Here is a 72,089-nt window from a genome sequence, read left to right on the forward strand (position 1 = left end):
CAGATACTGTACGGAAGAAAAGGATTTATTTTTCTGGTCACATGAGAAGGACACCAGAAACCAGATTACCAAGAAAAAATGTGGAAAAAAGCTTTGAAAAATAAAGCAACAAGTAAGATGGATAAAGGAAATCAGGGAGGACATGAAATATAGTTCACCATGGACGATTTGTAAAATAGAAAATTAAAGCAAAAAAAACATAAAAATAAGCCTCAAATAAAAACAAACAATACAAAGCATATTTACATATGAAAACGAGAAAAATGATTAGAGCGAATGGAAAAGTGCTGGACTATTCGGAAAGAAAACTTATTTAAGAAGATGAACAGAAAGTTCTTGGTACAATGAGGCGATAAAATCAGAAGGAGAAGAAGGAAAGGAAATCTTCGTATATCGTCCGCGAGCCACCGTACAGTGCCTGGAAATGGGTATTTCGTACGAATATTAGCGGTTTTCTGTACCACTACCGCATTGTGCAAAGGAAATTAAGTATTTGCCTCTATAAGTGCCACAATTTCTCTCATCTTATTATTCCATTGGGGAATATGCGATGAAGGTAGCAGAATGGTTGCACAGTCTTCCTAGATTAAAGGGTATCAGGGTTTCGTAAGAATTGTAGTCTTCCTTCCAAGTATTCAGATGTAAAATCCCCGAGCAGCCCTGCTACATTTTCCCATGGGCCATAGCGTCCTATAACGATACTAGGACCGCATCAGGCTACATTTCGTTTAGTTAAGTTTTATAATGTAAACAAAAATCCTTAAAAATGAAGATCTAAAATGCCTCGGAAACAGATTATTTATTACCTAACCAAGTGAAGTATAATGTTGGCTAAGAGGGTAGCACTGTGACGAGTTGTGTTTCGGAGAAAACTGTTCTGTACGAAAATGAAACATTTACAAAACAACAGTACTAATCACGTACCTGAAAAATAGATTGGAAAGAATTGGGGACAGAAGCGGCAAGTATGGGTTAAATGTGAAGTAGTGCAGATATGCTTCCTTCCAGAAGTACACTTCTACCGGCCTGTTTTAAATTTGAAAGACTCCTTCCTTCACTTAGTCGTTAGAGTTAGGGTCACCAATGTTTGTCGTTTTCGCAATATTTTGATTTGATTACATTCAAGTAAGTTAGCCGAAAAGCTGGAATAAAATATGTGATGGTAACGGAAGAGAAGAAACACTGCTCGTTTCGCTACATTACTTGCCACAGTGCTCTAAACCATTTCCATACATTACGTAGTGATGTTAGCCCAGGACGTAGCCCGCCTGATCGAATCTAGTATGTGTTTTTCGTTGTTAAATGATGTAAAGGTGATGCTTTAGAGCTACTTATGAAATGCTGTACACCACTGCCTTGGAAAAAGTTTTACAAGTCACCGCAGGGATTCGTGGAGTGGCGTAGTTGATTGTCACTTCAGTCTTAGGAAGTTGGAACATCAGCCTATGCTATCCCTCGGCATAATTTAAAATAAGATGGTATGCTGAAACCGCAAAGCATCCTCTCCTTTCCCTCATCAACATGGAGACAAAGATCTATAGTGAACACTAGTCGAAGCTAACAGTAGGAAACAGTTATGCATACCAGTACTTACTGACACCCAGATGATGCAAGAACTTGTAATCGGTCCCAGTTTGATAACCAAAAATACCTTGAACTTTTATGGTCAACATTGTCACCCGACATGTTCTCTTTTCCAAGCACAGTCGCAACACGAAAACGTGATCTTCGTAGAAGATTAAAACTGTGACCTGGACTAGGTTTCGAATCCGCAAACAATATGCTTACCGACTGATTTATCCCAGGATGTCCGTCGAGCCGTTCTTACAGCCTGGCTACCTCCACTACCTGCCTCTGACTTCTAAACTTCCCTACATACTTTGCAGGACAAGGATATCGCTGAAAAATGGCTTACTCGCAGCCTGGGAGATTTAAAAATTGATCTTTCACTCTGCAGTGGAGTGCGCGCTGTCTTGAGATTTCCTGGCAGACGAAAACTGTTTCTTTTCTAACAGAGACTTGAACCTTCCTTTTGGCGACCAATTTATTTACCTATTAATCTACGCACAACGATTCAGGATCCTACTATCCCACCTTCTCCTGAATTCCTTGTGAACTAGCAGTGGTGTCCCCTGTTTATTTATTCTATGTGTCCAGGACATGAATTTATTGAGATACTGGTAGAGCATTTTTAACGTACACAAAGAAATGACTTACAGACAAAGAATGAATAAAACAAACAACCACCGACCGAACAGGAATTGAAGGCCCAGCGGTACCGCCCGGCCGCCGTGTCAATCTCAGATCTTAGGCGTCACCGGATGCGGATATGGAGGGCATGGGATCAGCACGCTGCTCTCCCTGCCGTTATCAGTTTTCGTCACCGATATCGCTACCTCTCGGTCAAGTAGCTCCTCAGTTGGCCTCAGAAGGGCTGAGTACACTCCACTTGCGAACAGCAATCGAGAGAGCCGAACGGTACGAAGAATGAATGACAGAGGAAATTCAAAAATGTAGCAAAAATATACAAATACACTACTGGCCATTAAAATTGCTACACCACGAAGATGACGTGCTACAGAGGCGAAATTTAACCGACAGGAAGAAGATGCTGCGATATGCTTATGATTAGATTTTCAGACCATTCACACGAGCTTGGCGCCGGTGGCGACACTACAACCTGCTGACATGAGGGAAGTTTCCAACCGATTTCTCATACTCAAACAGCAGTTGACAGGCGTTGCCTGCGTACCATCACGTTTCCGACTTTGATAAAAGTCGGATTGTAGCCTATCGCGATTGCGCTTTATCGTATCGCGACATTATTGCTTTCGTTAGTCGAGATTCAATGACTGTTAGCAGAACATGGAATCGGTGGTTTCAGGAGGGTAATACGGAACGCCGTGCTGGATCCCAACGGCCTCGTATCACTACCAGTCAGGTGACAGGCATCTTATGCGCATGGCTGTAACGGATCGTGCAGCCACGTCTCCACCCTGAGTCAACAGATGGAGACGTTTGCAAGACAACAACCATCTGCACGAACAGTTCGACGACGTTTGCAGCAGCATGGACTATCAGCTCGGAGACCACGGCTGCGGTTACCCATGACGCTGCATCACAGGCAGGACCGCCTGCGATGGTGTACTCGACGACGAACCTGGGTGCACGAATGGCAAAACGTTATTTTTTCGGATGAATCCAGGTTCTGTTTACGGCATTATGATGGTCGCATCCGTGTTTGGCGACATAGCGATGAATGCACATTGGCAGCGTGTACTCGTCATCACCCGGCTTGATGGCATGGTGTGCCATTGATTACACGTCTCGGTCACCTCTTGTTCGCATTGACGGCACTTTGAACAGTGGACGTTACATTTCAGATGTGTTACGACCCGTGGCTCTACCCTTCATTCGATCCCTGCGAAACCCTACATTTCAGGAGGATAATGCCCGACCGCATGATGCAGGTCCTGTACGAGCCTTTCTGGATACAGAAAATGTTCGACTGCTACCCTGGCCAGCACATTCTCCAGATCTCTCAGCAACTGAAAACGTCTGGTCAAAAGTAGCCGAGCTACTGGCTCGTCACAATACGGCAGTCACTACCGTTGATGAACTGTGGTAGCGTGTTGAAACTGCATCCGAGCTCTGTTTGAGTCAATGCCCAGGAGTATCAAGGCCGTTATTACGGCCAGAGGTGGTTGTTCTGGGTACTGATTCCTCAGGATCTATGCACCCAAACTGCGTGAAAATGTAATCACATGTCAGTTCTAGTATAATATATTTGTCCAATGAGTACCCGTTTATCATCTGCATTTCTTATTGGTGTAGCAAATTTAATGGCCAGTAGTGTATTACTTCGCACAACAAGAACTTACAAAATGCGGATAGTAAAGAAACAGCAAGATATTTCTCTTCATATTGTATGGTTTTGACTGCTAGTTTGTTAACTGCAGTAAGATCACTGGTAGTGCATTTGTGCGGTAGGTTCCTGTACAGTAACAGAGTTGTCAATCCCACGGTTCACAACAGAGGTAAATTTCATCTTCACTTTTAAAACTCCATTTTCTGAGGTTGACTTTGCATCGTGACTCTAGCTCTCAGTCTGGGGAGGAGGGTACATGGGATTGTGAGTTGTGACTGGATAGTTCTGCCGGTCAAGGCGTTGCTCACGAAAAGCAAGGTTCGGAATCCGAGTTCCGTTCCGGCATACAGTTTCAGTCAGCCAGCACGTTTCAAACCTTTACCTTACAAACCGTTTAAATCAGTCAGCTGCACAAATCTGTTACCGTAATTTGTTTAATCGAACAACGTTAGTTCCCTCGGTGATGTAAACTCTTTTGATCTACTTTAGAGACTTTTCAAAGAAGAAATGCTCAGTCGTTGAACTTAGGAAGCTCATATTTTCCAATGCTTTCTAGCGCTTATTTACGTGTACAGAAAGACTGACTGGAAACACTTACGAAGCGTTCCTTGAACGTGACACCTCAGGAAGTAAGGTGGTGATGGATCCTCAGATTTAGGCTTTTCCAGATTTCCCAAAATCAAATAAGGCGAGCATCGAATGCTTCTTTTGGAAGTTATAATTGCTGTCCTATGACGATGACATTGTAATACTGTCACAGACGACAAGTGACTTCGAAGGTCAGTTGATCATAATAGGAAAGTCTACAAAAGAGGTTATATTATGAATACCAACAAAAGTAAAAAAAAAAGGGTAATGTAATTTAGTCGAATGAGATCTGGGGATCCTTCCAGAGACGGTGTCGCCGAATCTGTTCTTCGTTTGATTTCCTTGAACAAGATGGTTACACAAGTTGGACCGGGGACGCTAGTAAGGATCGTACCCGGGCGAAAGGCTGAGCAGTCTCCTACCCTATCGTAGATAATAGCGCACGAGAACAACTGACACTAATTATATATGGAGGGTGCTTCAATTTGCGCACAACGGCATGATTGGGTAACTAACTCGGAAACGGCCCAACGCATTAAATTTTTTTCTTAACAACTATTTCTAAGCACAACTTAGCCAGCAAGACACTTACACTGACAATCCTGTATATACGTAAAAAAAATGATAGTCGGAGGTTTCGAGAAACATCTTAAGTAGATGCTAATCAGCTCATCAAATACTCTACAAGTATATTTGTTGTATTACCTCCTAGTTAAACATAAGAGCCACTTAGTCACCATAAGAAACGAAGATGTAGGAGGTAGCACAGATCTTCAACTACACGTGCATCGTACTCCGCAAACTGCCTTACAGCGTTTGGCTGAGTGTATATTTTCCTCCGTTCCCTTTTCCACAGCGTCGATAGACGTGGTTAAGTACTGTCCATGTGAAAAGGCACTACCAGAGCACCACGCGCCGAGTAGTCTGTCTAGGGTCACGGGGAAGTTCAGTGCACTCCTGATGAAAAGTGCCGTATGCTAGCGCACGTCGTTAGCCGTCCTGAAACCTGGTCTCGGCAGAATGTTGCGATGGGCATCTTGAGTTGTTCATTAGTCTGAGGGAAAGGTCTGGGTGGATGAAGACGGAGACTTATATGAGTGGAGGCTCCTCCGTAATTGCAGTGCAGACGACTGCAATCCTATCACTGCAACGTTCCACTAACACGTCGGTTCAATTCTGTTTCCAGGAAAAGTATATTATTACACGTGCAAACTTGGCCGCTAGTATCATTTACAAAAACTCTGAAAAGGAAAAACTTCTGTTTGTGCAAATTAGTTTACCTAGTGCCACAAATAACTCCTATCTACCGGTAAGTTACTTTAAAATTTACAGCTACAAAAGCATACTAAATTCCACAGGTGGGTGCGAAATATTTGCATTCGCGGTTCTTATTTATGTCTATAAAAATACCATTCCCTACTAAAGTTAGGGAACGAAACACCAGCACTGCACCTTAGCTGCCTACCACCACTGTTTGAAGTAGTTTGATTTGATTACCATATTTTGAAATTTATATGTGTGTCTGAGTATGAAAAATATGCAATGTATGTATTCCAAACTGTTTGCAGGACAGGCAGTAGACTTGAAATGCGAACTTGATCACTGACCTCACTTCGAAAAGCTCTGAATAATGTATGAACCATGAATTTAAAAAAAAGGAAACATATTTGCGTAAATTAATTTATCTGGTACAAAAAATAGTTCCCTTGTCATGATAAGTTATTTTGAAATTATGAACTGCTATGAACGCATACTAGACTCAGGTTTCTTGTGAGAGAGAATTGATTTCACTGCTCTACTAATATTTCGTGCGAACAGTTATTCGGATAGAAGTTAAGCAGCAATTCTGCACCACCACGTTTCACCACCATAGTTGTACTGTACGGTACGAGTGTGGAGCGTGATTCGGGGCCATAGGACACACAAAAGCTGGAGGACTGCCCGAGTTCAGTGACATTTATACAGTTCACTTTTACTACGTATCATTTCATACGACAAGACGGCTCGATGCAATAATATATAGTACTAAACCATTAGAAAATAATCATTTTACAGAAAACAATACCCCACTGTTACTAACCAACACAAAAGGAAAACTAATTTAAATTTCAGTAATACGTGGCTCTTATCTCATCCATTGGACTGAGGTAATAAGCGGGTACCAGATTTCGAAAAACCTCAAAGAATAAATACAAGAACGATCAGTGAGATTACATTAGAAAAAAGGTGAGAAATCACTTGATTAAAAAATCAAGATAACCTATCTCGTACCGAAGTCTTACCTTTCACTTATTAAATCTTGCCGATTCTCAAATATGCTTAACTTTCTACATCTACATCAACGTCTACATGGGTACTCTGCAACTCACACTTAAGTGCCTGCCAGAGGGTTCATCGAATCACCTTCACAGTAATTATGTATTATTCCAATCACGAACAGCGTATGGAAAAGACGAACACTTATATCTTTCTGTGCGAGCTTCGATTTCCCTTATTTTATTATGATGAGCGTTTCTCCCTACGTGGGTCTGCACCAACAAAATAGTTTCGCATTCGGAGGAGAAAGTCGGTGAGTGACATTTCTTGAGAAGATACCGCCACAACGAAAAACACCTCTGTTTTGATGATGTCCATCCCAAATCCCGTATCACGTCAGTGACACACTCGCCGCTATTTATCGATAGTACAAAACGTTCTGCCCTTCTTTGAACTATCTCGAAGCACTCCGTTAAACCCGCCTGGTGAGGATCCCACCCCGCGCAGCAGTTCTCCACAACAGGAGGGACAAGCGTAGTGTAGGCAGTCTCTTTAGTACACCTGTTGCGCCTTCTAAGTTATCCGCAAATAAAATATAGTCGTTGGCTCGTCTTCCCCACAACATTTTTATTTGTTCTTTCCAATTTAAGTTGTTCGTAATTGTAATTCCTAGGTAGTTAGTTGAATTTACCGCCTATCGTGTAATCTGTGTTTAACTGATTCCTTTCAGCACTCACGTGGATAAACACACTTTTCATTGTTTAGGGTCCATGGCCTGTTTTAGGAGCATACAGATATCTTTTCTAAATCCTCTTGTAATTTGTTTTGATCTTCTGATGACTTTACTATACGATAAACGACAGCATCATCTGCCGACAACCTAAGACGGCTGCTCAGATTGTTCTCTTAAGTCGTTTATATAGATAAACAACAGCAGAGGGCCTATAACACTACCTTGGGGAACGCCAGAAATCACCTGTGTTTCACTCGATGACTTTCCGTCAGTTACTACGAACTGAGACCTCTCTGACAGAAATCGCGAATCCAGTCACATAACGGAGGAGATATTCCCTAAGCACGCAATTTCGCTACAAGCTGCTTGCGGGGTGCAGTGTCACAAACCTACTGGAAATCTTGAAATACGGAACCGATTCGAAATACCTTGTCAATAGCACTCAACACTTCATGTGGATAAAGAGCTAGTTGTGTTTCACAAGAACGATGTTTTCTAAATCCATGTTGACTGTGTATGAATAGACTGTTTTCTTCGAGCTAATTCATAATGTTCGAACACAATATATGTTCCAAATCCTGCTGCATTTCGACGTTAATGATATGAGCCGGCAATTTACTGGCGTACTCCTACTACCTTTCTTGAATATTGGTGTGACCTGTGCAACTTTCCAGTCTTTGGGTGCGGATCTTCTGTCGAGCGAACGGTTGTATATTGTTGTTACGTATGGAGCTAATGCATCAGCATAATGTGGAAGGACCCTAATTGTTTTCTAAATCTGTGTTGACTGTGTGTCAGTAGACCGTTCTCTTCGAACTAATTCATAATGTTCGAACACAATATACTCGTTTTTTCCAAAATTCTGGACTTAACAATGTTGGACCGTCGAAATTTTGCGAAATTTAAAACAATAAATAACCTAACCATACGCATTATCTCTCTCTATGCACAGATCCAAACATTTTAGAAAAAGCAGACGACAAATGACATCTAGAAAACTTTCAGCCTTTTCCTAAGAGCAAAAATGGCAATTATTATTTTTAACCAACACGCGACACACGCGAACAGTAAGATGGAGTAATGTTTAGGTTAACGAACAAGGTACGAAAGCTATGTTTCTCTGTGTCTACAAGCAGCTGCAAGACGTCAAACGAAAATGGCATCATGTATGCCAAGGAAAATGGCAGCAAAAAACGCAAGAAATATGCCGGAAACAGTGGCAACAATAGTAAAACAACGCTGTGATTTATCGTAAATAAGGATCAAAGAACCCACTAATGATGGCGATATTTGTCGCTGAAACTAGTTTGGGAGTAAATAAATTAATAACTAAAGTGTTATGCTTCAAGTCGGACACACAGTCTCATATTTTTGACATTGCGAAATATTATTTGTCAACAAAATGGTATATTACAAAAACATTTGAACAGGTTGTGGAGAAAGGTTTTGAAAATTCTGCTAGTAAAGCAATGGCGATCGATTGTTCGATCGAGATCGGAGGGTTTGCCACCCCTGGTCTAGGTAGTCGATGGACAGCAACGTGGCGCGTTGAGATCGTCAAGCCGCGACAAGAAGTCGTCCTTAGCGGCCTTGTATGCCGCGGAGCACATGATAAACACCGCTGGAGAGTCCTCAGGTATTCTGCCCGCGTTTTCTGAAAGCTTATTCAAATGCAGTTCGTGTTTGTCACTGACAGTAAGGTGCGGTGCATTTAATGCAAGCATGACATCCATACGGAGAGCAGGAATCTGTCGGGCATTTATGAATGCGCCAGCAGGCGGATGCAGCGCAAGAATTATGATGGTTCCTCATCTCCCAGCCCTCCATTGAACAATAGTTGCTCTAACCGTCGCGTTTGTGTGATGATGAAAGCCGCAGTCTGTTCTTTCAATACTTCGTACTGGTATGACACTGGAGGGTTTGTGATTACATCGCTTTCTTCTGTCCGATGAGGCATTCCAACGAAGTGCCTGTATTTCGTTGCATGATACCTATGCTGTCGTGAACCAAATGGCTATCTACATGACTGCTGACGAATGGTTCCTTGAAGGCCACAGAGCCAACTTTCGTGCCTGGTTGACACAATTAACGCAACTGACCGTCTGAGTCACGTAGCCAGGTACAGAGTGATTCATTCCGGTATTCGTTAGAGATGCCGAATTCCATCTAGCGCGTCTAGTTGCTGCGGCCAAGAGATTTCGCCGTAGTAGCGGTTCGGTGACGCATCCTGTCTTAGTATTCCCCTTGTAGGGCTGTGCTCCCCCTAGCGCAGGCTGTTGTTGTTGGTGCAACAGTAGCTGCTGCCGCCCTTGTACTTGATGATTCTGCAGCTAGCACTATTTGCTCAGCTGCTGCTGGCGCTCTCAGCTACTCCAAAGTCACATCTGATGACAGCAAACCTTCAACACTGATGCGTCATGGATTTTCAGCAGTTGCGTGTAGTCCAGTTTCAGCTATGTAGTTGCGATGCTTCCATCCTTACGTCAGCTTTGTTTATGGGACCGGATAATCGTATGGACAATAGATAGTGTTCATGTGCGATTACCACTGCCAGCCGGTCGGGTCGAAGGGAGGAAAGTCTTTTCCGAAAGAAAGGTAACTCGGCAATCTTAATGCACACATATTCCCCGAACTCTTACGGGACTTGGGAAGAATGCCTTCCACGGGTAATGAGTGTGTTGGGGTGGAACACTATGAATGTAGTGTGTGGACATACAAGGTGACAATGTGGGTCTCGCGGGAGGCGTGAGCGAGATATTCCGTACAGTCGCGCTACGCTCTGTGCCCTCGGTGGCTGAGATGGATAGAGCGTCTGCCATACAAGCAGGAGATCCCGGGTTCGAATCCCGGTCGGGACACACATTTTAACCTGTCCCCGTTGATCGGTCTAACCACGTCAACTTACGTGTGGGGGCATTACAACTGGGAGTAAAAATAAGTGTCAGTACAATCCCTTTGAAGGAGTTCCATACGGAGTGTGGGAGTGGCCATGTACATATTTCATTTGAGGCCATAGACGTATATATATAAACGCCCATTAGCAGCTGTAGGTATTAATACAATTCTAATTTCATTCTAGACGGCTGCAGGTCATCAATGGTGTCTGTTCTTTCGGAAGTGTCTGAGAGAACAGACACCATATCCACATAAGTATCAATCTGGTAACGTCCATTCATTCCGATCACTCCTTAAGACCGCCAGCTGCATTCTGAATCGCCACGCTGCAAGTCGTGGCCAATTAGTTGGTCAATATCGTCTCATCTTTCTCTCTATCGTTACATTTAATGCAAGTGTTGATGACAGTCTATTGCTCCATATAGCCCATGATTCAACCCCTCGGGTGTCACACTTTCAACAGTCGTTCAGCCCTCATATTATTATTACGATTCCAAATTCGCATACGATGTTCAATACAATCAATATGTCTCAAGATCTCAGTGGCCGATTCCAGCTGTAAGTCCACACAAAAACCTGATAAACAGTATTACGTTTCTTACTGTCCAGCAGACTGTAAGACACACCAGTTCTCTTACTAACGATGTCGTCTCGACACAGGAAGAAGTGTCTCAAAAGCTCAATAACACGACAATTGGCCTCTAACTTCGCGAAATGACATGACAATACAGCATCGAATGAGTGTCAGTACAGTTATATGCGAGTAATTGAACTTAAACGTTAAACCTGAGTGAATATAAAACATACCGTTAAAACTGCACATAAAACCTATGCGGTTAACAGTAATCTTACTTTACCCCCGACGTGTAGTGGTATGACGCACGAAGATCTGCCGCTGTCTAACCACGTCAACTTACGTGGGGGAGCATTACAATTGGGAGTAAAAATAAGTGTCAGTACAATCCCTTTGAAGGAGTTCCATACGGAGTGGGGGAGTGGCCATGTACGTAAAAAACAGTATTCCATTTGAGTCCATAGACGTATCAGGGCACTGCACTGAACAGATATTTGAATGTTGTGCAGGGGCACTTGAATTTAGTAAAATCAAACTTCTAATTGTTGTTGTTTATAGGTGCTCTATAATTTCACATCATTTCTGCTGAAACTAGAGAGGGTTCTTGGTTCGCTTTATAGGAAGTACCAAGAATTAGTTGTATTTGGTTACTCCAGTATTAATTTTGTATATGACTGTGCAAGGAAAAGGATGTTTCTAGAACTCTTAAACTCGTATGAGCTGATGCAGACTGTGTTTTGTCCAACCGGGGTGCAGGGGAACAGTAACACAGCCAAAGGCAATATTTTTATTCATCCTCCATTACTGTATGGGCATTCTGTCAGTAAAAGGGTGAATGGCCTTTCAGACCACGATGCACAAGAATTTGAACACTAAAAGGCTTTAGTACTCAAACAAATGTCACATATAATTACAAACTACGTAGGAAAGGTAATCCAACGTCAATAGACAGTTTTTTTAACCCTTGGTAAGGAACAAGAGTGGCAGGATGTTTATATAGCTGATAACATAGATGACAAACATAATGTTTTCCTTAACAAATTTTCATGCTCTTTGAGAGTTACTTTCCATTAGAACATTCTAAACGGGTACTAACAGTAAAAGGCGGCCTGAGTGGCTGCCTAGTTGGACATGGATATCATGTAGAACAAAGTGGAAATTATATTAAAATATTAGGAGTCACAATCAAGCTACCCTTTACAATCAGTATTGTAAGGTGCTTCAAGATGTTATTAGGAAGGAAAAGAGTAGGTGGTACGCAAATAGAATCGCTAATTCACAGGATAAAATTAAAACCATATGGTCAGTTCTGAAGGAAGTGTCTGGTCAGCAGCTCAAGGTCGACGATATAATCAGTTCGTAGAAAAAATATTTCAGTTACTGATAAGTCAGATATATGTACAGTACTTAACAATCATTTTTTGAGCATTGCTGGTGAATTAAATGAAAACTCAGTGTCTACAGGGGATGATATAATTCTCCTGGAAAGTGCCTTTCCGAAACTGATGTATGAAATACTTCTCTGTGATACTGACGAGGGGAGATTGAGTCAATAATTAATTCACTGAAGACGAAGGACTCTCATGGATATGACGGAGTGCCCAGCAGAATATTTAAGTACGGCGCTGCACATGTTATCCTGTACTTGGCCATATTTGTAATTTTTCCTTTCAGAATGGTCAGTTTCCTGAACGATTGAAGTACTCAGTAGCAAAGCCGCTTTATAGAAAGGGAGAAAGGGATAACGTAGAGTTTCAGATCTATTTCTATGCTGGCAGTGTTTGCTAAAGTTATGGAAAAGGCTGTGAATGTTAGGATCATTGAACATTTTATTTCACATAATTTGCTATCAAATGAACAGTTCGATTTTAAAGGTCGTTTAACAACTGAAAATGCTATACTCTCTTTTCACTGTGAGATGAATGGATTAAACAAAAGGTTTCGAACGCTTTGCATATTTTTTGATTTAACTGAGGCTTTTGATTGTTTTGATCACAAAATGTTGGTCCAGAAGTTGAACCATTACGGAATTCGGGGAGCAGCTAACAATTGGTTCACTTCTTACTTTATCAACAGGCAGCTAAAGGTCAATATTCGTAGTGTTGATAATGGCTGTGATGTAGGGTCTGAGTGGGGTACGGTCAAATGGGGGGGTGGGGGGGGGGTGCCCCAAGGATAAGTTTGGGGCCACTCTTGTTCCTTATTTATATAACTGATGTGCCCTTTAGAATTACGGGTAATTCTAAAATATTTCTGTTTGCTGATAACACTAGCTTGGTAGTAAAAGATGTTGTGTGCAACATTGGCTCAGTTTCAAATAGTGCAGTTCATAATTCTAAAATATTTCTGTTTGCTGATAACACTAGCTTGGTAGTAAAAGATGTTGTGTGCAACATTGGCTCAGTTTCAAATAGTGCAGTTCATGACATACGTTGAGGGCTAGTAGAAAATAAACTAACGCTAGATCACAGTTAGACTCCGTATTTACAGTTGTAACACACAATTCAACAAAACCCGACGTTTTAATTTCACAGAACGGGCATGTGGTTAGTGAAGCTCAACTGTTCAAATTTCTAAGTGTTCAGATAGTAAACTGTCACGGAAAGCCTGCCGTTTTTACTATTCGAACGATATCTGAAGTAAGTGATTGTTCGACACGAAAATTAGGCTATTTTGCTTCTTTTCATTCGCTTATGACGTATGGTATTATATTTTTGGGCAATTCTTACCACTCTAAAAGGATATTTTTGGCTCCGAAACTGGCAGTTCGGGCAATAAGTGGTGTAAGTTCATGAACCTCTTGTCGAACCCTGTTCATTAGTCTGGGTATTTTGACACTGACCCCTCAATATATATATTACTTACTGTTGTTTCTTGGTAACAATATCAGCTTATTCCCAAAAATTAGCAGCTTTCACTTAGTTAATACTAGGCAGAAATCCAATCTGCATTTGGGTTGCTCTTCCTTAACTCCTGTGCAGGAAGGTGTGCAGTATACTGCTGCAGCCATTTTCAATAAGCTACCACAAGAATTCAAAATCTTAGCAGTAATCCACGCGCTTTCAAATAGAAACTGATGAGTTTTCTCATGGGTCAATAGTTCTATTCTGTTGAGGGGTTCTTGAATAATTAAGCTGATTCTTATGTTACATTGTGTTACATTGTTGATTGCGTTTACTTAAACTTAGGGCTTGACTTTTTTGGTTTCATAAACATTTTATTTTATCTGTTATCACTTTTATGTCGTAATTTCATGTACTGACACGTTCCATGACGTTATAGATTTGCTTCTCAATTTGGTAAATAAAAATAGATAAATAAATAGTATTCCATAGTCTGAGCATTTTATAAATTCTATAAGATATGTATACAGTGCAGAACATCTTCTACATTTTACAAAGGCAGAGAACAACACAAATTAACTACAATCTCTTTCTCTCTTTCTAATGCAGCAACAACCGTCTAGCAAATGCATACATTCATAGAGCAGGTAGAAGCTCTTGCTTCTGGCTTAGAATCACAACGATCATCAGCTCAATCCAAGTCCACAAAGGGCTGTTCTGTTGCTAGCTCCACAACGTCTAATCCATGACATTTAGGTACATAATAGTCATTCCTTTTAAAGCAGACCTATATGAGCATTTATAAACGGATTTTTTTAGTGTCCTTGAATGTGGTAAACATTTGCGGTTAACAGTCCAACGCATAATTGCTATTAACAGTAAATGCTAGTATAATATATTCCACAGTTGCAGCTAGCCATCTCCATACGTTTTGTTTTAAAGCAACATGTGAACCTTGCTTATACCATTGCCATAGCTTTGTCTTTCTGCAACTGCGGTGTTATATTCATCCTCTATGGCAGTTGTTTTCACTAAATACCCAAGTTCTCATTTCTTGATTTCAACCTCATCCATTTCCTGTTTTATTTTTTTCTTGAACTTAAAGGGCGGCTGCTTTGTTTAAGGGGTAATGGTTTCAGTCAGCTTGACACATTTGTTCTTTTTCTTAAGACTTGCGGTATAACACTGTTTGTGGATGGCATTCCTAAGTCTACAATGGTACTGTGAAGAATAACGTCCTACAATGTTTCTCCTTCTTTAATGTAAGACTTATATCGTCTTTTTCGGAGAGAATGTTAAGAATCTTCATGTAGTTTACGAATAAAAGCTAAAAATACAAACAGACAGAATATAAGCTTTTCTGTCTCGAGTGATGATCTAACAGCTTGCACAGATATCCTTCCTTGATACCACAGCATCTAGAAAAGGTACTTGGCGGCCCCTTTCAATGTCCATAGCAAATTTTTATGCAGGTGTCGAATGTGGTGGCCGACTGTTTCACACTACTAAGTACTGCTTATAAAGCAACTAGAACGAAGCCACCTTATAAGTCTGAACGATAATGTTCTGTCTCTTACGAAACTGGTGGATTTTATATGCCTTTTAAGCCGGGAATGTGCACACCATCAATCACATTTCTTATGTTGGTCATGCTCAATAACAGTAGCACTGGTTTTGAGGAATCCCACCGACAGTGCAATAACATGCATATTTTCGATCGACAGATCGCCTGAGGACTTTTCGAAGTAATTTGGCTACATTGTAGATCAGAGGTAGGTGGGTGCAAGACCTCAATCAAGTATCAATCTACTTTTTTTCATTTGCTGTGCAGGGCAAAGGACCTGACTAGGAGAGGGGCTATGTTTGTTGGGTTCTATCTCTGGTTTTTCGCTGATGAGGCTCACAGCCCAGGGTATTAGCTTTCCATTTCCACCAAGTGTTCACTCCTCTCCTCCCCCTGATACAAGCCAGAACTTTCACGTCGGCAAAATTTACAACAGCTCTTGTAGGAGTTTTCCAGACTAGGTCAACGAATGACAGTCCCCTCTGAGGGGTGATGTTCCCCTATAGATTCAAACAGCCCACTTCCGTTGTAGGTTTACCTAGGCGACACGGCTCCAGATATGGAAGTCAGGAGTTGTAAGTCTGTCAGTAATTATTCCATTAACACCAACAGCAACATATATATATATATATATATATATATATATATATATATATATATATATATATATATATATATAGTCTGATAGAAGTGAATGTGCTTCGCTCACATTCTTTCCAGTACCAGTACCGACCAACCATGATTTCGTTGTGCGTGGGGGGTGGGGGCTAGAAATGAGTAGGAGTATACTCTCTCAAATGCAGACAGAGAAATTCCCATTCATTCGACGAGTGTGTGATGTATCAATAGCAGCTTCCATCTATAGATATTATTGTAATTTTCAGGTGTGGTGTAATATAGCTGCAACATTTGTGGTAACTTTTGCATCTTTCTTCTGGCAGATATTATCCACAAAATCCCTGCCCCTCAGAAGAAGCACGAACAAGCACTTGAAAACCACACGAATTTAACATTATAGCGTGTACCCTTAGGACCGTGTGTTTATGCTCCGTAATCATTTCTCTCTTTCCAAAATCTTCTTGGAATGTACTCCAAACACTAGAACAATACTCCAGAATTGGTAGCAGAAATGAGTTACGTAAAATGTTTCAAACTCATTCCATTTCAAGCTTCATAGCGCATAAACCACACTTTTCTTTTCTTAACTGTCTATTATATCACCACAACGCTCAAAAATGTTTCAGGCTCATATTTACTATAGAGCAATAATGATTGCTAGCCTCCTCAGCATGTATGCATCTGACGTGTTCATGTGTACTTGGATGGGTGCCGTGCGTAAGATTGGTATGGAGCAATCTTCGCAGAACAGCGGTTTCAGTATAGCAGTGAGAATATCAATCTATATAACTAGAGTATATCGGTTGTGCAAATGTGGAACGGGTGTCGTGCTCTTTTCAAAAGCAAAATGTCGAGGTGTATTGACGATGTGGAACTCAACTCGCCCTGTTCCATCATACGACGTAATGTAGCAGGTATAGTGCCATTCTGCTTCTGGTCAGTTCCAAATTGAATCGGAGACGAAGCTGTATGGAGGGCTGGCCAAAGACAGAGGAACAGTTAGATGCTTAGAGATAGAGAGACCTTCTAGAGTTTTGCTCAGGATTCTCAGCCCATAGGTTCAACGAAGGGGCAGCTCGTTTCGAAATACAGCAGAGTTCTACTAATATAGTTCGTACTTTTACTCTGTTCGATGTTACAAAGCAATGAGGAAAGAGATGGACGTGCATTGTAGCTTGATGTCAAACCTAAAAGTGATTTTTTTGTGACATGTGTGAAAGACACCGTTCTGTACTGATTTTCACGTGTCTGAAATGCATGTAATACTCATGTGCATGACAATTTGTTTGTAAGACTTCCATAGACACTAATTTTGAACGCAAGGCTCGCTCTCAAACTACACCAATTTGTCCATCAGGCAGAAAGAAGTTGGTGGTGTCCGTTCTTGTAAAACCATGACAACTTTATTAGCATCATGATTGTGCCTCTCAACAGCTGGACGCTTACAAGATGTGCGTTGACGTTAGATACGACTGTTCCGTTGCAAGTTTCCCTCACACAATGGCTAATAGGATAGATGTTTCGCAGCTTAAAGTTTGACCCAAAATAGTTCTCACTTTTACTCAGACTGATGTTCGTAAATAACAAGGACATTTTGTAGTTTTCACATCAAAATAGTGGAAATATTCGATGAGTTATCGGTTTTACACACGCTAGATATATATAAGTGATGCGTTACGGTTTAATACATGTATGGCGTGGGGAGGAGAAGGAGGGGGCGGGAGCAGAAGCGACTGGAGATGGTGATGTGCGGAGACAGCTGTAGCATGACACCCTCGAAAGTAATGATTCTCGAATGGTATTTTGTATTTCGGTGTAGGGTGTACAGCAACGCCACGTACCTAGTGTTACAAGTAATCGATGTTTTCTTTGGTATAAATGGTAGTTTTTTCATCACCATAAATTTTGTCACCATTGTGTTTCGGAGAGAAACTTGTAGGGTGAATATATGTCAGACGCGACCACTGTAGCATAATACCCACGAAAGTAGATAAGGACAACACCTCAGCAACCCACATACAGTTACAGGTGGATGAGGGCAGAATGCAGTGTTCCTGCCAGTTTTGTACGCCCTCTGTCAGCTAGCTCAGTTGAGTCCCTAGACAAAGGTGATCCCTCTGGGGCAAGCAGTAAAAGGACTAACAGTCGTTATCGTTAGTAACAAGACTGCGGTGGACCACTCACATTGTGTCTTTTTCCTGCAAACACATATCCATCTGAGAACCATCAGAGTTGCAGGCTTGGTCTTCGGCATAAGTGGGGGCGGCTACATGACCTTTTCCCGCCAGTTTCTAATGGTATTGTTGACTAGGGAATACAGTAAGGTTAACAAATACTCATACAATGGCGATCAGAAAAAGTGGGGTGCGGGGGCAACGGAAAGTGGAGGCATGTGGGTAGCAGAGTGTGGATGGAGGTGTGGGACAATCTAGAGAGAAAACACCTTCAAAAAAAAAATAAATAAATAAATAAATAAATAAATACCTTACGTCCTTCCGCTTCAGCACCTCAGCGCAGACTTTTTTCCCAGCGGTTCACAATTGGGGGAAAGGTGCAACAGGGGGGAGGGGAGGGGGAACAGCTTGTATAATAACACGTTCGGTGACAAACATCATATTTCAGACGTGATAAATAGTTACTTTTTGCAGTTTAACAATATTATAACTGATTTTAGTTTACAGTCAGTATCGGGGTGTTTTCTTGTGAGATATTTGACGGTGCAAAGCCGGACATGTCGCAACAAGTGTTGCAACTTACCCCGCTCTTGGTTAGGTCGAATTTTTATAACTGTTGGGTAATGAAATGCTTATCTTTTACTTGTTGTTGTATTTTACGTTTACTCAGACCCAAGTTTGACTTTCGGGTAAAGAAAATATGTCGTTATAAACGCAAAACAGAAAAAAGATTGACACCTTTAGACGTCGTGGAGAGAGTAGCCACTTTGGTTCTGGAAAATGGAGGAAAGAGCGATTATACTATTAGAAAAACTGCAAAAGAATTTAATATTTGCTACTATACCCTCTGTCCGTTCATCAAACAGAAAAAAGGAACAGACGGAAAACCTGCTTGTGGGTAATCTAAACACATGAAAGTGTTTTCAGGCAGTCGGAAAAAATACTCAGGGATTACATCCTGAGGTCCAGCGAAATTCTACCTGATCAAAGAGGAAGTACGAAAACTGGGGTATCGTTGAGCAAAATACTTCAATCTGAAAGTGTCATCATCTTGGACAGAAAAGGGAGTAGCTGTGGGAGATTGGCTTTCAGGATTTTTTGACAGGAACAATGATCTTTCCATCAGACAACCTGAAAGCACAAGGCTGGGAAGAATGGAAGAATGATAGCATTTAATAGAAAAAATGGTGGGGAGTTTCTCCAAAAGTTTCAGAATTTGGAACTTTGCTGAAACGGGTGTAACTACAGTGTTGAAGCGGAACCGGATAGTTACGCGCAAAGATGTGGAACAAGTTGGATTTGAGAGCTCTGTTGAATGGGGAGAATTGGTAACAGTAGCAGCTGCTCTATGTGCGCAAGGGAATTCACTCTACTTATGATTATTTTTCCAAGAAAAATTTTAAAGATCATTTTATCCGAGGCAGGCCCATTGGCTGCATCGGTGCTGCCACAGATTCTGGTTGGATGGTAGAGCAGTCTATTGTAACATTTCTCGCTATTTTATTAGACAAACCAGACCAACTAAAGAAGCTCCTGTCCTACAACTGCTGAACAACCATTCGTCCCATCTAAGTAGAGAAGCTCTTCATAAATGTAAAAACCATTGGTGTAGTGCTTCTATCATTTCCTCCCCAGTATTCTCACAGATTACAGCCCCTTGATGTAGGCGTTTATGGGCCTTTGAAGAAGATGTGCTCCAAGGAAATCGATGCCTGGTTGAAAGCAAATCCAGGAAAGGCACTAAAAATTTAAGATTTGCCTTCCATTATAAACAACGGACTTCTCACCACTTTCAGGCATAATCCCATCTGACTCAGACAAATTCCAGGAAAGTGGTTTTTCTGCCTATTTTGTGACTGATAGGCCAGTCTGAGAAGGAAAACTTTCAGATCCTCTGGCTAACTCCGAGAATATGGCAAATGCTGTTAATTCTGGTCCATGTACTACAGCAGAAAAACATTTTTCCTCTGAACACATTCGCCCTTTCCCTAAAGCTGGACGAAGGAAAGAGAGCAACCATGGAAGAAAGAAGAGGAAGTGTGCTATCTTAACAGACACCCCCAGAAAAGAGACTCTGTAAAAAGAAAGGAGGAGAGAATTGACAAGGTGGCACCGAAGAATGGAAAGAGAAAAAAAGGAGAGAAGGAAGCAACAACTAGCAGCAACAGAAAATTGCAGTTCCATCCATTTTCCGAAGAAGAAAAAGATTATTTTTTTGATCTCTGGTGATGTTTATAGAAAGGGAGAGGAACAGATACAGCTTACTAAATGCAAACTGCGGTCTTATTGGTCATGTGAAGCAATGATCCATTCTACGTGCCCACAGACTGTGGGCATAATTAAGATACATCTATCATGTCAGATATCTCAAGCTGAGTAGGCTCATTTCAGTAAAATTTTGGTATGCTACAACGTGCCCCATCGACGGGGTAAATTTAAACACGTGTCAACGTTTTCTCTATACTTTACTGTAACCATTCTAATAGTTCTAATCGGAAATTTTATTTGTGATTTCTGTGTGTAAAAGTGTGTAGTTTCTCGCCACCATTTTCAAATTTAAACATTTTATAATGAACAATAATAAAAAATAGTAACTGTTTTTGTTGCAATGTGCCCCTGTCTCCCCTATATGTGATTCTCGAAAGGCGAAAATATGCTTTGCTACGAAGAAGAATCATCGTCAGGTGGTAGTGAGTATTTTCAGAAATCTGTTTGACCCCTGTAAATTAGAAGACAACTAATTTGATACGGTAGTGCAAATGGACTACTTCCTACCAAGAACGAGCACTTTCTTCTTCTACAAAATTTTACTGTGTGTTGTTAGAAGTTTTTCGCTATATCTGGTAATGATCAGACAAGTTACAAAGCGTTTTTCAATGTCCTGTTTATAATCTGTCTCAATTTTTCCCGATATGCTGCGTCTCGGAGCAACTGGCCCCGTGTTTGGTGTGCACCTCCTTTTAGCTGGTGTTCCCTGCTATCTTTTCCCTTCGACTTCGCCTTGTATGATCATCATTATATATATCAAGAGCAAGTATATAATAGAAGAGGAAACACTGAGAACATCTCATTGGCAGAAATCATGTTACAGTACATTGCTTGACAATGGATGACTATTTCAAATCATACCTCAAAGAAATACCTCGCTCAATATGAATATTTATACTATAATAATCAAAGAACATCACTTCTGAAATGTATGAGAAGAGGAAACTTTTAAAGCTTAATACCATCAAAATGAAGTAAGCAATAATTGAGACTACTATCACCCAGTGCCAATGTCAGCAAAAAGTACATGTGTAAGGATGTCTGTATCCCACGCTATGTTATCTTGCATCAGTCATACAAGAAGATTACAGGTAAATTTAAAGGAAAACAATTAATGTAAATGTTTATTGATTTGTGCATACAGAAGGTAAACATTTGGAAATGTACTTGATGAAACCTTTACTGAGTACAGGAAAATATTGTACAATGCATGCATAATAAGACTGTGTACTATCATACACTGCATCTAGTAAAAAAACAATGAAATTTTTATATTAACTGTTTCTAAAAATCTATTGTGATAAGGTCTGTCCAAGGTAGAACCATAGGACTTAGAAACCTATTAGTTGTCCATGTATCTCCAAAATTACCTACATCATGAAATGGGAAAATGCATATGATACTATAACAATATTCATTACATGTAAATCGAAGTAGTTAACAATCCATTAAAAAACTTTACATGGTAGAGAGTAAGATTTACATCCCTTGCAGTGTTTTTTATTGAAACATAATAATAAACAACAAATAAACTGCATATGCTACCTTCACTGCCCTATGTGTAAGCTAATACCCATGACATCCAGAGGTATGATCGCTTATCTACATGTTCTAAACTTAAATCCTTCTGTAGACTTTTTACAGTCAGCTAATGGTTCACACAAGTGCCAAGTCATACTTTTAAAAAATCATGGTGTTCATTTAAATAAAGTTTTAAGGTTCAGCAGGTTGAATAATTAATTTCTATGCCTGGCTTCAGCGTTTCTCATATTTTTATTGCCTTTATTGACATGTATACATAAGAACGTCGTATGTAATTATCGCACAATATAACAGTCTTTTATGTTCTACTCCATTACAGTCTTTTAAACTGACTTCTTTCAGTATATACACCAAACAAATTCTCATGTTGCTACCCTTACATAAACTGATGATGCACTTAGAGCTATATATTTTTATAACCCATGACAGTGTAGCGTACCTACAGTACTTAATAATCCGAGCCTCAATATGAGATAGTTAGGTACAAGTTTTTATCTATGGTGGTATGGACAACAGCTTCATGTGATTCCACTAGTTCTACAAAAAAATTTCATATAATACTTAAGAAGTAAGTTTAATATGTATTATTGATATATCGCCTCAAAAGAATGAATGTACATACAGAAATGTTTCATTTCACTACCTAGGTACTGGTCAGTTGAGGAACAGTTTCCTAGGTTACCTGTTCCTGAAGGGTTACATCAGTCATCGCTTCTGAGGTCTCTGTTTCACATACCTGACGCCGTCCAGGAATGACGCCATCCAGGAATTACCCATCGCCCGAGGTCCCAATACCATGTAAACAGGCACTTATCATTAAAAGTCTTAACAGATAGTTTAAGGTTGTCTATGTATCTCCAAAATTATCTGCATGTTGAAATTGGAAAACGCATAAAATACTATAACAAAATTCAGACAGTCAAATAGAATCGAGAGAGGTGAAAAGAACGCGTAAATTGTGTATTTCAAAAGTAATCGCCATAACTGTTAATATATTTATCCCAGAGTGAGACGAGACAGTCAATGTCCCCATGGAAAAATATTTCAGTTTGCCCACAGAACCACGATTATACTCCACCGTGTATCTCTTGGAAGTGAATTGATGACCACCAGTGTCTTCCTTCAGGGCTCCACAAATATGAAAATCGCATAGGGTGAGATCGGGACTGTATGGAGGATGTGTAAGGGCTTCCCAGAGAAACATCTGTCGTATAGTCGAATCAACCTTGTCAACATGTGGGCCCATAGGCAACTGCAAACATTTTTCCATGAAAACATTGGTCCTCTTGTCTCACGGTGGGATAAATGTCTTAACAGTTATGGCGATATGGCGGTTACTTGTGAAATAAAAATAACTTACTTACTTTTTTCATCTGTTTCGTTTTCATTTGACTGACCCAGAAACCAGTCCTTGAGTATACAGGATGATGAGAAAATCAGTTGAGGGCAGTTTATCTGTCTGTAATTGACTTCTAACTTACAGAACGTAGAAATAAACGTAGTCTAAGACGTTGACAGTATTGTACCAATGACATGCCGGCACATGGATCTTCCGTAGGGCAGTTATCTACGCTGATGACTCAGCTACGAAGGCGCGCAAATGATGAGCAACAGAGATACCACCAACAGACAAATCCGAAGCCCGAACGTTAGCAAGATTAAACAAAGCTGCAAAACAAGACAAACAAGTACGAAATGAATCTTCATTCCGTTTTCTGCAGCGATACGAGCTCTGCCGTCTACGGAAACATCTTAGTAGCTTGGGTGTGGCAAAGACAAAATCTAAAACACATTTTCTGGTCTCATTGTTTGCCAGCACTAGTCAGCCAAAATGCTGCAGTACACCATCAATAACAGGAGCCACCACTCAATGCACACTTTCAACCTAAAATTAATAAATACAATAATAGCCAACATATGTACATATTCCAGGCCACTGATGATGCCTTGCAGAAAATAAAGGCGAAACGCGTATGGCACTAAAATTGTGTTTTATTCAGTTGCTGTCAGACAGTCCATAAGTAAAAATTATTAATATACCGTAATATTACACGCAACTGAGGAAGACAGGACTATAAAAGTTGAAGATGACAATAATAAAGTAATAAAGATAATTTCTTGTGAAGCGATAGGAAACGATATAATCTGAATAACTAATACCAAGTAGTCATGGATAGGTCAATACCATCTTGACAGACACATTTGTATTTAATATGTCCCTCATGAACAGAAAGGAATCGTAATTCGACCTATCTGTAAGAAAGAGAACTCAATTTCCCTTATCGTTACCGTTCAACCAGCGTGTCTCCAATACCCGGAATTTTCTGTTCACGTTCAGCTGATTGAATACTCACGCCAATTCAATTTGGCAGACAAACGTCAGTTTTCATAAATACTGTAGCAGTAGCACAAACATTGCATTAATCAAGGCAAGTAACGACCTCGAATACATCGTACACTACCATGGGGTCACAATTTTGGCATTATTGGGTTCGCTCATAGATTCGTACCGTTTAATAAACACAAGAGACACTTACAACACAGACGTAGGTCATCAATAATATATTCTCCTTCAATATTTGCAACAATCTACCAATATTACGGTAACTTTTCGATTCAGAAACTGTAGAACTCACGTGGTTTTGAGATGAAGAACTCGTCGAGCCATGTTGTTACTTGTAGGTTGTTTGATAGAGAGAGCGGGAAAGGTGAAAATATGATTGCGCAAGATCAATAAGGTGGGTGCGGAACGACTTACCCAGCTCCTGTTAGTGTGTTTTGTCAGTCCAGCCTAACGCAGGCGGGCGTGCAGTAGGGTCACTTCACGCAGTCTTCGTGGACTGCGTCTGCAAGTTGTTGACAATAAATGTTAGCATTGATGGTTACACCTCGGGGAAGCAGTTGATAGTACACCAAACCGTCGCTGTTCCGCCAGATGTATATTATCATTTGTCGATGTGCGCAAGTCTTTGTATGGAGAGTTGCTGCTTTGTTTGGGCTCAACCATTTCTTTCTTTTCCTTACGTTGGTTCAAAGAAAGCAGTATCGATATTAGATAGCAATGGTCTGTGTCGGTTACGAGTCAATTGATGACGACCAAGCAGAGGTGCACATATGGCCAACATCTGATTTTGGTCACTTTGGCTTGGAGTGTGCGGTACTCATACACCCGGGTTTTGAGCCTTCCCCATTGCATGAAAATTTCGTGCTATGGTGGAATGACCACAGTGCATCACATTTGCCAATTCTCGAATAAACTGACGTGGATCGTTGTGGGTAATGCGTTTAAACGATCTTCATCAAACCCTGAAGGTCTTCCTGAATGTGGAGACTACCTAATGTCGAAACGATCCTATATACTTGAAACGAAAAACAATTTAATTTTCTTGCCATGCTGTGTCCAGTAACATTATTCCTATATACGGCACAAATGTTACTGCGTGCCTTCGCTGCTGTCATCTAAAAAATGGTTCAAATGGCTCTGAGCACTATGGGACTTAACTTCTGAGGTCATCAGTCACCTAGAACTTCGAACTACTAAAACCTAACTCACCTACTGACATCACACATATCCATTCCCGAGGCAGGATTCGAACCTGCGACCGTTGCGGTTGCGCGGTTCCAGACTGTAGCGCCTAGAACCGCTCGGCCACACCAGCTGGCTGCTGTCATCTCTCCACTGCAGTCAAACAGAAGCATACATCGGAAATGTTCCGATTCCTCCACTTGGCACTCCATTTTCTAGCTTCCACAGCTCGACTTACTATCTCCACATGACATAATGACTGTATCTAAACTCAAATAACAAGAGTGAACTACAAATAAAAATGATAAGCGATGAATAAAACCATAACAATCGGTATACCAACAAGCAAAACAGAAACACTACGTACTTATGTAGTAACTTAATAGTACGCTTCAGCAAAGCCATCGATACCGTCAAATTTGACATGCTGCTCAGAAAACTGCGTTAGCCACAATTTTCAGATGGATTAAGTGGTTTGAAAGCTACTTGAGAAACCGACAGCGGCGTATTGTCTGCGAAAATGAGAAGTCATCCTGGAAGCAATTTCTAACTGGAATGCCACAGGGGTCGGTAATGGGCTCATTACTGCTCTGTTTGCAGTTTATCTGGGTTTTACCCTTCTGTTAATATCGTTTACGTGCCGATGATCTGTGGGTCAACTTGCTACTGTTAAAGTCATCAATACTGCAATCGTTCACATGAATTACATATTGCCTTCCGCGTTCACATGGGAGCAAAATCCTGGATTTCAACAGAATTCTATTAGGTCTCAAATAATTTCAGAGTTCTATCAGAAATTAATTAGCGTTTAATTCGGCGAACTATTGTCTCCTATTCCGCTGGATGGAATCCCAATACCGTATCAGAAAACGGCGTAGTTCTGAATGAAATTCTCAACAGAGCAAGACTCGCTCTTGCCTCTGTGCCCTTCAGAGACTCGGAAGATATTTTCACAAGATGTGATAAGCAAATTAGTAAAATCTCTAGCTCTGCCGAACCGCCACTATTATGATATAATCTAACAAATACTAACCTAGGTGGTTATAATAAACCGCGCTCTTACGAACATTTAGCATGGTTAAGACCAGATAAATTGTGTGACTACAGTAAACTGGTAGTGTATTTATTTCAACGACTGCTCAGCAAATAGCCACACGTATCAAGTATCTGTCATCTCCATACTAACGAAGACAAGTTTCAGCATGACAGCTTGGCTTATCTAAACGAGGATGAGCGCTCAAGAAAGGGGTGGCAAGCGTGAAAGTAGTAGCAAGGAGAGAAAGAAATACAGAAACAAATGAACTATAGGATTGTTATTTCTAAAAAAAAAAAAAAAAGAAAAAAAAAGTACCCAATTGCTCACATATTCCCCCCAGTTATTCTTCGTCTTTCCGTTTCTCAGTCACTCAGTCACTTCTGTCCTCTTTCCTTCATTATTTCTGTTCTGTCACGGTCCTCTTTCTCTACTTCTCTCACTTCTTTCCTATATCCATTGTTACCAGCGCCTACATTTTAAATCTATTTGCTTGTAATTGGTCGTTATAATTCGGCTTTAGCTATAATTGTCAATGTTTTCACTATTTATGCCAAAACTATTTCCGCATTTGGATTCCATACTAGAAGTGAAACTTGGGAATGAATATAGTGTAGAATATGAGGACTGTCTGATTAGACAGATCTCCTAATGGCTCTAGTCTTGTCAAGATAAATAAATTTGTACAACCTTTCATGTACAGATACATTCAGTATCTGTATGCGGTATGCAGTTAGCAATTTCGCAGTCAGGTTTACTTCAGTTAGGAAATATTCTTCACTGTGTAGTTTATTCTCAAGGAAATAGTGGATCCCACAACCGGAGTGAGGGACTTTAGAGACCTCAAAACACCGTTTATTTCTTATTTCATTCTGGATAAATGACGTAAACGAGCTTAATGCATGCAACGTGCTGCATTTTTATTTTATTTGTTAAACCCAGGTCTCTCATCGACGCTTTAAATAACAGTTTCGTTCTTCGATTGGACTATTTATTGAGCTAGAAGTAATTATCATTCGTCCACAAAAGACAGAATGCGGAACGTGATTTATTCTGCGGAATGTAAAAGAGCGAATGAACGAGAATAGCCGCAGGGCATAAATTGAAATTCCAAATCCAGCATTCGCAATAAATTGTGGTGTCGTATTAATGCTGAGAATATACCGATATGAGGAAGGAGTGATATATAATGACGCATAACCGCTATGTCGCTGACAAAAAAAGAAACAAGCTTTATGAATGCACGACGCACGATAATGCAATCAATCAAATCTTCACTTCTGCGAGCCTCCCATTGCTACAGCCGCAGTATTTCAGCAGTGATGGAGTTTTATATGACACAATACACGATTTAGTATTTTCCACTCGTAACGTGCGACAGAAAGCATCGAACGTACTGCATTCTAGATCATACCATCACCATCTGTTACCGAACCAACACCAGGCAACGCTGCTTTTGAGCCTCTGTTACTCATCGTTGCGTCCTGATACGTATCAGAGTACCATTGTGCTGCTGTTACACAATGATGCAACTAAATTTAGATTCGGGCTCCCGACAACTGTTGCAAGTTTTTCTGTTAGAACTGATGGTGAATTAGACATTTCTTAGCGTTGCATGAAATATTGAGAAGTCACCATTATCACAGAAGAACAAAAAGAATGTTGACATAAGAACGAAAGCGCTGAAAAATGCGGAATCTATATGGTGATGTGAGACAGTTACTCATAAAACATGATTACAACAGCATACATAATGATCATAATCATCATCATCAACAACAACATTCTGTCTTTCATAGTTGTAATTTGACGACCCTTCACACAGTCCTGTTAACAGTCTGTCTCCATTTTTCCCGATATGCTGCATCTCGGAGCAACTGGCCCCATGGTTGGTGAGCACCCTCTTTTAGCTGGTGTTCCCTGCTATCTTTTCCCTTCGACTTCGCCTTGTACGATCATCTTTTCCAAGTTACTCTACTGTCGTCGGATTATGTGAGGAAAAAGGACTGTAGGATTCGTCGGAACCAAATGCTAGACAACTTCTTCTCCACCTTGAGTTCTTGAAGGATTGATTTGTTGGTCCATTTGTCCACCTATGACATTCTCGGCGACCTCCTATACGTTCACATCTCAAAAGCATAAATTCTTTTGCTGCCCCCATCACTTATTGCTCACTTTTCAACGCCATAAAGGAAAACCTGAAATCTCAGAGACTTCAGCACTCCCTGTTTAGTATGTTTCATTATGGTTCGGTTTTTCCAAATCACTGCCAGTTTCTATATAGCATCCCTACTCAGAATAATTCTACTTCGTAGCTCCTGTTTGGAGCCACCCTCTTTCTCAACCACTCAGACCAGGTAGACAAAGTGATTTACTTCTTCATGATAGTAAATCAATAGCTGGTAGACGCAAAATAAATGAATTTTTCTCACTTTCTGTGCTTTTAATGATTTTATCTTTCTTCTACTTTTATGCGTGTATAGTTATATAGTATTCAGCTTTGTCCAGATACTATGTCTGTGGTTTTCTTCAGTTACAGGTGATATAATACAGGTGACATGATTTTAGGCACGTTTGCTATTTCTCTTTGGAAGCAGACATAGTCATGTGCCACCTGCTCTCATAATCCCACACATTCAGCACAATGGGCAATACCCATGCAACCTTTCTATATATTTTGTTCTTCTCCTTCTTAAGCTTCAACTCCTTAACAGCACTCATATTCAGAACTAATATTACTTGTGTGTGTCAATCAGCCTTTACGTAAATAACGCAGTGTGGATAAATTCTTTACAAACCACAATAACACATACGTATGTTAACGATTTCTTTATTCAGACCTCTTGGACACAGATTTGTGTAAACGACAGATGCATTTCAGTTCTTGGCTCTTTCAAAAATTTTATCTCTTTTAGACATAGATATAAAAGGAGATAGATACAGCTTGGTTCTTACGAAATATTCAATAATATTCTTTTTTCTATGCAGAGATACTCTTTTAAATTATTACTGTTACTAATAACCATAATCTAAAAAAAAAAATAGGGTCCGTGCAAGAGTGGCATTGGTTGCATCCAGTTGAGGTCAAAGTTATTTACAGTTTCGACAGACTCGGTAGGAGAGGTAACTTTATCTACATTAAAACCTAGTGAAACTTGTTCTTGTTTTTTGGGGAAGGAGACCAGACAGTGAGGTCATCGGTCTCGTCGGATTAGGGAAGGATGGGGAAGGAAGTCGGCCGTGCCCTTTCAAAGGAACCATCCCGGCATTTGTCTGGAGTGATTTAGGGAAATCACGGAAAACCTAAATCAGGATGGCCGGAGACGGGATTGAACCGTCGTCCTCCCGAATGCGAGTCCAGTGTCTAACCACTGCGCCACTAGTGAAACTCGAAGGACTAACAGCAGATGCGCCGGCCGCGGTGGTCTCGCGGTTAAGGCGCTCAGTCCGGAACCGCGCGACTGCTACGGTCGCAGGTTCGAATCCTGCCTCGGGCATGGATGTGTGTGGTGCCCTTAGGTTAGTTAGGTTTAAGTAGTTCTAAGTTCTAGGGGACTGATGACCACAGATGTTAAGTGCCATAGAACTCAGAGCCATTTGAACCATTTTTTTGAACAGCAGATGAAACTTAAAAATTGTTGCATATATAAATTTACCTTTTTTGTCAACACACAAGGTATATTTTTACAAGTGTACGTGGACCCATTCTTTTCTGGCAGCACACATGACGTGGATGTATTTACAACTGACATTCTGATCACATAACATGAACAGCATGTTTACAAGTGCAATTTGTACATACTTTTTCGTCAGCACAAATAGTGCGGATATGCATTTACACATGTGTACACATTTCTACTAGCACACATGTACATATGTGTACATATGTCTACATGGTAAAATTTATGTCAGACACACAGTGTGCAATTAAAAAAACATAAGCAGGTCATTCTGTTTCAATTACATATAACATTTACACCCACTGTCACCCTATCTTTATCTCTCTCACCAATTGAACAATGTGAGTACAGGCGAGTTACAATCCTGACCCCACAATTTACCTACTTATCATCATCATGTGACAAACCGACTTTTGATTGCAGCACAGTGCACACCCCTCGCCCTTACGATTGAATACTAGTTTGCTGCAGCATATGCTGTAGCTGTGGTGAAACACCGTGGTACAGTCACTGGGTGGCACCTCTCAATGGTCGATATACAAACAACTTCGATTTGTGACTGACAAACCCCACTTTTGGCAACCTTTTCGCCTTATCCTTCATAAGGCCGATAACCTTGTTCTGTGAACAACACCGTAAGGCTTATTGACGGCATATGAAGACGTGCCGAAAGAATTGGCTTGGCATTCCTAACACAACTGGTTGTTCTGGACGAAGCAGTAAATCGCAGTGTGAATCATACAGACTAGTAGGAGATGCGAGTTATGCCTCCACAACTTGCCCTACACTAGAATCAGCCACAACACCACGGATATTTTTCTCCTAATCTGAAGCATTCGTCTTTAGACACCCACTTAAACTCTCCATACACGAGCGATTGTTGCATGGTGTGCCCATATAACTTATTGACCTCCAGGTACACAGATGCGCCGAACCTCTGTCCCACCCATGGATTATTTGCCGTGGCGTACCTATGGCCACTTTAGCATAGTCCATCACGCAACCCTCCCTGAAAGATAAGAAGCATGTCACCACTGGTTGACTTTCAGTTTCTTGAGCGAAACGATTGACGTCCCAAGGCAATCCAGATGCTTTTGGATGATATTTCGTATGTACTTACAGTACTTTTCCTAGATTTTCGTTAATTTTTAGGCATTTTATTCTCGTTGAATGTAGTGTCCATTCATTAATTGTTCTTTCCCCAGCTTTCTTCTAAGCCTGTCTCATTCAGCAGTCATGCATTGTGCATTTTGATAACCTTCCTTCGGGTGTATTCAACTTTATTGTGATAATCCATCAGTGTCGTTTGTTTCTTAGTGTTTATAACATCTCAAAAGCTACTTATATATTGTGGAATTATAACCACTGTGAGTACTTGTCACTGTTTTTTGTTGAATGCCAGCACAATGGTTCTGTAGTTCTACAAGTTCAAAAAGTTCACACAGTGTCAAGTATGCTTCACAGATAACCCTGAAGAAGCATATATACTCACGTGAATTATAATTACAAATAAAAAACTTTCATACAGTTATGTGGCTTCTGGAACACATCATCATTCTTGACTATTTAGTTGTTATAATTTTTACGATAATTTGGATGGTTATTGAGTTTTGAGTGTTGTTACTGTTATTCAAAATGTCTGCGAGCTGTGGTTGCCGTCCCCAAAGTAAGATGATGTGTTTAATTGCCAAAAGGCTAATTACTTGCAATTTTAAAGTACTCTTTGCATCCATGCTACATACTTTATTTGCCATTTATTTATTTGCTTGCTAAAAATGTGGCGAGGCAGTGCCATGTGGAGTATACACACTTCACTATGTCATGAAACTATTTTAACGTTATATCATATATTACACCCCCCCCCCTTGTGTACTAATTACTTACCATAGGCAGGTGGGCTGTGAACTAGTGTGGCCAAAGAGAATCTTCAAGCTTTTCTTTGACTGCATTCAGAGGCAAATACATGGGGTCACCAATGACATTTCGACCTTAACCACGTGATGTTATCAAATGCACGAACATATAACGTCATTATGCCCTTCCACCACATCCCAACTTCCTCTCCATTTCCCCATCACATTTCCAGACCATCACAGAGTATTACTGTAGCAGGCATTAAAATGAAGCAACCTGTTAGTGCCTAGTATTTTAGCGGGCAATATAAAAAGAGGCAGCCAGTCACTTGAATTGGATAAACATGGTGTCATGTCTCAACATACACATTATTTCCACATCGAAAAAATTACATTTCACCTATTCTGCGTATGTGGTACCAACACACACACACACACACACACACACACACACACACACACAACGATCAAGACGAGCTCAAATGTATGTGAATGATCTGAATTGTCATAAAAGTGTCATATGGTTTCCAGTGTGTGGCAGCATAATTCTGCATTATCAGCAAAAGATTACCAAGGATTTGTACTAAAACATGAAGTTAATATCTTAGCATGGCCTCAGTATAATATTTGATAGCTTAGAAAGTGTTTAGCTGAAAGCTTAGCAACCCTCGTTTTGTACCCATACAAACGTGTATAACTTGTCTCCAGTATGCTACTTCACTGAAGCTTTACTGAGAGAAATGAACTACTTACATCAATAAAACTTAACTTCATCCTTGTTAAGTTATCGATTGAACTAAGACTTGGTAACACGATGATGCGGAGGAAACATATTTCAACAACACGACCTTACCAGAGGTTTCTGTTACTGATATGGACAGTCTGTATATTTTATGTATCACCAAAAAGCATTTGCTTGCGGTAGGTATTTTGACCGTTGTGCTTTTGTAAAACGAATTCCAAGCATGGTAAAATGTACATATTAATGGTGAGCTAGCAGAAACTGGTTGTTGCAAGCTTAAGATGTTGTCAATGGCAACACCATGGGAATAACATTATTTATTAGTTGGCTCTTATTGACAAGTGCACATTAATCTGTAAGTGAGATCAGCAGTAGTGCCTCTGAGTGTTTTGTAGCTTTGTAGAATTAGTCTTTATGCATTTGTGTGAATTTAATGCGTGGTGAAAAGATCAAGTTTTGGTCATTGACTAAGTTATAATTTACTTCAGTTGTGCCGATAAACGAGCTGTGTATATTTTGAAAAATAATACAGACAGTTTAGACGTAGGAATATTTAACTGTAGGATTCACTTTGTATTATACCAAGAATGAACTATGGACTTTTACACGTAGTGATAACAAGCACCAGCAGCACAAAGCAACAGTTAATTTTAGATTGCATCTTGAAGTTTTACAGAATAGTGGAAGAATTAAAACTCATCTTTGGCAATTACATCTTTCGGAATCGTAGTTACACTGCAGAAATAAATGTTGTTTTTTCACTATTTATGGTGAGCATGTTTTATACTTACGAAAAGTATAGTGAATGCTATATAGCTCCCAAATAATTTCACAGGTGTGAGATGAAACACACCGACAAGACAATGCATTATTTGACAAAAACAACTGAGGTATGCAACAGAGAGAGATTAAATACTGGATGTGCTTACATGTTTTTGGCGTGATATTGTAAATTACATCAGTATTGTCAATACCTTTACATTTTTGAACATGACACAAATGCACATCATCTGGGTACTTTTGAGCATAGTGCATAGTTTGTGTGTGTATGTATGTGTGTGTGTGAGTGTGTGTGTGTGTGTGTGTGTGTGTGTGTGTGTGTGTGTTTTGGTGACATACTGTAGATGTAAAAACTTTACAAGTTACAACCCTTACGTAACAGTTTGTATAAATAATTTTGAACATGGTGCAAAAATAATCAGGTTGTTCGAATACTTTTGAGAACACATATGGTTGTTGCTCTAGTTCACATTGTGACTGGCTGTTTTGTTTTAATATTACTCTGTCATTGGTTGGAGAGGAGAAAGAGTGGTGAAGACGAGGTAAAGGGAGAAGGGGGACCATATGGGGAGATGGTAGGGCATGGTGGCGTCATACTCTCAGTGTCGTCGATGACGTCATGAGGTCAAAGTGAAAGGTCCAGTGACGACGTCATACCTTACCCTTGAGTTGTAGACAGCCCGAAAAACATTTTATCATGATCATACTTATCACGTGTGGTGGTAATGGGTTCTCAATATGACTCAGTACATTACTCATATTTCATAGATCCTGTGAAGGCGGGCCTCTGGAATGTATAAGGAAGTCAAAAATGTTGATTTAATTTAAATATGATGCACTTTGGCGACCAAGCCCATACATAGCTCCGGCCACAACTTTGTACTAAAGAGAATCCACCCGTATACAGGTCGGTCCTTGGTTATCTTGAGGCGCAAGCTACCTCTCTTTCGAAAAGTGGACTTATTTCGTATGAGAAGAATGTACGAACATCTCGCTGTCTTCCGTTGGACTGCTGCTGCATTGTATTGTCAGTTTCTAGAATTATTAAGGAAGAAACATTTGCGAATGTACCAGATGTTGTCTCAAATGGCTAAGCCAATAAGATCACAGTGACTTTATTTCGTGCACGTTCATGTCAGGTTACACAGTTTTCTGTAATTCTGCTAAAAATATGTAACATCTGTTGAGCAAGCAAGAAATTTTGGAAGCTCAGCAGGAAGAAATAGCTCATTAATTCGCCTCACACTTTTGTCTTGGGAGGATAGTTATACTTTCTGTCATCAATAATTTAAAATTTGTAATCTATCAATGAACTAAAGTAAATATGCAGCAAAAATCTTAGAACATGGGTCTTTTAAGACTGCATTACTGTTGGAGACACATCAATTACTTATGTGCCAGTAACCCTTTAAATAACGCTACGAATGTCTGTCTTCCTAGGTTCAATATTTTTCTAAGTAGCCTCTCTATAAAGTGTTAAGAATTTAAGATTGCGAAACACTATTGGTTTTCAGTGCTTATGCTTAATGAAAAACACTTAAAGCAGTAATTTTAAGGGTTTCTGTCAAAATCTTCTTTAGTTGAGAAGAAGAATATTCTCAACAGAAAGTTACCCAGACTTAAACTCCAGCACATTATCTACATGATTAGATTAGATTAGATTCAGTTCTCGTTCCATAGATCCAAAAGTGAGATGTTTCTCATTGATGGGAAAGAACTCAGAAAATATAAGATAAAAGTCATCGAACATTTGAATCTAATATTCACTACCCCCGTATATGCGAGGAGATTGTAAAATGTGTGATCTGTCAAACTCTTCTTTAGTTGAGAAGAAGAATATTCTCAACAGAAAGTTACCCAGACTTAAACTCCACCACATTATCTTCATAATTAGATTAGATTCAGTTCTCGTTCGATAGATCCAAAAATGAGATGTTTCTCACTGATGGGAAAGAAGTCAGAAAATATAAGATAAAAGTCATCGAACATTTGAATCTAATATTCACTACCCCCGTATATGCGAGGAGATTGTAAAATGTGTGAATACATGGCAGTAAACTGGAACTGCTAATATTTGTAGAACTGATACACTGTCAGAATGAAAAACAGTTATGCACTTGTAACAAATTTATCATACACAAAAAGGCTAATCTTGATTGTTGTGACCAAGTGCTATCAAAACTGAAATCTAACAGACATTTTCGCTTAAGCTGGTCTAACAGACCCTGTTAAGATATTCATGTATAGAACAGAAGGCGTTGCCTATCAAAAAGTCTTTCAAACTCTGTTTAAACTGTGATTTGTCTGAAACTAAGTCGTTAATGGATGCTGGAAATTTATTGAAAATGTGTGTTGTTCCTGAATGTTGAACTCTCTTTTGGACCAAGGTTTTTAGGTTCTTCCTAGTATTGATACTATGTATGGAGCTATTGGTTGGAAACAGAGAAGTATCACTTGCAACAAATTTCATTAAGGAATAAATAAACTGAGAAGCGGTGGTTAGAATATCAGTTCCTTGAACAGGTTTCTGTATTATGTTCTTGAATTTACACCACAGATGACATTTAATATGTCACAGCAGGCTATTGAGGACACGTGATCCATGTATTTGACTAGTCTCTGTACTAATGTCAACCTTCCGTTTTATATCCTTTTACAAATTGTATTTGGTCCTAGTTTTATATTAATGTTCATCATTAGTTTTGGACGAAAGACGGATAATGGAAATATTTAATGTGCACAGAAACTTTTCTGCTCATTGATCCTTATATTTCTCCACTTTATGAAGAACTGAGTACGAAGTAAAGGCAACGTATACATCAATACAGGTAAGAGTGGAACACTTTAGATAATAGAGCGTGTACCGCTCTTGGCTCATCCGTATAGAAAATCACTCTCAGCTTCCTCTGAGGCAGTAGCAATTAATCTAGCAGACTGTAGGATCGACCGTGAAGGCAGTTCTGGGGTATCACTGAGGTGAAGAGATAAAGCCGTTCACTCGTATTGTTCGCTAATGATGCCGTTTTATACAGGCAAGAGAAAAATTAGATGGAAGAGTGTAGCTACAAATGGACTGTAACATCAACAGTGCTACCACTGTATACTATGAGGGAGAGTTTATAATACAGCTGCAGCACTAGCCCCGAAGCAGCATTTGCCTGCAAACTTTCAGGGTAATCACCGACTATGTACTGAACCAAATTACATCCGAATGCTAGTACAGTCTTATAAGCATTGTGCTATCTCTCTCTAAAGCGCACTGAATATTCTAGCAGTTGGGCAATGTAATTTATTCTAACAATCCATGATGTGATGTGAAAAATTAATTTGCTTTACGTGCTGGTGTGCCTTCGGAGATGAGAGGACTCTCTTCCATCAATCGTCCTATTCTCATTTGGGGAATCAAACTAGATCACCATGTTGTAAAGGCTCATTTGGTTGTATGAAATGACAGCTCTTGACGTTTTCACCATAATCAGTCGTGGCATCAAATTTTCTATAATGCAGAATAACCAAAATTCCTTTGTTGTTTGGTTAAATTCGCTCATGAAGTCACCTATCTCTCACTGTTGTCGATATGAAATGGTGATATTTCCCATCAACAATAACGATGGCATGAGTCTTCAGAGGTGTATAAGTCGAATTCTGATAACCAAATATTAAATCATCCGCCTGTCCACCATCAACAGTACGATATTTAGTGTCAGACGAGAAGCACCACGATTAGGTAACTGTTCGTTCCTTCTCATATTTGTTAAGTTTACGGAGAAATCACAGTATACTGACAGACCTTTACACAACAGTCCCAGTCATTATCTCTTGACAGCAATCGAAAATACCTTTTCATTTTGAAATTTTTGAGTAATCCAACAATATTTGTGGAAAAGACCAATCTTCTATGAGGAGTCCTAGCATTTAAAATGTAAGGCCCTGTGACTTCCTTCTCGTTATAGTGAAGCTAACATTGATTATTAAAGAAGGTTTGATGAAGTAGATAAATCTGTTACTATTACAGGCGTCAAAAACAAGAGTAGAGAAGGCATTTAGTATCTGAACTTCGAAAAAAAAAAATCAATTTTGTAGCTTTTAATGAAGTCATGAAGACAGACATTGTGTTGAAATGCCAAAAATCTTCAAAATAGTGATAGGATTTTTTTCCAACCACATCTAATACCGATATTCACCCGAAATTTTCAGTTGAACTCATTCAGTGGTAACAGATATTCACAAAATAGGTACCAAGAAATTTTTGTGTGATGAAAACTATACATAGTATGGTCATTCGAAAGACTTAAAGGGACCCTAAGACATTCTCATTAAATTTTCTGTTCCAAGCCTCCTATTATTAAGACAGGTTTGCTATTTTTCAGCCATCTGTAGCAAGGTGTGAGTCATGCGTTACAATGCTTTCTTGTAACAGTAAATGGACCCGCAGCTTTGTACGATTAGATGAAATGTAGTCTCATCATCGTCATCAGCGAAACGTAGCACTGATATCCTTTCGCTTGAATTTTAATTCCACTCCTAAACCTTCCTTTTATTTTCATCTACATCTACATCTACATCCATACTCCGCAAGCCACCTGACGGTGTGTGGCGGAGGGTACCCTGAGTACCTCTACCGGTTCTCCCTCCTATTCCAGTCTCGTATTGTTCGTGGAAAGAAGGATTGTCGGTATGCTTCTGTGTGGGCTCTAATCTCTCTGATTTTATCCTCATGGTCTCTTCGCGAGATATACGTAGGAGGGAGAAATATAATGTTTGACTCTTCGGTGAAGGTATGTTCTCGAAACTTTAACAAACGCCCGTACGGAGCTACTGAGCGTCTCTCCTGCAGAGTCTTCCACTGGAGTTTATCTATCATCTCCGTAACGCTTTCGCGATTACTAAATGGTCCTGTAACGAAGCGCGCTGCTCTCCGTTGGATCTTCTCTATCTCCTCCATCAACCCTACCTGGTACGGATCCCACACTGCTGAGCAGTATTCAAGCAGTGGGCGAACAAGCGTACTGTAACCTACTTCCTTTGTTTTCGGATTGCATTTCCTTAGGATGCTTCCAATGAATCTCAGTCTGGCATCTGCTTTACCGACGATCAACTTTATATGATCATTCCATTTTAAATCACTCCTAATGCCTACTCCCAGATAATTTATGGAATTAACTGCTTCCAGTTGCTGACCTGCTATTTTGTAGCTAAATGATAAGGGATCGATCTTTATATGTATTCGCATCACAATACACTTGTCTACATTGAGATTCAATTGCCATTCCCTGCACCATGCGTCAATTCGCTGCAGATTCTCCTGCATTTCAGTACAATTTTCCATTGTTACAAACTCTCGATACATCACAGCATCATCCGCAAAAAGCCTCTGTGAACTTCCGATGTTATCCACAAGGTCATTTATGTGTATTGTGAATAGCAATGGTCCTATGACACTCCCCTGCGGCACACCTGAAATCACTCTTACTTCGGAAGACTACTCTCCATTGAGAATGACATGCTGCGTTCTGTTATCTAGGAACTCTTCAATCCAATCACACAATTGGTCTGATAGTCCATGTGCCTTACTTTGTTCATTAAACGACTGTGGGGAACTGTATCGAAAGCCTCGCGGAAGTCAAGAAACACGGCATCTACCTGTGAACCCGTGTCTATGGCCCTCTGAGTCTCGTGGACGAAAAGCGCGAGCTGGGTTTCACACGACCGTCTTTTTCGAAACCCATGCTGATTCCTACAGAGTAGATTTCTAGTCTCCAGAAAAGTCACTATACTCGAACATAATACGTGTTCCAAAAATCTGTTCGACGTCCCTTCTTGAAAACGGGGATGACCTGTGCCCTTTTCCAATCCTTTGGAACGCTACGCTCTTCTAGAGACCTACGGTACACCGCTGCAAGAAGGGGGGCAAGTTCCTTCGCGTACTCTGTGTAAAATCGAACTGGTATCCCATCAGGTCCAGCGGCCTTTCCTCTTTTGAGCGATTTTGTTTCTTTATCCCCCTGTCGTCTATTTCGATATCTACCATTTTCTCATCTGTGCGACAATCTAGAGAAGGAACTACAGTGCAGTCTTCCTCTGTGAAACAGCTTTGGAAAAAGACATTTAGTATTTCGGCCTTTAGTCTGTCGTCCTCTGTTTCAGTACCATTTTGGTCACAGAGTGTCTGGACATTTTGTTTTGATCCACCTACCGCTTTATCGTAAGACCAAAATTTCTTAGGATTTTCTGCCAAGTCAGTACATAGAACTTTACTTTCGAATCCATTGAACGCCTCTCGCATAGCCCTCCTCACACTACATTTCGCTTCGCGTAATTTTTGTTTGTCTGCAAGGCTTTGGCTATGTTTATGTTTGCTGTGAAGTTCCCTTTGCTTCCGCAGCAGTTTTCTAACTCGGTTGTTGTACCACGGTGGCTCTTTTCCATCTCTTACGATCTTGCTTGGCACATACTCATCTTACGCATATTGTACGATGGTTTTCAACTTTGTCCACTGATCCTCAACACTATCTGTACCTGAGACAAAAATTTTGTGTTGAGCCGTCAGGTACTTTGTATTCTGCTTTTTGCCACTTTTGCTAAACAGAAAAATCTTCCTACCTTTCTTAATATTTCTTTTTACGGCTGAAATCATCGATGCAGTAACCGCTTTACGATCGCTGATTCCCTGTTCTGCGTTACTGTTTCAAATGGTTCGGGTCTGTTTGTCACCAGAAGGTCTAATATGTTATCGCCAAGAGTCGGTTCTCTGTTTAACTGCTAAAGGTAGTTTTCAGATAAAGCACGTAAAAAAAATTTCACTGGATTCTTTGTCCCTGCCACCCGTTATGAACGTTTGAGTCTCCCAGTCTATATCCGGCAAATAAAAATCTCCGAGGATATGAGATGAACATCAACAAAAGCAAAACGAGGATAATGCAATGTAGTCGAATTAAGTCGGGTGATGCTGAGGGAATTAGATTAGGAAATGAGACACTTAAAGTAGTAAAGGAGTTTTGCTATTTGGGGAGCAAAATAACTGATGATGGTCGAAGTAGAGAGGATATAAATTGTAGACTGGCAATGGCGAGGAAAGCGTTTCTGAAGAAGAGAAATTTGTTAACATCGAGTATTGATTTAAGTGTCAGGAAGTCGTTTCTGAAAGTATTTGTATGGAGTGTAGCCATGTGTGGAAGTGAAACATGGACGATAAATAGTTTGGACAAGAAGAGAATAGAAGCTTTCGAAATGTGGTGCTACAGAAAAATGCTGAAGATTAGATGGGTGGATCACGTAACTAATGAGGAGGTATTGCATAGAGGTGGGGAGAAGAGGAGTTTGTGGCACAACTTGACAAGAAGAAGGGACCGGTCGGTAGGACATGTTTTGAGACATCAAGGGATCACAAATTTAGCATTGGAGGGCAGCGTGGAGGGTAAAAATCGTAGAGGGAGACCAAGAGGTGAATACATTAAGCAGATTCAGAAGGATGTAGGTTGCAGTAAGTACTGGGAGACGAAGAAGCTTGCACAGGATAGAGTAGCATGGAGAGCTGCATCAAACCAGTCTCAGGACTGAAGACCACAACAACAACAACCCAGAACTATAACATGGTGGGGAAATCTACTCGAAATATTTTCCAAATTATCCTTCAGGTGCTCAGCCACAACAGCTGCTGAGCCAGGGGGGCCTATAGAGACATCCAATTACCATGTCTGAGCCTGCTTTAACCGTGACCTTCACCCAAATTATTTCACATTTCGGATCTCCGTCAATTTCCTTCGATACTATTGCACTTCTTATAGCTATAAACACGCCTCCCCCTTCACTGTCCAGCCTGTCTCTGCGATATACATTGCAAACGTTGCTTCTTAGATGTACAGATTGAACAGCAGAGGCGAAAGACTACATCCCCATCTTACACCCTTTTTAACCCGAGCACTTCGTTCTTGGTCGTCCACTCTTATCATTACCTCTTGGCTTTTGTATGTGTTATATATTACCCGTCTCTCCCTATAGTTTACCCCTGTTTTCCTCAGAACTCCGAACACCTTGCATCATTTTACATTGTTGAACGCTTTTTCCTGGTCGACAAATCCTATGAACGAGTCTCGGATTTTCATTAGTCATGCTTCCATTATCAATCGCAATGTCATAATTGCCTCTCTGGTGCCTTTACCTTTTCTAAAGCCAAACTGATCGTCATCCAGCACATCCTCAATCTTCTTTTCCATTCTTTTGTATATTACTCATGTCAGCAACTTGAATGCATTGTCAGCAACTTGAATGCATGAGCTGTTAAGCAGATTGTGCGATAACTCTCACACTTGTCAGCTCTCCCAGTGTTCGGAATTGTGTGGATGATATTTTTATAAAAGTCAGGTGGTACGTCGCCGGACTCATACATTTTACCCACCAACGTGAATAGCCGTTTTGTTGTCACTTCCCCCAATGACTATCTATCGCTTCTGTCTTATTTGATCTTAATTCCGCCGAAGCTCTTTTAAATTTTGATTCTAATACTGGATGCCCTATCTCTTCTAAATCGACTTAGTTTATAAGAAGGAGAAACGTAGTGAATCTTTTTACTATCCTTTTATTATGGTATTCATTTCTTTTTTAATCCTCAGACTCCTAATGCTATTCAGCAAGCTTTAACGTGCTAATAGTTGTTGTTTCTTTAATTACGTGTTGATCTTTAGCTTCATATTCAGAATACAAGGTTTTTTTCAAGAGCGAGAGGAGTCCAATTTTTAAAAATTCAATGAACATCTTAATAAAGCTTTACTTGGTTATTTAATAAGCTGTTACGGTTTATTGGTGGTCAAAATAAAGCTTGGGATAAAAGAAGACCGATTCATAAAGTTTCTCAATTTCTGACAGTTTTTTTGTGTTTTAGGCGATAGTATGTAAACTGATGTATCTGGTTAATACACCAGTGCCTCCAGATTTAATCAGCTGGGTTAGTCGACGGCAGCCGACTGATCTGCTTACGTGGTTATCAGGATCACAGAGCAGCCAAGAATCATTTTCCTGTGATACATTAGTACACAGAACAGTATATGACCTACAGTGGTAGCATTATGTATTTGGTTTGCCAAAATTAGTTATTGACATAATGAAAAGACTGTTTTAATGTACAAAGAAAACTTTTTCACGCTTCTCGATAATGATTACTTGTGGTATCTTGAATCGTAAGATGATGTAAGGGCAGTCTGGTGTTGATAAAGAGGTTTAGGTATTACTTAATGTGGCGCCTGTGTATTTTCTGCTTTGGATGCTGTGACCAACATTATTCACCAACAGATGCCAGTCTTACTTTTAGCTTCCAACGTAACATCGGCCGAAAATAGATGGCGATAAAAAACTACTCTCGAAAGAAAGAACAAGTTGGCGGAACATGTACTAATGCATCAATTAGTAGTCAGCTTAACAATGTAATAAGTAGTAATACGACTGGATGACGGCACCCTTGCTCTATTTATCCATTCTTCAAAATGTGTACACCTTGGACTTCAAACTAGCATATCTGAAACAAAAGAAACGAATATTAATGAAAAATTTCGTTACGTGACGTAGCATAAAAATGTACTAATAGCTGCTAAACTAACATTCAGTTAGGACAAGACAGGAAGGGTTGCAGAATTACTTCTAGCTGGCCTATGCTTAAATGCATACTGCGACCAATTCGTGTGTAACAGTTACGCTATATAAAAATGCTTTTCGCTTAGGAATTGTTTACTTTCGTGATTCTGCCTAATGGGGAAGATGTTAAACAATTTAGTTAAACTGTTCAAGAGAATCTGGAAGAAAAACATAGGAAGTCAAATAAAGGTTTACCGTTGAACACTGTCTACATCATTATCCTCTGTCTGTATGACAGTGCCGTAACCAGCGCAAGTTTCTGGTTCGTAGCTACAGCCCTGTACAGACTCTCGCTGCGTAAAAATTCCTCTAACTTCATGAGCTCATCGATCTGTTGTAGATTATACTTTTTTAAATTTCTGTCATACTGCTGATCCTACTTATTTTATTTATCTTTTTTTTTTCAGTATACGAAGTATACAGCCAACCGGGTACATAATTAAATTTTAAAAATTTTACCAGGTTTCGATACTACTAAGGGTATCATCTTCAGGAGGAAGTCACATAAATGACATGGCTTCAAAATTGTAAACAGAGAAGATGAACTAAGCATCTGACCAGGCACATCGTAACCTCCTAACCGCCAACCATCTGAGAACAAGTAATGGATTCCCTGCAACATTCTGAGTCATCGTGCACCATTGGTCTGAGACTATAAGCAGTTGGACTAGAGAGTAACAGTCCCACGTGCAGGCTACCGTTAATAAACGACACGAACTGTTCCGTTTGGAGCGGTATCGTGGGCGGGAAGCATGGACTAGTGATGCATGGCAACACATTATGTTTAGCGTTGAATCATGATTCTGCACCACCCCGGATGACCGTCGTTGGCGAGTATGGTGGCGACTTGGAGAGAGAGGTCTCATTCTTCCAGCGTTTTCGACAGGCACAGGGTGTTACTCCTGACGTCATGATACCGGTGTGCTTCAGGTCAGAGCATTTAATGGCTGAAGGAACTCTGACGGCACTACGTATACCACGGATGTTGTGTGATGCGTCTCATATGACTGGGTCATATTGCCATTTTTCAACAGTACAATGCCCTTACATGAACGTCATGTACCTATGTGAACATCATGACGCTAAGGAACTCCTATGGCCAGCAAGAAACCCGAATTGTACCCTATAGAACATCTATGGTAGCAATTCGGACGTCAGTTCTGTCCACTGCCGTTACCCAAGTCATCAAAAACCAGTTACCACATTTGTGGACCAACTTGCCTCAGTGTATGTAATAAGGTGTGCTCAAAGGAAAAAGTATGAAACGCTGTGACAAGCAAAGTGACTAAAGTTTTTATTTGCCGTTTTGGTATAACATAAGGGGACAACTAGGAATTCGAATGTAGTGTGGTCACCTCCCCCTTTTCTTTTGAACACCCCGCATACAACATCTTTATCCCATCCGAATGACTGCAGGCATGCCGGTCAATGGGGATGCAACGTCATACCAATAAATGGGCTCATACGGCCAAATCCTTGGTAAATTTGACTCCATTTGGTAATAACTCAAATAATATCTCATATCCTCTTAACCAGCGAAGTGCTACATCAAGTGATACCATTTAATAGTCTATTCTACGACATTCTTACTAGCTATAGAAGGCTTGGACGTTTTTTTTCAAAGAAACCCGATCATGCATCTCGTAGAATAGGAAACAGTATTTCAGAACATGAGCGACTATAATAGGCACTACAGAATGGGACTTGTCGCATTATTCTCAATCCTCCATTTAGAAGTCTTCTTGCACCGCTTTGGTTTTTAATTTCTGCTAGTTCTGGTACTGTACCGAATAAACTTCTGAACGGTTCACAGAAAGCCTCCATTCCTGTAGCTACACTTTATTTCACTCCACACATTTATACTATGTGACCAAAAGTATCCGGACGCCCCCAAAAACATATTAGGTGCATTGCGCTGCCACCTACTGCCAGATAGGCCATATCAGCGACCTCAGTAGTCATTAGACAACGTGAGAGAGGAGAAAGGGGCGCTCCGCGGAACTCACGGACTTCGAAAGTGGTCCGTTGATTGGGTGTCACTTGTGTCATACGTCTGTACGCGAGATTTACACACTCCTAAACATCCTTAGGCCCCCTATTTCCGATGTGTCAGTGAAGTGGAAACGTCAAGGGGCATGTACAGCACAAAAGCGTACAAACCGACCTTGTGTGTTGACTGACAGAGACCGCCGACAGTTGAAGAGGGTCGTAATGTGTAATAGGCAGACATCTATCCAGACCATCACACAGGAATTCCAAACTGCATCAAGATCCACTGAAAGTACTATGACAGATTGGCGGGAGGTGAGAAAACTTGGATTTCACGGTCAAGCGGCTGCTCATAAACCACTCATCACGCCGGTAAATGCCAAACGACGCCTCGCTTGGTGTAAGGAGCGCAAACATTGGACGATTAAACTGTGGACCAACGTTGTGCTAAGTGACGAGTCACGGTACACAATGTGGCGATCCGATGGCAGGTTGTGGGTATGGAGAATACCCGGTGAACTTCATCTGCCAGCGTGTATAGTGCCAACAGCAAAATTCGGAAGAGGTGGTGTTATGGTGTGGTCGTGTTTTTAATGCAGGGGTCTTCACCCCTTGTTTTGCGTGGCACTGTCACAGCGCAAACCTACATCGGTGTTTTAAGCACCTTCTTGTTTCCCACTGTTGAAGAGCAATTCGGGGACGGCGATTACACCTTTCAATACTATCGAGCACCTGTTCATAATGCATTGCCTGTGCCGGAGTGGTTACACGACAGTAACATCCTGTAATGGACTGGCCTGCACAAAGTCCTGACCTGATTCCTATAGAACACCTTTGGTACGTTTTGGAACGCCGACTTCGTGCCAAGCCTCACCGACCGGCATCGATACCTCTCCTCAGTGCAGCACTGCATGAAGAAAGGGCTGCCAATCCCCAAGAAATCTTGCTGCACCTACTTGAACGTATGCCTGCGAGAGCGGAAGCTGACTTCAGGGTTAAGGGTGGGGCAGCACCAAAGTGAATTCCAGGATTGCCGATGGAGGGCGCCACGAACTTGTAAGTAATTTTCAGCCAAGTGTCCGGATATTTTTGATCACATAGTGTATCTATGGAAAGTAACCTGAAACTGCTTCCAGATACTTGAACTCCTTGACATTAACTTTTTTTGAAGCGCTGATGTTGTCCATTACTGGATAACGACTTTTTTTAATATGACTGCCTTTCACCACGTCCTTCACATAGCACACGTAACGAATAAAAGAAAATAAAAATCTTCCGACATGGACTCTGAGGCGGATGCCGATGGCGATTACCGCGAGTACAGATTGGGTATCGGCAGGCGGGTATCGACAGCGCGGACATGAGCCCCTCCTTCAGGCATGTACCTGGACTTTTATTTCTTGGCGGGGAACACAGTCGCTCGTTATTGAGACACATGAGGCGCGCCGTTAATCCGGCCGGCAGGGGGATTTACGGCAGGCGCGGACCCGCGGCGGCTTCGTTAGCGTCGCTTAGCGTCCGCGGCGCGCTGTCAGCGCCATGACACCGCGACAAGCCGCGACCTGCGCCGCGCCGCACGGCAGTCGGGGGTTCCCCCGACAGCCGACAAGCCGGACCCTCCCCGTCCACGCCGCATCCCCCCCCCCCCACCAACCCCTCCAACTGGCGGCCCGTTATTAATGGAGCGGCCGGGCTATATCGCGATGCCCGCCTGACAAATGACACTCGGGGCCCTGATTTGTCAGTACGGTATTTCGTCATTAGCTTCTACACGCCCCGGCTGCTAACCGTCCTCCCTGCCATTCTTCGTGACTTAACGTCGGAGATGTCGGATGCCATTCTCAACACCCTGTGTTCCGCCTCAGTGACATTTTTCATGTAGCCTGGGACATTTTTAGAGCAATACAACCAAAGCCTTATCTATCCGCTGTAATTCACTAACAGATTTTTGCAACATTTACCAAAGCCTCTCTTTCTCATGCCTTCTGACTCGTTTTATGCAGCCCTCCACGACCAGGAACACAACCATTCAACATCTACACAACTGGCCGTTAAAACTGCTACACCACTAAAATGACGTGCTACAGACGCGGAATTTAACCGACAGGAAGAAGATGCTGCGATACGCAAATGATTAGCTTCTCAGAGCATTCACACAAGGTTGGCGCCAATGGCGAGACCTACAACGTGCTGACGTGAGGAAAGTTTCCAACCGATTTCTCATACACAAACAGCTGTTGACCGGCTTTGCCTGGTGAAACGTTATCGTGATGCCTCGTGTAAGGAGGAGAAATGCGTACCATCACGTTTCCGACTTTTATAACGGTCGGATTGTAGCCTACCCGATTGCGGTTTATCGTATCGCGACATTTCTGCTCGCGTTGGTCGATATCCAATGACTGTTAGCAGAATATGGAATCGGTGGCTTCAGGAGGGTAATAAGGAACGCCATGCTGGATCCCAGCGGCCTCGTATCACTAGCAGTCGAGATGACAGGCATCTTATCCTCACGGCTGTAACGGATCGTGCAGCCACGTCTCGATCCCTGAGTCAATAGATGGGGACGTTTGAAAGACAACAACCATCTGCTCGAACAGTTCGACGACGTTTGCAGCAGCGTGGACTGTCAGCTCGGAGACCATGGCTGCGGTTACCCCTGACGCTGCATCACAGACAGGAGCGCCTGCGATGGTGTACTCAACGACGAACCTGGGTGCACGAATGGCAAAACGTCATTTTTCAGATGAAGCCAGGTTCTGTTTACAGCATCATGATGGTCGCATCAGTGTTTGGCGACATCGCGGTGAACACACATTTGGAGCGTGTATTCGTCATCGCCATACTGGCGTATCACCCGGCGTGATGGTATGGGGTGCCATTGGTTACATGTCTCGGTCACCTCTTGTTCACATTGACGGCACTTTGAACAGTGGGCGTTACATTTCATTCGATCCCTGCGAAACCCTACATTTCAGCAGGATAATGCACGACTGCATGTTGCACGTCCTGTACAGGCCTCTCTTGATACAGAAAGTGCTCGACTGCTGTCCTGGCCAGCACATTCTCCAAATCTCTCACCAGTGAAAACGTCTCGTCAATGGTGGCTGAGCAACTGGCTCGTGACAATACGAACTATGGTATCGTTTTGAAGCTGCTTGGGCAGCTGTACCTGTACACACCATCCAAGCTCTGTTTGACTCAATGTCCAGGCGTATCAAGGCTGTTTTTATGGCTTGAGGTGGTTGTTCTGGGTACTGATTTCTCAGGATCTACGCACCCAAATTGCTTCAAAATGTGATCACATGTCAATTCTAGTATAATATATTTGTCTAATGAATACCCATTTATCATCTGCATTTCTTCTTGGTCTAGCAATTTTGAGGGCCAGTAGTGTATCTTCTCCCACAGCTTTTATCCTCTACATTTGCATCAAATACCATGGAAGTTATTTACTGTTGTCTAACACAAGTCCCTTCTCTCATTCAGCGTTTTCCATACCAGTTCTATTTAGGACCTCCTCATTTCTTCGCCAACAATACCAACGTCTTGGGCATAACGTATGGTGCCAAGGGGAGGTAATTCCTGGCCACCAACAATATAATCAAAAATTTCGTTAAATATGTTTAACTTTTAGAGGTAAAGGTGGATAAATGGGCCCCCACTCCGTTTTTTTATATAACACCTTTTATTTTTAGTATAATCACCTGAAATTAACATAAAACATATCTCTAGTATGTCCTGCAATAGTTACGACATGTTTTAGTCCAACTTTTTAATATTTAAAATAAAATTTTATTTTTTTCCTGATACTCTGCATTTTGTTGCGTCAAGAATTTGTGCTGGTAATATGGGCCCCAAGGTAGTTTGAAATAAAAAGAAACAAAAATTTTAAAAATATAATTTTATTTAATTTTTCTGTATAATGAAAGAAAGATTCACTCTTAATATTGTTAATTAATCTACTGGTGGGATGATTTTCACAGCCTAAGCCTAGCCTATTTACAATAGTCACACAAATAAGCATCTTTTTCGCATCCAGCGCATTCGTTTTGAGCCCACATCTCACAGGCTATACACTGGACCCAAAGTTCACCTCTTGTGTCCTTTGAAAAAATCCCTTCACAAAATAGACATACAGCGTCGTCAACATCAGGGACAGAAACACCAACTTTTTATTTCTTGTGCAAAGCTGGTAGGCCATGCGCCTGACGTCATTTCTGGTAAGGCTGTAGAATTTGGATTCCATAATGAGAAGATATTTAACCAGTTCGTCCTCAAGTCCCTGTGGTAAAACCGGTGGAAAGCGTTTGTAGCGTAGAACGAGGGACAGGGTACACTTTAACCGCTTTTTCCAACCCCATTTTTTTCTCTTTAATAGCTAGCATTTGCCATATTTGCTTTGTCCCACGATTGCCGTTTCGATTTTTTTGGGGGAACAAGATATGTTCGAGGCATCTGAAACATAAAGAGTAACAATATCTGATTGATTTTACGGGGCCCATAATACCAGCAGCAAAAGGGGCCCATATATCCACCCTCGCCATCTTGGGAAAATCGATCTTGCCTACGGTTAGTTTGGTTCGCAACCGACGTTAATTAACGTAAAACGGTATCCCAACAGCAAGCCAAATACGTACCTTCCCTTAGTTCTACTAATAACATGTTAGAAATTTGAGTTTTATTCAAGTAAACACTAACCTTTCAAACTTTTGATGACAGCGAAAAAGTTCACAGCACAACTACTCACAAACCATGACAGCTACTACGTCTGCGCACTGTACAGTGAAGTTTGGCAACTTGTTCTAGTAGTTCATGTGCTCTCCGCTAGAATTCATGGCCTGTACTTCCAAATATGTAGTGGGCCCATAATACCAGCAGGGGCCCATTTTTCCACCTTTGCCTCTATCAATAAGATACTTTTTAAATAGGTACTTACGTATAAATGGGTCCACACCCTGATAACATATTTTATTATACTCTTAGCAGGACGCAAACATTTTCTGTAATGCTTACATGGGGTGGAGACGTACTTTATCATCATCACAATAAATTTCAAGAAATACAAATTTCGGTATTTGTTATTGATTTTCATTCACCACATACTTTTTATAGTTGTATGTATGTGTAAGAAGAATGGTCCTGAACCGGAATGTATGAATATGACACTTTTCCGAAAAGTCACATTCACTACTAAGACTTAGGGTTTTTGATTAAGCTTTACTGAAAAACTTAGGACAATTACAAAATCTGGTATAAGAAATCATTAAAAACAAAAAATACTCTTTTTCAAAATTTTAAAATATAAAGTACAAGACTAGATTACGATATTTTCAAAATATGGACATAGCCCTCCCTCCGTTCCCCCTCCAGCTCCCCCCCCTCCTCCCACCACCTCCTCTTCGCATTGCGAGGGCTAATATGTGAGTTCCTCCATTTATAATAATGACTAGATGATCGAATCTCTCACTCTAGAAACACGCAAGCTCTCACAAATTATCATCAGTAATGCACTCTATCGGAGAAACTGATTCCTTCGAAGTAGAAAACGCTGCTGTCCGCGATTTTCCTCATATTCTCGGATCAAGAGAACGACGACAAACTGAAGGAGGCGCGAGTTTGAGATCCAGTCGACGGTGAGGTCATCAGCGAAAGAGTATAAATCATGTTTTTCCTCTACAAAAGAGGCTATTGGCACTTGCATACAGTTGTTTACCAAAACCTGAATTCTTTTCTTTAACTCGAGTCAAAGGTCACACAGAAATTTTCGGCAGACGATATCGACAAGCGGAGTTCGGCTGGGGAGGGGCAGCTACCGTCATCTGTCCTCGACGGTAATTACGCCACATCTGAGACAACACAGGTAAATCGGTAACTTTAGGCATCGCAGGACAATATGTCCACAAAGATGTTAGTAACTGATAATGAACAGATAGTGAACATTAGAAGAACTAAAAATACTTTGTAAAACACAGAGAGAAGCTAACAAACACATCCAGCGAACAGCACGAGAAATGGAACAGTTCACATTTGTTGCGTACGGTTCTTTCACGGAAACGTCATCACTAAGAAAATTATCTGTAATCCACCTGTGATTCCGATGAATATGGGAGTTATGAGAAAAGCGTCCCCGAAAGAAAAGGTGTTTGTAGTAAAAATCAATTTCCAGTAATGCCAAAATTCGTTACAAAACATTAATACTACCAGAATGCATGTAAGCGTAATATACACTAGTTTTAGTAATGTTTAAAAATTAAGAGAAAGGGAGAAAAGAATGAAATATTGTGCCGAAGGCATCACAAAAAAATAAATTTGTAAGTGACGCATAATTATACGAATACACAGAATAATACAATCAGCACACCTTTCTTAAAAGACATCCCTTTTTCAGCAACTAGTTTCGACTGTTTCGCCGTCATCATTATTCTTTTTAAGCTCAGTAGTCTGAAAGAAAGAAAATCTGTTGAAACTAGTGGCTGTTAAACGAAGTTTTATAGAAGCTTTTTGATGAAATGTATAATAATAGCTAGGAAACGTCAGGTGATGTCAGGAAAGGAGTAATGTCCTGTAGGTACTGTTGAGTGGTACTTAAGTAAATAAATTAGTGAAATCAAAGTGAACTAGAAATTAGAATATAAATGAAAAACTTGGTTTAGTTTAGAGAGTTACATACTCGCAAACAGCGGGCCGAACAGCAGAACAGAAGAAACAATGACCATGAAGTCAGCAACTTCCACATAAGCGTGCGCTGTCGATTCAGCCGTCAGGGCATCGCCCGACCGGCTCACGTGTTTCTCAGTTGTCGTATGTGAGCAAAGGCCCTCGCCTACATCCCAAGAGCCAATGACCGACGTTAAGAAGATTCTTCGAGAAGCTTTTCAACGTGACAGAAGAGGCAATGACCGGCTCACGTGTTTCTCAGCCGTCACGTGTGATCAAAGGCCCTCGCCTACATTCCAAGAGCCAATGACCGACGTTAAGAAGATTCTTCGAGAAGCTTTTCAACGTGACAGACGAGGCAATGACCGTGAAGTCGTTCACCTCCAGTAAACTGAAGTGAATAAATACGCAAGACGCAGTGGGCCAGACAGATGAAGCCGGAGACGGAGTCGAAGACGGAGACAGACGAAGACGGAGACGGGGGCGGAGACGAAGACGAAGACGAGAGACGAAGGAAGAAAAGAAGAGTAGCAGTAGTTTTCAGTCAGTTTCGGTGCTGAAGACCGTCATGCAAGAAGAGTCCGCATCATGCACAGACGAACCAAGTCCGCCGCTGTAATGGAATAGCAAGCAGCCGCCGTAGCGCCAGAAGACAGAAGTTAAAAGGTATTTGAAGTCTGGTTTTTACATACCCGGGTGACTCGTGAGGACGGGAAGGAGACGGCCTCACATCAGCAGTCACCTGTGAGCTGGGATGAAGACCTGACAGCCGAAGACTGGCAAGCGGGAGTCCGTGGTTCGAGTCCGGCACACGGGCCTTCCCCCGCCGCGCCGCTCCGCTGGTCGACGCACAACACACGCGGCCGCATAGAGAAGAGAAACACTGGGACGCCACTCCCAAGGTGTCATCCGACGCACGACTTCGCTCGCAATAATTAAACCGGCCACCTCGCGCTGCGCGTCTCCCGTCAGCTGGGCGAGACTGCGACACGAGATACACACCGCTACGCGTAATCAGACGCCGCCGCCGCCGCCGCCGCTGCCGCAGCAGAAGACTTCACAAACGACACAGCTGCCGCTCTCCGAACCAGAACATCCCGTAAGATACAGTTGTACAAATCTTCAATAAAAGTTATCTTATGTAAAAATGATGTTTCATTCGACCTCATACCCGAGCCAAGGAAGAACCCACCCTGCCCACATGTTGTTAAGAGAGAAAAGTTAATTTATTTAATATTTTCACCTTGACAGAATGCTTTAGAATGCTCATCCTGACAATTGACTTGCATCAAAAGAGAAAACCCAGTTACATTTAGTGACAGAAGTGTCACATTTAGTAACACAATTGTTACATTTGGTATCAGAAGCCGTTTTAGTTGTTACATTTGGTGTCAGAGAAAAAACACTTGGCTCAATATGAGGTGTGAATGACAGTCACTAAAGGTCCACAGTTAATATTGTTTAATGTGTGAAAGGATAGGGGTTTGCATAGCAGTCGTAATATTTTCTTTATTTAGAAGTGTATTTTCTCTCATAATTTTAAGGGTTTGTCGAAAATATTTAAACATCTTTTGAATTCAGTGTGGTAATATTGTGTAACTAATAGTTTGCAAAATGATGGCACGAAATCGTACAAAGTCAGAGTCAGCACCACAAGCGGTTTCTACTGATGAAGCTATTCAGAGCTTAGTTAATCAGATAGCACAGCTTAAAAGTGATAATAATGCATTATTTAAACAGTTGAGTGAGGTTAGGCAAGCCAGTTCAATCCCTCCCACCCTAGATTCCTCAGCAGCAGCCTTAGTAACTCCTTTTTCAGGTAAACCTGGCGAAGACATAACAGCCTTTTTTGATGATTTAGTAGCAGCTGCAAAGTTAGGATCATGGTCAGATGAACAGCTCTTACAAATGACAAAGTTAAGATTGCTAGGAGAGGCTAAAGCACACGTATTATACCATGAAGAATTACGGAATGCTCCAACATTTGAGGAATTGAAGAAAGGATTGCTTAAACGTTTTCAAAAACAGAACAGCTGTAGATTTTATAGGGAACAGTTAAACACTATCACTCAGAGGCAAAACGAGTCGTTAGAAAGTTTTGTAGATAGGATTAGAAAAGTTAATATTAACACCTATCAGTTGACAACTAGTGATGAAGCAAATAAAGTTATTTTACAAGAGGCAGAAGATAGAGCTTTGGATACATTTTTACGTGGGTTGCCTCCTGAAACGTCCCGTCGTGTCAGGGCAGAGTTCCCTAAAAATTTAGCGGAAGCTGTATCTGTGGCGACAGCTTTCGAAGAAATAGACATTGCCACCAGATACAAGGAGAAGCGAAATGTATTTTCAGCAGGAGTACGATGTTTTAGGTGCGATCGACAGGGACATATAGCAAAAAACTGCAGACAACCTCAATGCACTAATTGTCAAAGAATAGGTCACACATTCAGGGAATGCAGGTCTAAGAAAGTTTTTGGAAAGGGAAATCAGTTAAACTCAAACGGGAATGCCGGAGACGCCGCCAGGCGTTCCCAATAAAATTTCATGCCATTAAGGCGAATGTGAAGGCGGAATGCTGGTTATCTGCTACCATACAGGATAAAGAGGCAAGGGTACTAGTGGATACAGGCGCAAACGTATCAATAGTAAGTAATGAATGTATTGGAGAAAAGAAATATGACCCTCCAAGGTATAGATTGAGTGGAGTAGGAGGAGGTACAGTGAAGTCATTAGGATGTACATCACTGATTTTCTATATTCACGGTGTACAATTTAAGAAAGATGTAGAAGTGGTAACAAAAGTAACTGACGGGTACGACGCGATCCTAGGACTGGATTTCCTGAATAAACATCACGCTAAAATCGACCTCAGACAGCAAACTGTAGACCTTAGCGGAATAGTGTTTCAGCTAGGTGACAACGCTGCAAAGGACCCGCTGCCGCAAGATTTCCCTAACCGGAAGGCGAAATCAACTATACTGCGTGCAACGTCCTTGAAGGTTGATTCGCGGGATCAGATACCATCTGGCTCAGGAAAACTTGTCTGGGTGACCGTTGACCCCGAGGTACCTACAGATACAGTGTGTCTAATAGAGCCTTTAGAGGAAAATGAGGAATTAGATGTATCACATTGTTTTGTACGTAGAAGTGTTGTACGGGTTCAAGACGTTGAGGGAGAAAGAAAAGTACCGGTACATATTGACAATTTCGGAGTGAAGGACAAAGAGTTGCATAAGTGAATATTAGTAGCTACAGTCAGTACTTTTGAAGTAGAAGATTTCATTTGGTCAGATATTGATAATGGTCAGAAACCAGACGCCTATAAAACCGCATTACGCCAGAAGATTGAGCATTTGAAAGGAAATGATAGAGACAGGATAGAAGCAGTTTTAGTTGAGTTTCAAGATTTATTTAATGCAGAAGGTCCACTGCCAGCAACAGATATCACACAGCATAGGATCCCAACAGGAAATAGCCCCCCAGTTTATAGGAAGCCTTATAGAGTTCCGCATCACTTACAGCCAGTACTGGATGAATTTTTAGAACAGCATCTAAAAGATGGAATTATAGAATATTCTGATTCTCCTTATAATTCAAATATCGTGATTATTCCAAAGAAGTCTCCCGACGGTACGAAACGATATAGATTTTGTTGTGACTACAGACACCTTAACAAACAAACTATCTCAGATGTTTATCCTCTTCCAAACATTACCGATATCATTGACAGTTTGGGTAACAGTAAATACTTTTCAACAATCGATCTACGTAGCGGATATCATCAACTGGAAGTTGCTCCTGAAGATAGGCATAAAACAGCATTTTCTACCCCTGGAGGCCATTGGCAATTTAAAAGAATGCCTTTCGGTTTGAAAAATGCACCAGCAACTTTTCAAAGACTACTCGATGGAGTATTGCGAGGACTCAAAACTCAACAATGTTGTGTATATCTAGACGATATTATTGTATTCTCCAAAGACATTAACGAACATGCTGTGCGTCTGCGTAATGTTTTTCAGAGACTTAGAAAAGCTAAATTAACATTAAATATGGAAAAATGTACTTTTGCATTGACAGAGGTTACATACCTAGGGCATGTCATTAGTGAAAAAGGAATTAAAACAAATCCTCGATTAATTTCGGCAGTTAAGGACTTCCCAACACCACAACGCGTTAAGGAGGTACAAAGTTTCATTGGTCTTGCATCGTATTACCGAAAATATGTTCAAAATTTTGCTGAAATTGCCCGACCCTTAACCCAATTATTGAAAAAGGGTGCAAAATTTCATTGGTCTGAAGATTGTGAATCAGCATTTCAAACCCTTAAAGATAAGTTAACACACAGTCCAGTATTAGCCTACCCAGATTATAATAAAGAATTTATTTTATCCTGTGACGCAAGTGGTCATTCAGTAGGAGTTGTTTTAAGTCAGAATATTAATGGCACGGAACACCCCATAGCCTACGCTTCGAGACAACTAACAACGGCAGAAAGAAATTATTCCACAACGGAGAAAGAATTGTTAAGTGTTATTTATGGTATCAAATACTTTAAATGCTACTTGTACGGTAGGAAATTCAAGGTCATTACAGACTACGCAGCTTTAAAATGGTTGCTTGGATTAAAGGATCCATCTAGTCGTCTTACCCGTTGGGCCCTATGTCTTTCCGAAATGGATTTCGAAGTTATCCATAAACCAGGCAAAAAACACACGAATGCAGATTGCCTAAGTCGGAAAATAGCACTTTTGGAAGCAACAGGCCGAGATACTGAGGACTGGAGAAAGGCACAAGATGCGGATACAGAATGCAAAAAATACGCAACTCAAAAACAATTTTGCATTGAAGATGGTGTATTATGCCGTAAAACAAAACTTGGACCGCGAATTGTTGTTCCCCTACACCTTAGACAAGAAATAATGGCAGAGGCCCACGATCATATCCTTGCAGGACACGGTGGACAGCGGACAACCGAAAGACGTGTAGCAGAGCGATTTTGGTGGCAAACCAGAAAGCAGGATGTTGCGCAGTACGTTCGTAATTGCATTGCGTGCGCACAACGAGCAGAACTTTCTCGTTCAAAAATACCCTTACAGAGGCTCCCCGAAGCTTCATGTCCATTTCAAATCTGCGGAATCGATCTCTACGGGCCATTTCATAAAACACCTGCTGGTAATAAGTATGTTCTTACAATTATAGATCACTTTTCACGCTACCTAGCTATGGTGAGTCTCCCAGATCAGCAAGCAAATACAGTTGCCCAAGCTTTAGTTAACAACTGGATACTTAAATTTGGCGTACCTGAAGCTATTATCACAGATCAGGGATCTAATTTTATGTCTGAACTAATGAAACAGCTATGCCACTTACTAAAAATACGTAAATTACGCACAACTCCGTTACACCCTCAGTGCAACGGGCGCACAGAAAGAGTTCATCGGACAATTGGCAAGATGCTTAGTTATTATATTAACGAACAACATTGCAATTGGGATACGTATTTACCAATAATCGTGTCGGTATACAACGCCAAAACGCATGAAGCAACTGGCATGTCACCTTATGAAGTGGTCTATGGGAGAAAAATGCCGTCCCCTTTTGATGTAATCAGGCAGAAAAACGGAAAAGTCGGAGAAACAGTAAGAGATTTCAGTCGAATGATGAAGGATGTATGGAAAAAGGTTCAAAAATCTAATACAAAGGCTTTGGAACGACAGGAAAGATTAGGTAATACCCAAGCTAAATATCCAAATTACAAAATCGGTCAGTGGGTTATGCTTTCAACTCCTTACGTTGCAAAAGGAAAAACGAAGAAATTTGTAACAAACTACAGAGGTCCTTATCAAATTATTGAGATCACGTTACCAGTCAACGTCAAACTGCAACTGCCCACCTGAACTACTATTGTCCATGCAAGTCGTTTAAAACCTTTTAAGGGCGCTCCAGATGTAATTCCTTCCACAATAGTGTCTGCTTTTCCGAAGGGTGGAGGAAGTTCCCGTAAAGGAAAAAGACTGGCCACGCCAGCACAACATACAGACATGGCACCATACAATCTTCGACCAAGAGTACGAATGTCCTAGTGGAATCTTAGTAGACTGTGGATAATATACAAATGTAAATAATTAATACATGATAATGGTTTATTTTCTAAGAAAGAAAATTTGAACGTAGAAACATGAAGATCTTGTAGTTAACAATGTATTCCTTCTTTTCTTTGTTTTTGTTTTTACTAGGTTGGTAGGTTCATAACCACGTTGTTTGCTTTTTTCAGAAAACGCCATGCAAGCATTTCCTACATAAAACCTATCCTACGTCAATGACTCCCTTGACAGTTCCCTTCTGAAGCCATTAGATATGTTCATAAACTCACAGCAAGGCAAAATTGATGGCAATGTTATGATGCTACATGTTTTAAAATTAAAAGGTGAACACAAAACTAAAATTATAATGCTAGGAACGGGTATATCTGGAACCTTTGTGTTGGTGTTTCTACTTTGTACAGTTTACTTTTATTTAAGACGAAAAAATAAGCCAAATAATAATATGCCACTTCATCAAATCGCTGTTAATTGGATACCACACTCTTAACTGGTGTACTTCAGTAGTTACTTTTCAGCACTAGTGTATTAATTTTGTTTATTGTACTTCATTCTTTATTAAACAGTCTCATGTTAAAATAAACAATACTGTAGAATAGATATTCTTGCATTAGTATAGCGTACATTAAACAGGTGTTGCTATGTTACTTTCTAAGTGAATAATCTATTTTTGTTCATTCATTGTCATAAAGATTTGTTACACTTATTACAACCATTTATGTGTGAACTATGTGATTTATGAGCGTACAGTGCTTTAGTAAAGTGATAAAGTATTTTCAACATACTTAATGTGAAGCGTGTGTAATCTTCTAAGTCGAGAGTTTTCATTGCTTATGTTAGTGCTTTTGCCGTGTGAAGAGTGGAGGAATGTTGAGTGGTAAATTCGAGGGCGAATTTCTCCGAAGGGTGGAGGAATGTTGAGTGGTACTTAAGTAAATAAATTAGTGAAATCAAAGTGAACTAGAAATTAGAATATAAATGAAAAACTTGGTTTAGTTTAGAGAGTTACATACTCGCAAACAGCGGGCCGAACAGCAGAACAGAAGAAACAATGACCATGAAGTCAGCAACTTCCACATAAGCGGGCGCTGTCGATTCAGCCGTCAGGGCATCGCCCGACCGGCTCACGTGTTTCTCAGTTGTCGTATGTGAGCAAAGGCCCTCGCCTACATCCCAAGAGCCAATGACCGACGTTAAGAAGATTCTTCGAGAAGCTTTTCAACGTGACAGAAGAGGCAATGACCGGCTCACGTGTTTCTCAGCCGTCACGTGTGATCAAAGGCCCTCGCCTACATTCCAAGAGCCAATGACCGACGTTAAGAAGATTCTTCGAGAAGCTTTTCAACGTGACAGACGAGGCAATGACCGTGAAGTCGTTCACCTCCAGTAAACTGAAGTGAATAAATACGCAAGACGCAGTGGGCCAGACAGATGAAGCCGGAGACGGAGTCGAAGACGGAGACAGACGAAGACGGAGACGGGGGCGGAGACGAAGACGAAGACGAGAGACGAAGGAAGAAAAGAAGAGTAGCAGTAGTTTTCAGTCAGTTTCGGTGCTGAAGACCGTCATGCAAGAAGAGTCTGCATCATGCACAGACGAACCAAGTCCGCCGCTGTAATGGAATAGCAAGCAGCCGCCGTAGCGCCAGAAGACAGAAGTTAAAAGGTATTTGAAGTCTGGTTTTTACATACCCGGGTGACTCGTGAGGACGGGAAGGAGACGGCCTCACATCAGCAGTCACCTGTGAGCTGGGATGAAGACCTGACAGCCGAAGACTGGCAAGCGGGAGTCCGTGGTTCGAGTCCGGCACACGGGCCTTCCCCCGCCGCGCCGCTCCGCTGGTCGACGCACAACACACGCGGCCGCATAGAGAAGAGAAACACTGGGACGCCACTCCCAAGGTATCATCCGACGCACGACTTCGCTCGCAATAATTAAACCGGCCACCTCGCGCTGCGCGTCTCCCGTCAGCTGGGCGAGACAGCGACACGAGATACACACCGCTACGCGTAATCAGACGCCGCCGCCGCCGCCGCCGCTGCCGCAGCAGAAGACTTCACAAACGACACAGCTGCCGCTCTCCGAACCAGAACATCCCGTAAGATACAGTTGTACAAATCTTCAATAAAAGTTATCTTATGTAAAAATGATGTTTCATTCGACCTCATACCCTGCCCACATGTTGTTAAGAGAGAAAAGTTAATTTATTTAATATTTTCACCTTGACAGAATGCTTTAGAATGCTCATCCTGACAATTGACTTGCATCAAAAGAGAAAACCCAGTTACATTTAGTGACAGAAGTGTCACATTTAGTAACACAATTGTTACATTTGGTATCAGAAGCCGTTTTAGTTGTTACAGTACGTTCAGAGGATGAATCTTTGCAGACTGACAAGAAAAAATGAACAGAATTTTGAAATATTTCAAGGTAAGTCCTTTAGCTTAAAAAAGACAAAAATAACAGAAAACTGAAAACACAACAGAAATGTTTGTAGCACGCTAACAGATGCTGCACGCGGTTTCTATTGACTACTGACTTGTAGGAGGCAACACGGCCGTGAATATCGGTGTATCGAGTCTTCACGTCGCTAGATGGATCGTCGTGTCACTAATTTGTGCATCCGACCAGCAACAAACTACGTGCAGCAGTTGGTTGCGATGTGTGACTGTTCATTCGAACAGTGAAGTTCAAAAATGGCTCTGGGCACTATGGGACTCAACTGCTGTGGTCATAAGTCCCCTAGAACTTAGAACTACTTAAACCTAACTAACCTAAGGACATCACACACATCCATGCCCGAGGCAGGATTCGAACCTGCGACCGTAGCAGTCGCACGGTTCCGGACTGCGCGCCTTGAACCGCGAGACCACCGCGGCCGGCAACAGTGAAGTTCACAGTTCAATGGCACCTAGCAGTTAATTTCTTGTGGCTGTCGGGGTTATGCCTGTGATGAGTGCCACTGGTCAATAACATTACAAAAGATCTTTGACTACTTCTATCGAGCCATTCGAACTATTTATTTATGTTTCTGTTTTTCGGTTGTTAGATAATCTGGGGCGTAGGTAGGCTGTTTCCGTGTCGTTAAATATACAGGGTAGTTATAATTAAACTTTCTCTACTTGAGAGGGCCCCGGCGAAAAACGAGTGATCGTAGGACAATGAAACTTTGTTGGATACGTTTGTAAGGATTTGTGGAAACATTTGTAAGGACAAGCGGAAGAGAAATAAGGAATAAACTACTGAAATGAACATATTTTAATTTCCACAGGAGAGGGTAACATTTGTTAACTGCGTACCATGTTAGCTTTCCAGGATACAAACGTTGCTCATTGTGACGTGCGTCTGCGACCACGACTATCTGGAACCGCACCAGTAATCGTTCTACAGCTGCCCGTAATTTCTCAGCTGGGATGTTGGCTACATCCTTCGCTCTGCTCATCTTCAACCTCCAAAGTGTGTTACCATCTCGTTGATAAACTCTCTTCTTCAGGTACCCCAAATACAGATATCACACGGTTTTAAATCTGGTGATATTGGTAGCCATGCAGTTTGGAACGATCGGTCAATGATTCTGTTTTGTCCTGACGTGTTAAGGATTAACCGAGTGACCTCACGAAATATGTGGGATGAAGCTCCATCGTGCTTCAAAACGTCTCCCCCGCAGAGCATAGATGGTATGTTAGCGAAGCAGATCAGGGTAATGCGTGCCGTTTGCATTGCTTGTTCTTGGTCCTTGAGGTGCAATGTTCCTCAAAGATAAATGGAACAACCATGAACTGCGGCATGAAGCCACACCATACAGTGACGCGTTCACTATGCACGGCGCCGGCCGCGATGGTCTCGCGGTTAAGGCGCTCAGTCCGTAACCGGGCGACTGCTATGGTCGCAGGTTCGAATCCTGCCTCGGGCATGGATGTGTGTGACGTCCTTAGGTTAGTTAGGTTTAAGTAGTTCTAAGTTCTAGGGGACTGATGACCACAGAAGTTGAGTCCCATAGTGCTCAGAGCCATTTGAACCATTTGAACTATGCACGGCAACTTTATGAACGTTCATTGGTGGTGACGATCCCCAAATGAGATAACTGTGAGTGTTCACTGCCTTAGGGAGTGTAAAGTATGTTTCATCAGTGCACAAAATGTTTCAAGGACACATGTCATAAAATTCAAATCTTGCAGGAAACGTGAGGGCAAACTCTACACGAATTTCTTCGTCGTGTGAAAAAAGTTGCGGATAGTACAAAGTTTTTAAGGATACCACGTCGCAATAATTGTTCGCAGCACTTTACCAACGGTGGACCATTGCAATAGGTGTCGTTACATGATTAAGAAAAATGAGTGATGCAGCTAATTACTCTCATCCCCAACAACCGCATGCCTGTAGAAGCAATACGGGTCTACACATTTCTTTCCTTCATTCTTATGTGCCCTGATATCCATTTTTCACCCTTCCTGAAAGTGTGTGGACAAGTGTGAATGATTTGAATTCAGCAGCGGACGAACCAGAGAAGTGGTCGGTTTCTTAATCTTCTACCAACCTAAACGATGTCGATGGAGCAGGATCAGGAGGGCTTGGCTAAAGATGCATAAAGCAAAATGTTTTGCTGGGAGAGGTTGGTCAAATGGGTCAAATGGCTCTGAGCACTATGGGACTTAACATCTATGGTCATCAGTCCCCTAGAACTTAGAACTACTTAAACCTAACTAACCTAAGGACATCACACAACACCCAGCCATCACGAGGCAGAGAAAACCCCTGACCCCGCCGGGAATCGAACCCGGGAACCCGGGCGTGGGAAGCGAGAACGCTACCGCACGACCACGAGATGCGGGCCGGAGAGGTTGGTCATCGGCCTCCCCCACCACCTCGGGCGGCTCGGAGAGGTTACAGGTTGAGTTCTTCTGACGACAGGTAAGCGAGCAGACGTTCCCTCAGAACGTCTGTGTCGAACAAGGGACCTAAGGTATTTTAATCTGTTAATGACAATTTGCTAATCTCAACAATTTCTTCTCCTAGCGTTTTCTTGAATTACCATTTAGGTTCTGGTTACAATTTTTGGTTCAGTTAATCAGTGCCATAATAGTGTGAGTTCCGTAAGGCGCGACCACGCGGTCTATAGATTCAAAGCGCAGCCCAAGCCTTAAAAGTTACTGTCTGCCATTTTATTTTATTTGTGCGGGACATTTGAAATTATCAATAAAACTGTACCGAGCGTATATTCGGCTAGATAAATCGATTTGATTCCAAGCGCTTCACACAAAGACATGCAGCCACCAAAATCCGCTCGATGCCAGACATGAGGTGCATACAAATCTTCCAACTAATAAATGCTGTCGGCATTTTGTCTGCCGTGTGAATTAGTGCATGTGAATGGCTGTGTTACAAATGTGAGCAGTGACCTCGTGCTCTCCAATTTTCCCCACCCCACAGAACTCTACAGATTAAGGCCAACGTGGCTTGCTTTTATCGTATGAGAAAGCCATAGGACTGTATATAAATGTACCAGGAATGTTTTGTCCATCTATTAAATACAAAAATATTACTGCTAACATGCGCAATATTAGTCAAAAATAAATATTTTATCGTTTGAAGCTATTTCCGCGATCGTTTATTTATTTTTTAATACATCTGAAAACAGTGTCTCATTTGTAGTATTGATGATTACACTCCTATAATCCAAAGTGCGTGGCTCAAGTTTAGCTAACGGTACGTAGCTTTTTCTGACTGCTCCATAGAATACCATTGCGTTATCCGTTGCGACATTAATAAATTCCGTCAGTGAAGAAATTATTCCTAAAATTTAGATGGGCCGAAATCTATTTCAAATAACGGGCAAAACTATTCAGGGAAGGTTATGTCGCCAAAGAAAAATAAGAGCTAATGTGGACAGGATATACCATCACAGCAGGCTGGAACAAAAGAAATAATAATAATGAAAGGAAGCTCCTGCTAGAGAAAGTAAGTAACCCTCCATCAAGCCCTTACCACGCCGTAGCGGAGAAGCGAGGCAACTGTCCCCCAATTGAAGCAGCTGATCGCCGCCATTTGCAGGGATGAATCCTAGTACTGGGGTTGTGATTTGAAGTATATGAGACGCAACAAGAGCAAATTGAAGCACAACTTAAACACATGTTTGTTTAAAAAAATACTAAGTATTCGAGTCTATTTTAAAAGTATACTTAAATGAATGAAGTTTCCTAATTTCCGAAATATGTCTGCATAGAGACGTGAAATTTAAGAATGTAAAGCTCTTTCCTGACAACGTGGAGCGAGTTTACATAGATCTACTTGCATTAGATAATTACATGAAACTTTTAAAGCAGCAGACAGTACGATTATTATTTAATCGACATAATTTTCCTGTCAGGTCCTGTTTGCTTTTTGCCGACTACTGTGTACAGTTTGCACGCTTACTTTTGTTTAGCACAGTACTGTCTACACTCGAATTTTGGTATGATTAATTGTAATAACCCATATCACTTTAAATAACGTAGGAATTTCATTCGCACATTAGTTTTTTTAACACTGATAGCACCTCTGGAAGTGGTTGAGTTTGCAACATTTGATCAAATATTTGACCATTTACGAAGTATAATCACCACCTGACAACACATGTTAAGTATCTAAACGCAATTATTCGACCTACCTCTGATTCATACTTAATATATATTTGATTAAAACTCTAAATACCTATCATTTGCCTAGTTCTTTATTCAGTTCAACTTAGTACATTAACCCTATTAGTATTTTTAGTAATTTATATGCAAATACAATATAACTTCTTGACATGCAACAGAGTACCTTTGTCTGTAATCTAACACTGCAACTTTTTCCCTATGTAACTTGCAATTTTTGTAGCAGAAGTTTATTAGATACAGTATAAAGTGTAAATATATACATCAGGTTAGGCTATAGAACAATCTGCTGTCCCCTACATTTAGAATTTGCATTAATTGGCTTTGCAAACACTATATCTTTTTCAAATGAGTTGGATATCCAAATACTGTCGGTATAGCATCGTCCTTCAGTTGACGTTTATTTACATAATTTTCCATGTAAGAATTCTCTTCAAAATGAAGAGAGCATAGCAAATGATTTGCTGTCGGTTGGAAGTTCTCTCTCAGAGTAGCAACAATCCATTTCCGATTTAGAAAATCATTTGTAAGGGGAAACCTAAACCAAAGCAAACGCTCATGATGTTTTATTTCTCCATGAAAATACTATATACAAGTAACAGAAAGTAACAAACAACCAGAAATGACAGACCTGTGAAATGTAACATTGCTTCCGTCTTCGTCTTTGCTTCCATTCTTACTGTTACAATTAAAAGCAGCACACGAACGAACCATGTTTACGCACTGTTTCCCTGCAAATGGTGGCTTCTATCACGTTCAATGTGGGGACGCGACACTAGCGCCTGTGCACGGTCTAGTTTTTATTTAGTAAGTCTATGCCCTCCATAGGCTGCCACTCAATGAATAATAATAAAACCAGTGGTGGGTTTGTAACAATATCATGCCGATATGCTCTTTGACCAACTATTATTGCATATGTACTTGCTTTTATCTTTATGTAAATTTATATGTACACGATGTATGAATTTATTTATTTATTTTTCTGTATCATCAATTATGTATATGATGTAAATATCGCTGAGTAATCGCTGAGGGAATGTTAGGGAAACGTTAGGTTTTACTCAGCGAATAAGTATCGTTGGAGTAGCGGCGTCTCTGGACGCGGGAGGATGATACGTCAGAGCGCGCGCTACACAGAGAGAGAGAACTCTGGTGTGAGACTTGGTGAAGTGCGGACGCATGGACGGCGTGCACTGTAATGGAGGAGTGATTGTTTAGCACCACATGGCAAGTGATGAGCGTGGGCGGTGGAAATATTAGCTGCAGCAACATCAAGAACCCTCCACGCCAGTATCATTGCCAATAACTCCCGCGCTCACTAATTATCATGGAAAGGAGCCAGCAGCAGTATCGTCGTCAGCAACTTCGTCACGGCCAGAATGGACTGAAGTAAGATAGCTGCATCTCAGCTTATTGTCAACTAGTTTTGTAACGGCGTTACTCAGCTTTGTGGTGTTTTGCGAGTGAATAATTACCACAGTTTAATCAAAACTGTTGACCCGTGATTCTCCTAAAATCTTTCACCAAGTAGGTTCCTGTCCTATCCTATTGTTACAATAGTCCAAGTACCGTTTATAAAATATGAAAATTGCAGTGCCAGTTAATTCTGCTTATGAACTAAATGATTCAGTTAGATTAAAGATTTGAACTTACAGCATTCAGTAATTTCAGTCTCACTAACACTAAATTTGAGCTTTAATCTGAGGCGATCTAATTGTTGCAAATAGTAAATCAACTAATCAAATTAAAATGATTCCTGGCACTATGAACAAAAGCACTAACTAGAATTAATGAGTGAGTGCAAATATCAGTGATTGTTGTAATTTGTTGTTAGTAAAGTTCTGGTCCACATTTTGACTTGCAGTCATGCTAAAGAATAATAATTACCTTTGATACAGTAATTATCAATTTCTACTTCCCTGTTCAGAAGTCAATAGAGTTTCTTTTAATTGTTTTTTCCCATTTTCCAAAATTCGTATGAAAATAGTAGACGTTATTGTGAGGTAGCGCCATTGTCACTTACAACAGTAAGTAACCATTAATCCAAGTGTTATCTTGTATGTTTTTAAAATTTCAGCTCTATTAGTTAATGATATTTCGAGTGCAAACTATTTTCTTTCTCGCTTCATTACGTAAATGTTTCAGTTGTTTTTGCTAACATGCGTGCAGCCCTCTGTTGCCGCGCGTGTTCGAGTAATTTTTGACATTGACTGTTCTGATCATTAATTCACCTACCGAACAGAAATTTTGCCCAATTGGGCTGGTTTCCGTATTTCTTTTAGCTATAATTATTTCAGTAACTCTTATTTTTCTGTTCAGATCCACGTGGTACCCCTTCTCGTTGGCACAGTACGTGAATGATAGCACAAACCTTTCGAACAACCATACTAAATTTTACAGTAATTAAGTAGGCGGAATAAGTTGTCCTAGAAGGCATCTTGTTGTTAACCTCCCCCTCATTTATCGACTTTATATTGAATCTTCGGAACGATAGCCTTTTCAAAATTTCATTCCCATTGTTTAGGCACATGCTTACACGGTCATATACACTCCTGGAAATTGAAATAAGAACACCGTGAATTCATTGTCCCAGGAAGGGGAAACTTTATTGACACATTCCTGGGGTCAGATACATCACATGATCACACTGACAGAACCACAGGCACATAGACACAGGCAACAGAGCATGCACAATGTCGGCACTAGTACAGTGTATATCCACCTTTCGCAGCAATGCAGGCTGCTATTCTCCCATGGAGACGATCGTGGAGATGCTGGATGTAGTCCCGTGGAACGGCTTGCCATGCCATTTCCACCTGGCGCCTCAGTTGGACCAGCGTTCGTGCTGGACGTACAGACCGCGTGAGACGACGCTTCATCCAGTCCCAAACATGCTCAATGGGGGACAGATCCGGAGATCTTGCTGGCCAGGGTAGTTGACTTACACCTTCTAGAGCACGTTGGGTGGCACGGGATACATGCGGACGTGCATTGTCCTGTTGGAACAGCAAGTTCCCTTGCCGGTCTAGGAATGGTAGAACGATGGGTTCGATGACGGTTTGGATGTACCGTGCACTATTCAGTGTCCCCTCGACGATCACCAGTGGTGTACGGCCAGTGTAGGAGATCGCTCCCCACACCATGATGCCGGGTGTTGGCCCTGTGTGCCTCGGTCGTATGCAGTCCTGATTGTGGCGCTCACCTTCACGGCGCCAAACACGCATACGACCATCATTGGCACCAAGGCAGAAGCGACTCTCATCGCTGAAGACGTCTCCATTCGTCCCTCCATTCACGCCTGTCGCGACACCACTGGAGGCGGGCTGCACGATGTTGGGGCGTGAGCGGAAGACGGCCTAACGGTGTGCGGGACCGTAGCCCAGCTTCATGGAGACGGTTGCGAATGGTCCTCGCCGATACCCCAGGAGCAACAGTGTCCCTAATTTGCTGGGAAGTGGCGGTGCGGTCCCCTACGGCACTGCGTAGGATCCTACGGTCTTGGCGTGCATCCGTGCGTCGCTGCGGTCCGGTCCCAGGTCGACGGGCACGTGCACCTTCCGCCGACCTCTGGCGAAAACATCGATGTACTGTGGAGACCTCACGCCCCACGTGTTGAGCAATTCGGCGGTACGTCCACCCGGCCTCCCGCATGCCCACTATACGCCCTCGCTCAAAGTCCGTCAACTGCACATACGGTTCACGTCCACGCTGTCGCGGCATGCTACCAGTGTTAAAGACTGCGATGGAGCTCCGTATGCCACGGCAAACTGGCTGACACTGACGGCGGCGGTGCACAAATGCTGCGCAGCTAGCGCCATTCGACGGCCAACACCGCGGTTCCTGGTGTGTCCGCTGTGCCGTGCGTGTGATCATTGCTTGTACAGCCCTCTCGCAGTGTCCGGAGCAAGTATGGTGGGTCTGACACACCGGTGTCAATGTGTTCTTTTTTCCATTTCCAGGAGTGTATTTCTAACATTGTCGATAGAAGGGAAGGGGGATGTTACAAGTTACACCATGAAACGTTCAAATGTCGTGACACAGCACGCGCACTTCTTGGAGAGCACTCATTACGTCTAGCATTCTTAGCCATTGGAACAGTAACTCTAAGAATGTGTGGCACATTGGCCATCGGCCTCTCCCAGGAGCGATTCCCAGATCTCCAGTTAATTCGAACTTCTGAATCACGTTCTTCAACCCCGGGTTGGAAAGAGGACCTCTTCATTTTCTTTTAATGCGTCAATTTTTTGGCGGAGAGCAACAGAACAATAGCTGTTGTTTTGATAAAACAGCGTTACTAGTAAAGTCCCGCTCAGCTTGTTCAGACCCGTGTTGATTGTCAGGAACTGTACTGCACACTGAGGCTTGTGCTTCGAAACGTACGTCGTCGTACCAGTACCGGCACCTAACGGGAAGTCATGACACTACTAACAACGCAAATCCTGCAGCGTATAGTCTGAACATCAGTCCTATAGAGACGGGTACCCACGTGGTAAATAGTTTTCCGTCTACATAAGCTGAAGCAGCGAAAGTTTAATTTTAACCAACCTTTGCCGCTAGTTGATCATTTGCCGAATAAACTTATCTACACAGACGAGATGCCAACACACAGAAAAGCGTAACGACACAAAGGACTATTGAACAAACACATGCCATTTCGAAGAAGGTCGTAATTAATAAATTCTGCTCAAAGTATGCACGGAAGTAACATCTGTCAAGAACCGAGAAAAAACGCTTCATAGCTAAATTATTACGAAAGCTTTTTCCTGATTAAATCAGATAGATTCTTATATCAAATTGTAAATTAATCGTTAAAATAGTGAGAGTTTATTCATAGGGTATGTAACTCTCTTGATGTGTTACCAATATAATTTTCACAATTTTCCTGTAATTCGAATGTGTTTTACTCTGTAGTAAGTTTTCAAAAGCAGACCTAAACATATTCCCAGCATAAGGACACATTTTTATTTTCTGTCATCTGATCTCACGCAGACTGGTGTAATCAAAAGTAATGGGTCGAGTTTTACTTTGTGACTGAGGGAGGAAGTAGGTGTACATATTACTGTGTGAACGGCAAAGTCAAAACCATTAGCTACCGGAACACAAGAAGGAGATAGATAGGTAGAGAGAGAGAGAGAGAGAGAGAGAGAGGAGAGAGAGAGAAAATGCGGGACACGTATCCGAGAGATGGAAAGAGAAATAGAGTGAGAAGGGGTGAGAAAGACGGAGGGAGGGAGGGGGAGAGAGAGAAGAGAGAATCTATTGCCGAATATTCGCTGGCAGCGCACGTTTGTGTGTTAGCCGTCTGCTGTGTTAGGTGTGATACACGCGTTCTGCAGTATGCGTGTGTAATCATCCCAATGTATCGACCGGTAGTTTCATTACTGGGTATTTTTTTGAGCGGTACATTATCAAAGCAGCTTTATTAAGCAGTGTCCTATGTTCAGTGAAGTTCAAACGCGCAGTCAACGCAAAGTGCAACAGTCCGTTAGCGACGATTGCATCCGCTGTCGTCATCGATGGGTCAGCAAATACGGAAAATTAATGTATTCACTGCTGCGACTAAAGTACACATACTCGCTTTAAGAGGACCATCGGAATTGCAACTGCAGCTGTGACGAATACTGTTCACTAATTTTCACTTTACAGAAGTCGCCCCCAAAAAGAAAGTTTCCTTCTTTACACAATAAAGTGGTTTCAAATATGCGAATGGCTAGGAAGCTCTCTTTTTACTACCTATTAAATACTAATTTATTTAACAGGTGTTACTGTATTTCAGGGTCTATTGATGAGCTCTCCTGGTTGCCTCCAAATTCAAAGTAACTCGTGTTATTAATAAGAAATTATCCCGCTCACACCCAATGTCGTTTTTTATGTGTGAGATATTTTCCTCTAAACTATAAGAGTCTCCAACGTTCTCGAGCTTAAGCCGTTATACAGCGTGTCCGTTTTTTGTTATCATTGTCTAGTACTGTCTGTATCTTTTTTTCCAGTGTTTTTTTTTTTTTGTATTTCTCTAGTATGTTAAGATTCCTATTAACGTTCATACCGAAATGTATGTGACATCAATTTCTCTGTTTACGAAATGTGCGCGTCCTGTAGTTCCTACCGTTAATATTGCTAGCTTCATTAAATGGTGATAGCTGTTCGATGGTTGGAATGGTTGTTAACATTATGGGATTTATCGTATACTAGTCTAAAGGGAAGTCAAATGAAAACGAGACAAACGGAAAAGCGATAAGTAAACTGTTAATTATTTCAAAAGTAAAGGCCATAACTGATAATAAATTTGTCCAACTGTGAGACGAGACGACCAAAGCCTCCATGGAAAAATGTTTGCGGTTGTCTATTGGAACCACATTTTCCCAAGGTTGCTTCGACTACGCTGCAAACGTTTCGATGGAAAGCCCTTGCACATTCTCCACACAGCCTCTACCTCCTCCTATGCGATTTCCATATTTTTGGAGCCTTGAGGGAAGACGTTCGTAGCAGTGATTTACTACAGACGAAAAAGTGCACGTGTCGGTGTAGTCATGGTTCCATAGGCAACAGCTAATATTTTTCCATGGAGGTGGCTACAGTGGGATAAAAGTATTAACAGTTATGGCCGTTACTTTTGAAATAATTAACAGTTTGGTTCCTCTCTCGTTTTCATGTGACTGCCTCTTATACACGGTGTTCAGTTTATCAGAAGACATCGAAATACCTCGAAAACTACACATCGGATCCAAACAACAGTTAAAATTTGTCCGTCTCGGAGGGAGATGTCCAATGCTACGAACTCCACTCCCCACTCAGCCCCATCATGTGGGTATGGGCCATGGGCGGAGGGGAGGGGGAATGGCACTTTTAAAACTTTAGTGGGCACCCACATTTTTTGTTGCAGATTCGGATTATACGGAAAAAAGATACATAAGTTTCGTCTCGAACTCTTTTTTTTCGTAATCGGAAAAATCAAAATGGAAGGGAAGTCGTATGTTTCAAAACGATTTCCAATGACACTTGAATTATCCACTGCACTTCCACGCTGTTATTTTAGGACAGGCAGTTATTTCATAACTTTTAATGGGAAACCCTACTCTCAACGTTGTATTCCTCTGCAAAAGGAATAACGGATTGCTCGATGCGCCACTGTGTGGCTGTATAGAGAACTATGACGTATCATAAGAGGCAGTACAGTGGGATCAGAGCTCACTTTCCTTTCAGAAGTAGAACTGAAAGCATCTCTGAAAATTTCATTACGTGAGTAGTTTTCATTGTCTGCTCATCTTCCCTTCATTTCCATAACAGAGCTGCAAGTGGACCGTGACTGTTGCTACCTCAGAAGAAAAAATTGAAATGACTCTAATTTATGGTTAATGTAAGAGAAATGTTAACGATGCTGTTGCCTTGTATGCTGACCGTTTTCCAGATAATGTTCGGTCTCGTTAGTTTTTCTACAAAGATGTCGATGCATTCATGTCTGATGGCAAAGCAGACGCTGAAAAAAGGAAACGAAGAAAATCTGTTACATGAGAAAGAAGGTAATGAAAGAGCTGTACTAGC

This window comes from Schistocerca nitens, chromosome 5 (genome assembly GCF_023898315.1).
Source record: "Schistocerca nitens isolate TAMUIC-IGC-003100 chromosome 5, iqSchNite1.1, whole genome shotgun sequence".
Lineage (NCBI taxonomy): Eukaryota > Metazoa > Arthropoda > Insecta > Orthoptera > Acrididae > Schistocerca > Schistocerca nitens.